General features: G+C 32.9%; 3 protein-coding genes across 3 annotated transcripts; all 3 read left to right on the top strand.

The window, feature by feature from the left end:
* Positions 1–23,329: 23,329 nt before the first annotated feature.
* On the top strand, positions 23,330–27,582 carry LOC143921057 (all trans-polyprenyl-diphosphate synthase PDSS2-like). Its single transcript, XM_077444161.1, has 2 exons — positions 23,330–23,643; positions 25,219–27,582. The coding sequence occupies exons 1-2, from the start codon at positions 23,437–23,439 to the stop codon at positions 26,230–26,232; spliced, it is 1,221 nt and encodes a 406-aa protein (XP_077300287.1). The 5' UTR covers positions 23,330–23,436; the 3' UTR covers positions 26,233–27,582.
* LOC143921058 (all trans-polyprenyl-diphosphate synthase PDSS2-like) lies at positions 27,204–29,066 on the top strand. Its single transcript, XM_077444163.1, has 2 exons — positions 27,204–27,900; positions 27,978–29,066. Exons 1-2 carry the CDS (start codon positions 27,691–27,693, stop codon positions 28,983–28,985), a joined length of 1,218 nt encoding a protein of 405 aa, XP_077300289.1. The 5' UTR covers positions 27,204–27,690; the 3' UTR covers positions 28,986–29,066.
* A 1,425-nt stretch (positions 29,067–30,491) lies between these two features.
* LOC143921367 (all trans-polyprenyl-diphosphate synthase PDSS2-like) lies at positions 30,492–35,494 on the top strand. Its single transcript, XM_077444621.1, has 3 exons — positions 30,492–30,841; positions 33,309–34,587; positions 34,999–35,494. Exons 1-2 carry the CDS (start codon positions 30,623–30,625, stop codon positions 34,326–34,328), a joined length of 1,239 nt encoding a protein of 412 aa, XP_077300747.1. The 5' UTR covers positions 30,492–30,622; the 3' UTR covers positions 34,329–34,587; positions 34,999–35,494.
* The last annotated feature ends 36,595 nt before the right edge of the window (positions 35,495–72,089 follow it).

Genomic DNA, 72,089 nt, shown 5'->3' with positions numbered 1-72,089 from the left:
CTGGTCAGCAACATCAGGCCAAGAAATAAACCCATGACCACTCAATTGAAAGCTCTACACTTTTTTTATTTCATTCATAAAAACACATACTGATTTAATTCAATTAGCCACAACGTAGTGCACTGGTAGAGCTATTGCATACCAGTAGATAGGTTGTGGGTTCAAGTCCCTGCTAAATACGCTACTCCCTGCTAAATACTGTCCCTGCTAAATACGGTGAGATCTTTTGGCTATTAAAACACTATGTCCTATTGGAATTTTCTTATTTATCTAGCTTAATTTGCTTTGATGGGTCCTATAAATTGGTGTTATCATATCATGTACAAGGTGTGGCTAACAGCACAGCCAGGAGTTGAACCCATGACCGCTCATTAAACGCTATCCATTGATATATGATGATAATGCATGCATATATGTACTTCTGTACATAACGTGCTTCATGCTATTACTGAAAATAACTTCGATACATATCCAATAACATTTATTAATAGTACCTTCTCGTTTGTACGGCTCGTTTATTTTTTGTTAATTAGTTAATTTTCATCGTATCAGATTCGTACCTACATAATTCCATCACATTTTTATCGTCGCAGTATTTAAAATTAGCGAAATCGTTAATAAATGTAATTTCGACGATATAATTCGCTCGAATTCCGTTTCTAGTTAAATCCGCGACAATCATTGTTAAAAGTTTTAACCCCCATCATCCCCCCCCCCTCCCACCGCCAGCGATCCTCCCTCGGCGCCTCGTGCTTTCGTCCGCCTTATCTTCAGCCTTTTTTGTGTTTTAGAATTTAAATAAAAATACCCCGATAAGGCGAGGTAAATCTTCGGGTAGAAAAGCCGGAATAGTAGAAACGGCTGACGCCGGAGAAAAGGGGTGCTTTTGCCGTCACCACCACCGCCTCCCCATCCCTCTCTCAATCCCGCTCTGTCTTTTACTCACCCCCGTCCCTTCCTATCCCCTGCCTCCCTCTTCAAAATGCGTTCGCGACGCTACTGTAGATTTAATTACAACGATAACGGCGCACCCGCGCCCATAGATGTATTTGTAAATAATAAGGCATTGGCGCGACGCCACTGGCAAACGCGAAATCGTTATTTAAAAAGCAAATAAGTCGGCGAGAGGCGAGACGCGTTCAAATTGCCGCCAATGTTTATTTTAACATTTGTTTGCAAAATTTAAATACACGCATCGAGTTGCTACAGAACACTGCAGAATCGTTATCATTTTTTTACCCCTATATTTTATACTATGAATGTAACTAAAACGATTCTAAATACAGTCTAACAATAAAATTATATTATATAATTAAATAATAAATGTATAAAAATATTGTACACTTATATAACTTTGCATATTTTCCACACAAACTAAAAAAGTATAATGAATAGGTATTAGATATAATAGAAAAGACATTTATTTATTATGTACATACAACAATTGCAATACTGAAAATAAACGTCTATGCATTTGACTTCAAGGTAAGAATAAGAATAGACTTAATTGACCTAATTTTCGAAATGCAGTACCAATCTGCTTAAAATCGTACAAAACTCAAACTAGGTTGAGGTAAACTTATGACTCATCATACTACATACATATGCTATGTTTTCCATTCCAATTTTATTTTAATAAAATGTTTTAACTCGTCAAGATTACTTTAATAACATATCATATAAACCATCAAGAAGATCCTAAGTTAGACTGTACAATTTTGTATTATACATATGTAAAGACAATACTTATATAAGTTTAATATGATTTAATGTGCATACATACATAATTATTACTATATATAATATGTATGTAAGTTCATCCAATTTCTTTTCGTTCGGCTCTAAGCGTACAAAACACACCCCTTCTTTCATCAGGGTTGCAAACTAGAACCTATATGTGTGCGTGTATTTTCTCAAGCTATGTTTCTAATTACTCTTTCGCTGGGCCAAAGTAAATAACTACCTGACTCGTTAGTGTGCTGGAGACAGGGAACAGCCCGTGGCACGGTTGCTCTATTTTGCCGATTAATTTAATTACAGCGACGCCATTTAAATATGAACTTGGTCATTCTATGGATTTTCAATTCAGGCTTTTGATATTTTAGAAAACAAAAATTCCAAGCGACGAACATCTTCCGCGTGCTAGTAATAACTTACATAAAACGAACTCCCATACATTATATTAAAAACCGTCTCGAAAGAAAAAAACCTCATTCTTCGAATACTTCGATAATATAATATATTTAAAAATACGAAAACGCTTAAACTTTTATATTGCAGAGGCGAGCAAAATGTATTCTGCATCTTATAAATAATTGATAAATCTCGCCGAACATCTGTTAAAGGTCGTTGACTCAAACGATTTCGATTATACGGAATCAATCTTTGAACCAAACGAGCATAATTAGAAAACATTTTTAATTCATACGCCAATTTTCATTTCAAAACATTATCATCATTACTTATACACGTGTCCTAAATTTAATCGACGAATGCTACATAAACGTGTCGTTAATTAATTTATGCACTTTACATTACTAATAATTTTTAAACGCTTCGACCAATCAACAATCAGTAGGATCAAATATGAAACAATTGAACAATAGACGTTTTTTATTGGACGAACGCTAATGAGCGCGCGTCTCGCTCTAGCACGAGGTCATAGTGCGCGCGAAAGAAAGAGACAGCGATACGCGCTCGCATTTTAATTAGTTCAATTAAGGAATAGAAATGGCGCATGCCGAATTGTAATGTGTAGTGTAGAGGAATAACAATGTATGTAAGGTTTTTGATTTAATATTTTTGTTGTTAATTAATTTCTATAGTAATTATTGCCGATTCGAATGAATAATTGAAGGAGTCCTTTTAACGAGGGGTCGTACTGTACGGTCGCCCCGTACCCTTCTCACTGCAGCGCCAAGGTGGCAGAGTTATTTCGCTCCGACGATGCTAAGTGGAAATGCCTTCGTTATACATTATATATAACCGAAAAAGTGTGTTCACCTTTATATATTTTGCATACCTTTATTTCCCGCTTGGCCGGAAGAGTGTTCCTTTCCTACCTACCGGCTACGCTGAGACAATACCAACTTTACGCCCGGACATTAAATAAATGAATGGCCGGCGGGGGTGGCGCGCACTTACAGCCAATGAACAAGGAGATTAGCGAAACAATTTTTCTCGCATTTTCTTTTTTTTCCTCTCGTGCCGCTTTCGCTCCTATTACTTCTCTCGTTTCCGTTGCCTTTCGAGTGATTGTGAAATTCGGGACGCTTAAAGCCGGAGAAAACTAAATCCGCGTCGGCGTAGATAGTGAAATATTTACCGTCGAATAAAATTTAAATTCGTCCCCCTCCTCGAAACAATTCCATTTCGATAAAGAAGAATCCAATTAAAATATTTTTTGAAGACTACCGAATGAAATCGGATAACTCCACCTAAATACTTTTATCTGCAATATACCTACATACATATATAATATTATACTTAAATTTAAATTTAAATACCTAATACTCATAAAGTAAATTAATATAACTGACAACTGTGAATCTTGAATGTGAGGAGATTTAAGAGTATTGGAAGTATGTTAGATGAATTGGGATGGATGAGTATTTGAATTAGTCTAAATATTAGTACATTGTCTTTTGTTTATAAGTTAGATCGTAAGTACTTTGATGATTATATAATAAGGAATAGAGATAAACATAGTTTTTATACTAGAAATAACAAACTAGTTGTAAGTAGAGTAAGAAAAAATAAGACAGCTGGAGGTGTTTTTCACGGGGTTGTGCTCATGTATAATGCCCTCCCTGAGTGCATCAGGTCTGCTAAGACCATGGATGCATTCTTGCGAGGTGCGAAGAGACACCTCTGTGAGGGGCAGTACATATAAGTTAATTATAAATTTAAGAGTTTAAGTAATTTAGATTTATTTTTAAATTATTTTTTTATTATTAAGATTTATTTTTAAATTATTATTTTTAAATTGGGATTTTCCTGTAAGGCCTTCCTGGTATATATGTAAAAAAAAAAAAAAAAAAAAAAAAAAAAAATTTGCTTGATAGCTAAGATAATATATATAAAAAAATAAATAAACTGTGTTGACGCCAAAGAGCTAAAGCAGTGATTGGAAATCGACGGTTCTGTAGTAGGGATCCCAAATATTCGAATATCGAATATCGAATAGTAGCTTTAAATTATTTATTTGTAGTTTTAAGAAGTTCAAGATATTATTCAAATTTTAAGAGAATCGTTATCCGGAACATCAAATAGAACTAAATGTCCTGTAGATTGAAAATAAAAAGATAAGTTCATATAAAAAGTATTTGAATATTCGGATTTGGGATCCGTATTCTGTAGTTGCATGCGGCTTTTTGTATTATATTATATGATAAAGCATGGCTCCCAAAATCGCAATTAAAAATTTCAAACAATTCTCAAAACGTTTCAGCTTCGAAATATAATACACGTGTGTGCGTATTGTTATTATGAATGCAAGCATTATGTTATTGAGTCAACTTTTACAATCAATTCAATATCAGTTTCCCATTGGTTTTTTCATAGAACTGAAGAATTGTATATGAGTGATATTTTGGATCCATTTTATTTTAAAAGTCTCAAAAATCCCACCAAATTTATAGTATATGATTGTGAAAATGTATGCCTATTTTTGTATAGAAATTATCCGTATAATTTGCAAATCATTTGCGAATGTTTTTCATTTTAATGTTTAGGTAGAAACTAAAATTTATAATAAATCCGAATAAAATGTATATAAAAGGCTATTTAAAATTGATCAAATATTTTTGATAATAATATGACGAGTCTCTCAATTTTTTTTTATTTCATGAATTTTTTCTTATTTGATACCTTGTTTGAAAAAGGTTCCCAACCAAAGAGCTAAAGCTTTTGACACAAATAAAAGTAATAAATTCTACCAGAAAGTTATTTTTAATATAAATTTTTGATGATTTATTTTGATTACATTTTTGCACCTGCATTTAATAATTTCAAATCGGTAAATAAACCATCATTGTATTTTTTACTTAAAATACCTACATATATTTAATTTTGAAAAAATATTAAACCAGCTTAGTTCGAGTAATCAGAGTTCTGTTTTAATCAAGTTTTTAGAAAAGTTTAAATGTATGAAAATTAGATATTATTTTTAGTGGCAATTTTTTTTAAAAATATGTTTTAATATGAATAAATCGATTCACTCATAAATAAATTGAAAAATAATTTGATTAAATAAGATTTTCAAAAGTACGGTCACCTAGAGACATCTACGAGCGACTAGAAACACTACTCGAACGAAAGCAAAATTATTTTGGTAAATTTCTTGGCTAATATCGCACCGAGCTGACAACGACAACGTCAATTTAAAACACATAAATTCTTACGGCAATAAATCTACACACGTTTTTAATTTTCACATTAGCGCCATAAAATCCAAAAAAATAAATAAAGAACCTTTCAGATAACAATGAATTCCCACGCTTCGCACACAGAACACAAAAAATCATAAATCGATTTTTTGCGTGTGCAATAAAGAATTTTCATTCCGACTGCGTTGCGAGGTAGCCGAAAAAAACTGAGCAAACAATGAGATACATTCAAAATTAAATAAATTAATGAATTATAGAAACACGTTAATGAATAATATTATAAATTGAATTATATCTAAAATTATTGTTTTAATTAACTGGCTTTGGGGCGGGGTCAAGCGCGCGCTCCTATGAAACATACATACATAATACATAGTGATTGTTTCGTTGTTATTTTATTTTGACATAGAACTGCGTCTCTTCTTATATATTTTCAACAGCATTATGTATATCCGAAAATGTATCTATCTTACATCATTATATTTAAATCAATCGACAGTAATCTTATATATGTAATCTCTCATTGTACCTTTATAATAAGTGGTATAAATTTTAAATCAAAAATGCCACTTAAGAAAGAAAGCTGTATAACTGGCATAACGCGGATAGATAGGAAGCGGAATGCGTGGGTGAGAGGTATGACAAGGGTAGTGGACATAGTGAGAGTGAAGAGATTGTAATGGCAATGGGCGGGTCGCGTAGCTAAAAATATGGACGCAATGTGGACAAAAGAAGGGCTAGAATGGTACCTGAGAGAATGCAAAAGGGTAAATGGAAGACCGCAGGGGATATGGGTGGATTTTGATTTTTAAATGCTTTTTATTATTACGAAATTATGTTCACAATACATCTTATATCTATTTTAATACCTACTGATCTACTGATCATTTTCTATTTTACAATTTAATTTAATTTGGTTAGTAATCACAGTATTATATTATTCTAATGTTAATCTACAGCATAATAGGAAAAAGAGCTCAAAAACCTATTTACAATCCTTATAAATGTTCATAATACATCTAATACATAATATTAATTAAAGACTCTCTAAAGTCGATGACCTAAAGCAGATTGTGTTTAGGTAATCTGTGTGTTATACCTGAAGGGTATAGACATTTTGTTGTAATCACCGAGACTCTTCACAAGTGTGTTAGTATAGTTATTAGTAGTCACCGGAGCCTGAGGGGGCCGTGTATTGTTCAAAGGTTGTAAATGCATTGTTAAAGGTTTGCCGAACAATGGATAGCACTGTGACTTTCCTACCTCTAGTTATTAGTGATTCTGTCATAGAATCTACTGGTTAGTTTGTAAGTAATGTCTGTAACAAACGGAATATTATATATGGCATGCAGTTTTTTCAGGTTAGTATATATGGGTGTATTATAAATTATTTTTACATATGGGTGGATGAAACTAGAACAATGTGTGGAATGAAAAGGCCTTCATCCAGCAGTAAATGCATGGTAAATGGCTGTAAATGATGATGATGATAATATATAACACAGCAACTAGTATGTCCTTCTGTGTATAAACTCAAAAAATATTTTAAATTAATTTCAACAAATCTGACATTATACTCGTACGTACGTATCTATACATATATAAAACAAAAAAATCCGTATCGATTTTGGCCTGAGCGTTTTTGATTCACGTCGGACGTGAATCACGAGCGGGTCACACTGACCCTCGACGAATCACCGACACGCAGAAAATGTTTAATGACCCAAAAAGGTCCGATCCACCTTCGACCGCTCATCACGGGGTCCCGAAAATGATGTTCGGCTCGCCATTATACCGCGAGCGGTTCATTTGTACCGCAAACGGAATGAATTATTTGATCTCTCTCGCGTCTCCGAGTCCGTTCTGAGAACGAAGAGATCCCCTTTGATAAGCGTGAAGACTATGTCCCGCATTACCATATTTTATTAATAATAATAATAATCACGATGCGGTTTAAAATAATTAAATCCACGTTGGGTCGGTCCGATCGAGGTTTTCGGTAATTATATTATCACCGTGTGTGTAATGCATCTGTGATAATATTATATATATTTTGAAACGATTCCTCTTTTGAAGAAATTTGATTTAACGAAATGAGTTCTCTCGAACGCGCGCGCTCGCTCTTTTCGTAAGGTTTGAAATCCATTAAGCATTGAGTTGTATTTGTACAGGTCCGCATCGAATACTGTAATTTATATGCAAAGGCTTCATCTTTCACATTTAAATACAATTTGAGGTCGTATGCATGATTCGTGTTCTGCATGCAAAATAATTAAATTAAGTAGATTTGTATTTATATTCTAACCAATCAACAGTTAATAATCAATATATAAGTTATTCATAAAAAAATTACACATATTAAAATAGAAAGTTCAACTTTCAATGTGAAATAAGTATGACAGGGGTAGTGGATATAGTGGATATAGTCCAGCTGACCTACTTAACAGACTAACACAGCTGGATAGGGAAAGTAGAAAAGTAGGATTAAAAATTAACGTAGATAAGATCAAACTAATGTTCAATAGTTATTGCATACCTGATAGCATCCCATTAGATGGTAAACCAGTAGAAGTAGTAAATAATTATTTATATTTAGGTCAAATAATTGACATGTCCAGTAGTAAAGATAAAGAGATAAAAAGACGTATGATATTAATATGGAGTGCATTTGGACGAATGAATGCTGTTTTTAAATCAAAAATGCCACTATGCCTGAAGAAAAAGATCTTCAATCATTGCGTTTTGCCAGTGATGACCTATGGATGTGAAACTTGGACACTGCTACACAAAATCCAATGCACTCGAAGAAGTATGGAACGCTGTATGCTTGGCATAACGAGGAAAGACAGGAAGCGGAACACGTGGGTGAGAAGTATGACAAGGGTAGTGGACATAGTGGATAGAGTGAAAAGATTGAAATGGCATTGATTGGAGTGGCAGATTGAAATGGATGAAAGAAGTGTTGCAATGGTACCTAAGAGAATACAAAGGGGTAAAAGGAAGACCGCCGGGAATAGGCGTGGATGAAATTATGATACGTACACTATTTCGTACAATATAAAAATATGAGATGGATGCGAGTTGCACAAAACAGAGACGAGTAGAAGCGCGTTGGAGTGGCCTGCATCCAGCAGTAGATGGTGAAAGACTGTAGATGATGATGATGATATCTAAATTAAAAAAAAACTTTTTATATTGTACGAAATGATTAATATATGTCTTTTATTTTCTTACGATTTTATTTTGAGACATTCATGTTAAGTATATGACACTAATTTAAATTATTTTCTTAATTACAACACAATGTTTTTATACCAATTTTTAAAATAAAAACTTGAAGCTTTAGTAAATGTAAGCTATAGTTATCTTAATAATTTTAACATACATATGTATCTACAGCTAAGGTGCAGACACACAGAGTGGTACGCGGCACGTTTTTTGCACATGTAAAAAACCGCCAACACGCCCAATATACAGTATTGCAATTCAAGCCAAAACTCACCCCCTGGAGTGTTTTTGGTGATATTTTATCCTTGTTTTGACAGTGATCGATAACTGTGCTTCCCATATTTGAATAAATGTAAAAGAAACTCAATGACACGAAGAAACGCCCATTCACATCTACCTAAGCATGCCATGCCGTACGATTCAGTAGGTATGTGACTTTAACCTTCCCATAATACGCTAGATTAGATAAATTTGAGAAAATATAAAAATATGAGTGAAAATGTAAAAAGTCAATATATCCTGTATCATTCCATTTTCATGGATGCGGTGCATCCGCTCTAAAATCGCCAGACAAATTGAACGACAGATTAACGGATGGCTGCTTTAAATGCAATTATCGTCTTCTCGAATGATAGATTGCACATCATATGACGGATAACCTGTCGATGTGCACAGATGCAATTATTAAAATGGTAATTATTAAAATTGAGTTGAATCTTTCAGGCGAGTTTAATAAGGCAAGATTCGATAAGTTCCGAATTTTACGTTATTAAACTCGCCAGAAAGATCCAACTCAATTTTAATAATTGCATTTGTGCACATCGAAAGGTTACTCGTCATCTGATGTGCAATCTATCATTCGAGAAAACGAGAATTACGTTTAAAGCTGCCGTTCTGTTAATTTGTCGTTCGTTTGTCTGGCGATTTTAGAGCGGATGCACCAAACCCCATTTTCATTATAATTGTTTTTCTATTACTTTCTTACATTCTTCCATTCTCTAGATTTGGCACGTATTACATACCATCTATGATAATTCTGATCAAAGTGTAATACACCATTTCAAAAATTTCTAACCTAATTAAATCCATCAACTTACTTTCTATAAAACGAAATCATAATATCGAGTATGAAAGTATATACATATAATACATGTATTTTAATTTACAAAAATCATTTCAATTACGAACAATTAACAATCGAAAAGCAATCAAATGACAGCTCACATTTCAACCAACACATCAAAATTTAACATCACATCACTCTTCATGTAGATACAATGTAGATGTGATCGGTGAAATGATCGCATCGGCGCTAGTGCGGTCCTGGCGACCCGAAGCCGAGGGACCACGACTCCCCCGTTTCACAATAAAACGCGCAGATAAAAAAGTATAAATTAAAAATATTATTATTTTGTTACAACGTCTTGTGGAGATAATTAGGCGGCGGACCCGGGGCGGCCCGGAGCGCAAGGGAGACGCGGCGATACGAGCGAGCGAACTCGAAACACGAAAACCCCGACCCATAAAATTAAAACTCATAATTACACCCATACTAAATCCTACGGAGTAATATCCACATTTCGAAGGTGTTCTTAAATTCGTTCTGGTTATCCCATATTGGTGTAGGACCGGCTCTCGGGGACCGTTTTAACTGTACTCACCTGTCATCCGAGAGAGCACTGCGTTTTACGTCTGTGTCATTAAATATTTAAGCGTTTTATTATAGCCGGAAAAATTGTATATCGACGGTCACCGTTCGATATGTGACTTTTGTGTTTTTAATATTAATCGTGTTCGATTCGAATGCGGAGAGTTTCGGGTTGGGGAATTTTTGCGCGGTAATTAAAGCGGAAAGCCGGGCGATTTATAACTTTGTTCATTTCCGACGCTAGTTTATTTGTGTAATGATTATAATTACATATTATTTAGGCAATGCGGGCTATGTTTGAATGCATAATAATTATATATACATACATAAGAAGAAGAAATAAAGAGTCGTATGAAATTAGGATGGAGTGCATTTGGACGAATGAATGTTGTTTTTGAATCAAAAATGACTTCAATCAATGCGTTTTGCCAGTGATGACTAGAGGTAGGATAGTCACAGTGCTATCCATTGTTCCATTGTTGTAAATCCTTTGTACAAAATGTTCGGCAAACCTTTAACAATGCATTTACAACCTTTGAACAATACGCGTCACCTTCTGGGTCCGGTGACTAGTGATGACTTATGGATGTGAAACTTAGACATTGAACGTCAAGATGCTACACAAAGTCCAATGCTCTCAAAGAAGTATCGAACACTGTATGCTCGGCATAATTAGGAAAGACAGGAAGTGGAATACGTGAGTGAGAAGTATGACAAGGGTAGTGTACATGATTGAAATTGAAATGGCAATGGACGGGCCACGTGGCTAGAAGAATGGACGAAAGGTGGACAAAAAAGTCCTAGAATGGTACCTGAGAGAATTCAAAAGGGTAAAATGAAGATAATTAGGCAAATGTGTTGGATGCTTAACTCTCATTCAAATGAGATGGATGAGAGTTAAGCAAAACAGAGACGAGTGGAAGTGTGTTGGAGAGGCCTTCATCAAGCAGTGGATGGTGAGTGGCTTTAAATGATGATGATGATATGTATATGTATTTATTATTTTATATTTAATTGTATATTAATGTTTAGCACAACATAGTGAAGTAAAATGCAGTTTTTCTATATTTTTATTTTTCTCAAGTTTAGGTCGAATTAAGAAGAGGCCTGATATTTGACAAATCCGATACGCAAAATGCGTTATATTTTATTAATTAAAAATTAGCGGTTTGCATCAGTTCACTACACATACATGTGTATATAAGCCACTATGTATTAGTCTTCAAGAGATTTTTGAAAATAAAAAGAATAATAAGAAGAATAATCTTTAAAATTTGAATTGTATTCGGGATCGGATTCTTGAAAAATATCAGAATTGGAGTCATTTGTTTAGTGACTGCACAGCCTTGGTAAAAATACTGTTTAAAAATAGATCGTTTTAATTAAAACATTTAACGTCGATAGGAATCGTAAAAATATGGCAATCGATTTTTTTACATATGAATTGAATCACTGCTAAATTTACTTAAGATGTTTTTATTTTCATGATGATTTTCATGTAACAAAAAGGAAGAAAAAATGTATTACAAATTGTACGTATTTTTTTTTTGTTGTAAGTCATCTTTTATCGACTTGATTAATATACATATAATAAATAGCTGATGTATAATTATATTTTGGAATTGAATTTGTTTCGTATTAAAATTGTGCAACTATTCAATTTCAATTCCATTTTTGTATTAAAAATGACATATCAATGTTTAAAATATAACAATTGGACATTAGAAATATTCCAGTACTAATTATGTGTCTGCTAATTTTGTAATCGAATTCATATGTCATATCATTTATTTAAAATTTTAAATGTTATCTACATACTTGATTAAAATCGACAATGCATAAATTATACATATGTACAATCTAAATAATTCATTCGATTAATGTAAAATTTGAATTACACATATCTGGCACTAAATCTTCGATTCACTCTATTGACAGCTGCTATCCAGTCAATTCTCACGATTAACATTTCAACGCCCAAAATCCTACGATACGAATAAATCAACTACAAAAAAATTGACAGGATTCAGTCAAAACGTGTACAATTTGCCAAAAGACTGTTATTTGATTTTTTGCGCTTTAACAGATCGCCGGGGGAAAAAAATATAGATAAAATTCGCCAAACATCTGTTTTCTTAAAAAGGGCTCGATCGTCTCCGCCCCATTCATCAAAGTCGGGAAAAGGTCCGTGGCGGACCACACGAAAAAAATACTATAACACCTATACATTAAAAAGATACGCAAAGAACATTCTTATGCATGTATGTATGTACATATATCTATAATGTGTTTTTATATTCTTTTATAGCCGAGCGAGTTCACGATTCGGCCAACAAACTACGCTCGGCTCGCGTTAATACGTATATTATAATAACAAAAGCGTGTTGTTGTAAGCGAGTCGTCTCGTATAGGGTGGGATGTAATAAAACATAATTGGTTTTGAATGGCGGTGATTGGTCAGATTCAGACCCATGCAATTTACTCGAAAAAAGTCCAAAAAGCCATGTAGAAATCCCCATAAAGTCAACTCGTCCAATTATGTCCGAATGGAGATCGATGTGAAACACCTGCATACATACATACATACACATACCTGTAATAAATTACATATTTTCAAAGGAAAGATTTTATTATTGATTTTCGACATTGATTGCAACGATTCAAATCGCATCGCAATTGAATATGAGATAGGTTAAATAATTTTATAATATTTATTAGATTGAATTATATTAGTTAATAGTTTTATACACAGATTCGATATGTGTAGACAGACGCCTTCTATTTATGACAAATATAACTATATATCTACATCCCAGCTTGATATTTTTTATGAAAATGTAAATAATAGAGTAACTGTTTTACAAGAGCTCATTTCTTTCATCATTGTCTTGTATCATCATCATCGTTTACAGCCATTCGCCATCCACTGCTGGATGAAGGCCTCTCCAACACGCTTCCACTCGTCTCTGCTTTGCACAAATCTCATCCATCTCAACCTGCATATTTTTCTAATTTCGTCCACTCATCTTCTCTGCTGACTTCCTTTTACCCTTTTGCATTCTCTTGGGTACCATTCAAGCACTTCTTTTGTCCACCTTTCGTCCATTCTTCTAGCCACGTGGCCCGCCCATTGCCATTTCAATCTCCACTCTATCCACTATGTCCACTACCCTTATCATACTTCTCACCCACGTGTTCCGCTTTTTGTCTTTCTTCGTTATGCCAAGTGTACAGCGTTCCATACTTCTTTGAGTGCATCGGATTTTGTGTAGCATCTTGGCGTTCAATGTCCAAGTTTCACATCCATACGTCATCATTGGCAAAACGCATTGATTGAAGACCTTTTTCTTCAGGCAGAGTGGCATTTTTGATTTAAAAACAGCATTCATTCGTCCAAATGCACTCCATCTTACGTCTTTTTATCTCTTTATCTTTACTACTGGACATGTCAATTATTTGACCTAAATATAAATAATTATTTACTACTTCTACTGGTTTATCATCTAATGGGATGCTATCAGGTATGCAATAACTATTGAACATTAGTTTGGTCTTATCTACGTTAATTTTTAATCCTACTTTTCTACTTTCCCTGTCCAGCTGTGTTAGTCTGTTAAGTAGGTCAGCTGGATCACGAGCTATTAAAACTATATCGTCTGCAAACCGAAGTTGACTCAAGAAGCGACCATTGATGCTTACTCCGGCTGTGTCCCATTCCAAGTTCCTGAATAGTTTCGGAAATATGCTGTCTTCTTGCCTTACTCCTTTTCCTATGCTAAATCTATCTTTATCTGAAAAAAAATTGGGTTCGGCACTCCCTGTGTTTGTAGAGCGTGAAATTTTATGTACAATGCGGGCGATCGCCATGACACTTTTAAAAACTGTCAAATTACGATGATAATTGAATGTCTAACGCAGTTACCGCTAGAATTAGTACTTTTAGATAAAAACATATTAAGATAGAAAACCAATCCTTATAAACGTGGTGAAATATAAAAAAAACTGACCAAATAAACGCATAATAGCATTAAAAAAAAATTTTTTGACTTTTAAAATTCGCTAGATAATTAATTATAAGTATTTTAAAGCAATGAAATATCACAATGAATAGAAAAAAAATCTGACTTGATTCCAATACTCATTTTAAACACAACAATACTAGATTTTGAGTTGAGGACCGCAAAAGCCAAAAAACTATAAAAATTGCCCTTTTTTTTTAAACGCTCATATCTCATAAACGAGAGCAAACCAACAAAAATCATTATCATATTCGAATTTAGTGGGTCAAACTTAGTAAAAATTGATTAATCTCCGCTCTGGTAATTTTTTTTTGTTGCCCAGTGTTATTATTGCTACGAAGCGTTCTTCTTTATCTATTCATTGAAATAAATATTATTGATGTGTGTGAGAAATAGATTAGAATTTATAAGAATCTGAATATGTATGTATTTTTCGTTCAAATATAGCCGCATGAATAGATACGTCAAAATATTATTGAAAAAGTATTTTTTCAGCTGAAGAAGTATGGATGATAATACTGAATTCGGAACAATCTACATTTGTAACAATATTCATATGAAGATTAGATATATTTACATTTATTTTTATATTGAGATTAGAGATATGTAATTGAAAAAAGTTTGAATTGTGTATTTAGAGTATCAAACTTTGCAGGACCTCTTGATTTTTCGTTATTACAATGGTCTAATTTTATAAACCACCAAGTATAATACCACAACATATGTATATATGTAGTATGTACATATGTACACCCAATACGAACTGGTAGCCAGATCAGTGAAGTTGAATTACAAAAAAAAGCCTCCCGCTGTCCACACCATTAGTGGCGCACCATTTCGAGATCGTTAATCATTGTACGATATTATTTAGACGTGGAACATATGATTGTGTTTCGGGTCCAAACGGTCGTATGTATCCTCCGCATTACTTCAAATTACACATGTTTTTATTTGAGTAGCTTTTTAAACTTTTTTTCGTTTATCTTATATCGGCGACATATTTATATTGAACCTGGTTAATTTTCATTAAAATACCTCACTGCTTGATATGTCATTGTTATTTATTGTTACCATTCTCGTTAAACTCGACATCTTTCAGAAGAATAGTATATTTTCCGAGACAAACCAAATTGTTACCAAAGAGATACATTGACCAAATGTACAAACGTGCTTGATTTCAATATAACCGCTCGGGGGATTGCAACTACATATTTGCAAAATAATTTATGTACACATGGATTTGTATAGGATATGATGGATGAAGGTCTCTCCAATACGCTGCCATTCATCTCTGTTAAGGGCAACTCTCATCCAACTCATCTTACACATTTTTCTATTTTCATCCACTCATCTCCCGTGTGGTTTTCCTTACACTCTTTTACGTTCTCTCGGGTACTATTCGAGCACCTTTTTGAGTTTGTCTATTTTCTATTTTAAGCATGCGACTTAAATCAAATTAATTATTCATTCGGTATATAAAAAGTGCAATGTCAACATTCAAAACAAATATTTAAATTAAATTGTGTTTTTGTTTAAAAAAAAAGCCACTGTAGATATAAGATTGAATGACAAAAAATTCATATTCTGTGTACATATTTTCTACGTGAAAAATTATTTTCGAATAAATTATTTCGAAAAATGTCATTTAATTAACCTTGATTTACCCTTTTTCTGTACTCCATTTCGATTTTCCGCATTTGATTTTTTGATTCAGGTTGCCGCCCTGGTACTTCTTTTTGAGCCGCCCTGGAACTTTGATTGGTATAAACATTGTTATTCGAGTACAATTAAAAAATATTTTGGCTAATATTTCATATAAAATTTTGTATACCAAATATTATGAGCAGATTCTCGTTCTAACATTTGATGACCACAACCGAATAGTAGTAATCTGAGTATATTCAAAACTTAAAAGACGTTTAATGAAATGTATGGCCTTTTATTATCTAAAATCAAAGATGATACAGTGTGGAAGTTTTTATAAAATATAAAAAAAAAACATCATAATTTCAACAATTAAGAATGTTTGTTAACTAGCATTTGATTTTTTTTATAAATATTTGAACTACCAATATTAGGATATATTTTTAATTAAAGAAAAAAACGGGGGGGGGGGGGTCGTAAAAATTAAACACCACCCTAGTTCTTTTTTATTTAGCACTACACCACTACTAATACTTTTTTTTTAATTTGTTTTTCAATTTATGATAAATTCTATATTTGATGGTTTATTATCCTGGAATCATTTGACATATGGCACTTTATGTAGTTTAGTTATATTATTTGTATTTAATATGTATGTATTTTTACAGTTACATATTTTGTTTTATATCATTTTTTCACTTATTGTTGTTTTGTATAAATTAATTTGTTTGTTATTTGTTCTTTTTTATTTTTCCATCGTTATCAAATTATATTCTTGATTATTTTCTCTATTATTATTACTATGGTAGTTTGGGACAACCATGTGCGCACCGTGTAGTATAGTTATACTATTTGTATTTAATATGTATGTATTTTCATGATATACATATGTATATTAAATATTGTTGCGTAGAGATGGGTGGAGGATCCAACTAAAAGGCCAAAGTCGTTTCACAGCATTTATTGGTGATTAAGAAGATACACGCACTGCCAGTGCTCCGTCCAGAATGTCTTGATATGTTCTAAGTACCTCCTTATAAAGGACAGGTCGCTCAGGGCATCTTCAACGTCCGGTTACTTCCCCATTGTTTAGTCACGTACTCGGATGTGCAGTCCCACGCTTTGGCGTTGTCAGTTCTAAGAACTCCACGGCAATGCGACCGAGTGCCGCTATCGCCGCTAAGTGCATTCGGGGGTCTCTCATTGTTTAGCCGACTTGCACTTAAGCCTGGAGATAATCCTCGAAACCAATTATAACGGCGGCTCCTTTTAGCATACGCTACAATATTAAATATTTTAATAATAAATTAATTGTCTATAAATAAACTTTTATAATTTTTTATCATACATATGTATGTATATGAATAAAATGAATAAATAATTAACTAGTCGGAGCACGGAGCAGAGTCGGAGCAAGTACTTAGGTGTCGGAGCGGAGCAGCCATTGATGTATAATACACATAGATGGGCCCTGACGTGTGATTTTGGTCGGAGATCTTATCTTCACTTACTGAGGGGTGCGGGGGGGGGGTTTAACTAGCGGGGAAGTTGGGAAAAAAATGTTTTTTTTCCCTACGACGCAGCGGTACCTACCTATCTATTAAGAGAAACTGTGCATGCGCCATGTATTTTGCGTGCACCAAAAGGGAGACCAGTATAAGACGTGAGGGCGGATCTAGTGTATTATACATCAATGGGAGCAACTCAAAAAAGTGGTTGCTCCAGACCCCTGAATTCAATACAATACCATTCATGTTCTATTTCCAAATAACGTTAATATGCATCCTCACGAATATAGGTAGCTCTACGTCTAAATCGAATAACTTGACACATGTAACCCAGTAGTCACCTAATATAAATATTCAACAATATTTGAAGAACATGGCGTCTTTTGACAGACGGACGGACGTACTACACACATTTGGCCGTCCGTCTCCGTTCAGTGAAACGGATCGAGCGTGTTTTAGATCGGACGTCACGGACGCCAGGGGCGGCTAATTGCGGAGTCGCGGCCGCAATAATAATTACGAATGCAGATATTCCCGTACACCAAATTACGGCGTCTTTCGCCGGCCATTACGTGTTTTAACATCGCAATCCGAGCCGAGGCGATGTTAAAGCACGATAAAAACGCGACCGAGACCCTTAAGTAGTGGGTAGTGCTATACACGTGTAATTTTATTAATTAAAAGCCGCATAAATGCATATTATTAAAGACGGAGTGAGCGCGATGCATCTGGCTGACGCGCCATTGCATTGTATGCAGCGTTTTTTGTTTTTTTTTTTGCCTTTTATGCTGTAAAAATTGTATCGAATGCGAATTGAGATTGATGGGATGAATACTGTATATACCTACATATGTACATACATATGTACGGTGGGATTTATTTTATTTATAAGTTTGTAAGTACAGTACATTCAGTATAAATTGGCATGCTGAGATTTGGATTGAATTCGATTTATTATACCTAATATATAATTTCGAAAGAGACTTTGCACCTTAGTTGGTTGGTTTGTACACAACACATTCGATTCATAGGCGCCGATTCGATTTTTTTCGATTCAAAGGATTCGAAGTCGAAAGGGGCGCCGGGGGCGTAGGCGCTGGATTCTGGTATATATATAATTTCGAAAGAGACTTAGTATATATGTTTGTTTGTTCGTGACAGTCAATTTAATAAAAAAAAAAACAAATGAGTATTCAAATAAATTTATATCAAATAAAACTCAAATAAATTGAATAAAATGTTTACTATTAGATTAGTTATGTTTAAGCGGTTTATATTACAAATACCGAGCGAAGCCGGGTAAAACCACTAGTTTATTTATAAATTAAGCTAATAGAAATTTTCGTTTTGTAAGCAAATTAGAATAAATTTGAATTAATTGGCACACTTTGTCACAATTAAGTATGGAAAATATATATAAGTCAAATTTAACTTATAAAAGTCAGCAGTATAATTAGGTGATTGCGTGAATGCTAACCATCGAGAGGTTGTTGGATCCCGTGGGTTGACCTTGATTGAAAATAATGTATTCCGAGTACAATCTGTAGTGGTGCTGGTCAGGCTTGGATATTTGTAATTCCAAGTCCATCGTTTCATATCAGAGTTTGCCAATTTGTCTGATTTCATCGTTGAAACGGTTTCTCCATCAAATTGGCAACAACCACCCTACCCACTATTTGTCACCACTATTTGAAAGTGGTTTAAAAAATATATAATCTATTAATTTATATATGTGATTCGGTGATTATTGGTCATAAAGCGCCCGCCCAAAAGTCACTAAAATATCAAAAACGGAATATCTGACAGCCGAAAAGTCCATCATAATAACGATAACTGTCATACTAACAAGGACTCATGACCCAAATATTCTGATTCGTGATTTTCATGGCAAAAATTGTCTTTTGGGCGATCGCAACGTGACCAATAATCCAATTACCTAAATATTTATGTACAAAATAAATTCCATTGATGCCGCTCAGGGACAGCCCGTAATGGCATCATGGGGGATTTATAAATTAAAAATCGAAAAGTGGTGTAAGGGACAGCATGTGCGTTTTTCTTTAGTGTCTTCCTACAGTAGATCAACTATAGATGTACACAAACATTCCACCTGCATATGTATATACGCTGCGTACTATGCACCCTACCTACAAGTTCAAAACCAAATCCTAGATATATGTATAATTTTTTATAGATTGTAAATTTGAAATCATATTCAAATAGTGGTGACATTGTGGGTAGGGTGTTTTTTGCCATTTTTATAAAGAGCCATTTCAAAAATTAAATCAGATAAAATGGGAAACGATTGACTCGGAGTGACAAATATCCAAGTCTGATACACTACAGATAATACTCGGAATAAATTATTTTCAATCAAGGTCACCACACGGGATCGAACCCGGCAACCTCTCAGTGGTTAATATTAACGCAATCACCAAGCTATGCTATTTGTATCAGGCTTGCTAGCATATGCTAATAAAATGCATAGTTTTAGTATTGTTTACCGTATATTGATTCCTATAACCCAAACTGAATATTACAAATGAATCCAAGCTTAGGTTGAGATCGATTTAATTATCAAATTTTGATTTGGGCAAACTTTCCATCAAAATTTCGAATTGATGACCTCATAGAGGACTGTTCTTACATATACATAATACATATGTGAGTTAAGTCGATCGTCGGGGTTTAATTAGAAACATACCTGCAATAAAAATATTCTTGAAATGCATTATAAAAAAATCTAAACATCTAGCCAATTCATCAATTGCGAAAACATCGAGATAATAAATCCAAACCATGAAGATATGTAGACATCGAATTCAATTCACACATCAAATTACAAGGCCGTTCACAAAAAAAAATAATTCCGTTAAAACAATTACATATATAATGATCATTGCACAATTTAGTCAATTCAACGACTAAAACGCTAGTAGTTACATTATTATTTTTAATTCACAATGCACGTCAATAGCTAAGGCCTCAAATAAACAATCATATACGTTGTATTCGAATCGAATAAAAATAAAAGACGATTCCATCAGACTCCACTAACGATTGATACCTACGCTTAAAATTCAAAGTCGTTCGAAATGCATATGATAAAAAAATAATAATAAAATCACAAAAGCCCTTACGAGTTAAATTTATTCATAGAATGGATATCGTTCTGGCCGTTTTAATATTTTGAAAGGCTTTTTTTGGTTCGTTTTTGGTTCATCTTCGCTTTAGTTAGTAGAGAGCCGGGGGATCGGCCGTAACGTGTTTACAGCGCGTTGTTTATGAAGAAAAACAAAAGGGGAACAACAACAAAAACAAAAGGAGCATTTACACATACACATACGAAACGGCGAGGAGCGGCGATAATTTTGAAATATGGTAGCCGAGCCGTGATTGGTTGATAGCTTAGCCCTTGGCGGTCGCCCTGATGACTATCATTACCTGGCGACTGGCCACAAACAATAATTTATGTGAGGGCCGGAGACTACGTCATCAGAAGACTTGACCAGGCCTTCTCCGATACGTAATGGCCGCGAAAATGCACCGACTACTTGTTAATCGGACGCTCGCCATTTTATCCGAAGACGATCTGTCACTTTGTCGACGCTACAGAGTGCACTTTGCATCTGATTCGTTCTACAATAGCATGCGCTTTAACACCGTCTAAAGTGCCGACTGATCTTTATTTTTTATTTTAAAAAGCTTTTTTACTATTCATGTGTGTATTATGTTTACAATTAAATTGTAATAGTTACTGATTCAGTGATCTATTCAATAAATATTCGCTGAAATCGACGATCTAAAGTTTTGGTTATACCGGAAATCCAGCAGTATTTGCGTTAATGGTAACCAACGAGATTGTCCCGGGTTCAAGACCTCGATTGATGAGAATTTTTTTGGAGGATTTATCCAGTGCTGCTGGTCAGATTTGAATATTTGTGATTCCAGGTCGTCATTTGTTTGTTCACAGTTTGCCAATTTATCTGATTTTATTGTTGATACGGTTTCTTACAAAATTGGCAAAACCATCCTACTTACTATTTGTCACAACTATTTGAAAATTATTTCAAATTTATAATCTATAAATTTATATATGTGCATATGTATAGAAAATTAGTTAAAACTTATGCGCAAAATATTTTCAGCAATAATTTATTAATTTCTGACTGATGTATAATATAAATTATATTCAATTTTAAAAAAATAATTTCTGATTTTCGAATTTATATACTCTTCTATTTTATGGTAAACAACGAAGATGATATATTCATGTAAAACTGGTGATTTCGGATGGTTTCGGAAAGGAATTGATACAAGAATTAAAATAAAGTTTTATGTTATATATAAATATAGTGCAAGGTAATTTATAAGGGCGCGCACGAACGTAATATTAATCGCAGTAAAAAAGTGGGCGCATTACACGCTCACCAATCCAGCCCATTCGAAATTATGAATGTGTGTGTGTGTGTGTGTGTCAGCCGTTGCTTCGTTGAACGTCATGTGGCGTCATCGCTCGGCCTGACGTCACATGACGTTCCACCCCCCACCCCCCCCCCCCCCCACTTGATCACTTGGCTCTGATTGGCTGTGTCCGCGGTCTGGCACAAAGATACACACACACACACATACATAACCACAAATATATCCACCCACATCGCGTCCGTTTTTATATGTGTACATATATTATTGTGATTTCAAATTTATAATCTATAGAATCCTCCAAAAGGTGGTTGGTTTCTATTAGCGTATATACTATTTGTATTGTACATATTTCTGCTGTTTCGTCAATAATATCCAAGGTCATCAAAATTTGCACTTTCAATTTTCGATACAAAATTTCAAATTTTATATAAAAATGTTTGAAAGAATTATAAAAAATCAGTCAAAATAGTTGAATTATTTCACTATCACGATTCTTCATCTGTTGATACTTCGTATTATTCAATGAAAGAAGTGCGGAACGCTGTATGCTCGGCACAACGAGGGGAAATAGGAAATGAAATAAATGGTGGAGAAGTATGACAAGGATAGTTGATATAGTGGAGAGAATAAAATGAAATGAAATGCAATGAGCGGGTCAAGTAGCTAGAATAATGGACGAAAGGTGGATAGAAGAAATACTAGAATGGCACCCGAGAGAGAATGTAAAAGGGTGAAAGGAAAGGCGTAAAGAAGATGGGTGAATGCAATTAGAAAAAATGTGTGGGATGAGATAGATGATAGTTGTGCAAAAAAGACACAAATCAAAGCGTGTTAGAGAGACCTTCAACAGTACATGATAAATGGCTGTAAATGACGATGATGATATATATTAAATGAGCATATGTACATATACATATAATATATGTAATTTCAAATAGATCAAACATATCTTAACAATAATCAATAATAATATACATAGCATTGCAGTATTTCTTTTTAAATAATTCTATCGCAAGTTAATGTTTTTACAACATTTTATAATGGATTGATAAATAAAATCAAGTTTTTGTTTTTCAATTTACCATGTACATAAGTAGGTATAAAATTGGTAAGAGATGAGGATAAGGATATACCTTAATGATTTGAAATCGATACGTATATTGTCTGAAACACTAACATTAAAATAATAAAAAAATGTCACAGGTACAAAAAAAGTGTAAAATATATAATGGTCCAGTAATAACTGAGTGGAATTGAGTAATTATTTTTATCTGTAATTCAGCATATAAGTATGTATATGTGTATTTTGTACAAATTACAGGTAGCACAAAGGTCTTTTTCTCGTGACCATGTGCGAGCATGTCAAATGAAATTTTGTACGCCAAGTTTATTTATTTAGCACATAAATAGTGTGAAAATTTAATTGTTCAATAAAAGAAACATCGACATTTGCAATAACGTTTTCATACCAGTGGTCTCATAGACGTTGTGGAGGCAAGATGGTAGTTACAAGATACTAATTATAACTAATCGAAAACATTGTTTCGTTGAATGAAGATCAATCTTCCGAATTCAACATGTTATCAAGATTGCGGGTCGTCAATTCTATAAAATGCAACTTATTGAAAATTCGGACCTTGACATACGCTGAAACCGACTGCAAGTCTAAGTGGGAGACGGTTTTCGAAGATGCTGAAAAAATCGTCGGCTACACTTCATCAATTACTAATCAATTGGGTAAAAAAAATAGCAGCTTTGATTTTGGAAAACATCTCGAAAAGTTGGTAAGACAGATGCATATTTTTACTTTATATTTGAACATGTTACAGTCAAAGTGTTCACTCCGGTTCGTTCATGAGCATACTAGTTTGTTCATACACGAACTATTGGTTTGAGTTTGAGTGTTAACAGTCACTAGCTTCAAATAGACTCACCAGGTGTCACATGAAACTTTTAACTGTCAAAACCTTTGAGATGTCAAGTATTTAAAAGGAAAATCCTATGCAACCCACATTAAGACGTCGTTATAATTCCCGTTTCTGCTAATTTTTAAAATATTGCAACCCAGGGTAAGCATACATTCATAGAGAACAGGAAAAACCATTGCGAATACTTAAATTTATGACTAATAGTTTGAGCATGAACAACTAGCCCGTCTGTCGATTTGCTCTTTTATGTACACCATAAATGGCCAGATTAGTTCGTGTATGAGCAAACTAGTATGTTCACGAACGAGCGAAATTTACAATTCGACTGCAACATACATACATATGTATATACGAAGTATCTTTCTTTTTTCCATATAAATCAATAAATGAGATTTAAAAATCTAAATTTCGAATTTTAAAATTTTTCACGTGATATATACAAATGTTCTAACTCGGTAATAATCGACATTTTATAGTCAAAGGTCAGTATTGAATTGTGAGAATTTTTCTTATTAACTAAATTAATTCATTTTAATAACAAAATATAATATATAATACACAGATTTTTTTTAATTATAATACTTATTTCAAATTTTAAATAGACCTTCATACTATTATTACTATAAATCGACTAAAAACCCAAAAAAATGAGGAAAGTATTTATTTATGATGCTCTCTTGTGGCATATTGAGTTCAACGTCTAAAGTACATATGTATGTTTTTTGCATCGTAAAACACTCATCATCGGAAAATCAACACTAATCATCAGAAAATCAACACTAATACAACAAGTTTGTTTTTCTAAATTCTCTAATTTTTTAAATATACAACTTTGAACTGATTATGTATTCAACAAGCTTAAGAACACGGTAATGATTTCCATAATTATAATAGTATTTAATATATGTATAGTGAAAATTTCAAAACTGCATCGTTGTTTGCATACATAAGTGCATACAAACTTCCATATGTACATACATTTGTTGACCAATTAATAATAAATATATGTGGTAATACTTCATTTAAACCCGAATTTCGCAATACGTATATGCATGTACATAGATTTATCTATGATTGCTAGCACTGTCGATGCAACGAACAGTGCTAGCAAATTTTGCAACTTGAAAGCAGACACTTTTTGCACCTGTATGTTCATATTCACACATTCAGGCTATATATGCAATGATGTCACCCCAATATTTGAACGGGTTTCCAATTTTTTTTTAAATTTTTATATATTTGTACTATGTACATACATATATGTATATATAAAAGTGGTATATTCCGTAAACTTTCGATTTTTAACAACGGGTTTCCGGCAACCCATGGAAACCATTAGGGTGACACCACTGAATTATATATGCATATGTATATGTACATTCAAAAGAAGACCTCTAATTGATCAAAGCCTTCATAATTCTAATATTTCAGAATGGATCTTCTCATCCGATACTGAAAATAGTCAAAGGTTTGCTATCAGATGAAAAGAACAGTATCAACACTTGGGGCTTACTAATTCTCCTCATATCGAAAAGTGCTGGACATCGAGTGACTCCAGATCAATCACAATACGATGGAGTTCTACAAAAACAACGAGACTTGGCACAATTGACAGAGTTAGTAAAAATGGGACACCTGGTTCATACGGGAGTGCTAAACCCCACTAAAGAGCTGCTGAATCATAAAAATGCAGATTTAAACGATGGAAACAAGATTGCACTGTTGACTGGTGATTTTCTTCTGGCCAAAGCGTATTCAATGCTATCTAACATTCGAAACTCGCATGTCAACGAACTAATATCATCAGCTTTGAGGGATCTCACTGATAGTGAGTTTATTGGTGAGAGGAATCCTCAAAACCTTCCGATGCCTTCTCTTCCCGTGCAAGAGATGTCTCATATCAATGTCGGCGTGACTAATTATTCAAAAATGGGACATTTGTTGAACCCTGACAGAAATACTGATCCTTTGGATCAAGAAGGTTGTATGGGAAGTCCCGTTAGAGAATGGACAGTGAGGAATATTTTAGGAGGAGGTAGTTTACTCGGACGAGGTTGTGAGAGTGCTTTACATTTGGCTGGACATGATCGAGAGATGCAAACCCTGGGTTATCTTTTTGGATGTCACGCTGCTCTAGCTTGGCAAGCGAATGCCGATATTAGCACATTCACTTCCTCGACTTCTAGAGCATTTTCGTTAGTAAGTGCTCCAGTGCTATTTGCTCTCCATCACAATCCTTCGTTGTACGATTTGATAAGCCCGGGTTTCAAGGATGTGGAATCGGTGCCATTTAATCAAATCAGAAAAATCGTCAAAGGAGGACCGGCTCTTAATAATACGACTAAGTTGCTAAACGAACACAGAGAGGCTGCTATTGAATATTTAGACCATTTTCCGAATTCTGACACTAAGCAAAAGCTCATATGTGTTATCGACGCAATCTAATTTAAATGTGTTTTATTGTTGTAAGGGTAAATGCTAATAATTTCTGATATATTATATAGAAATGATCCAATGTATGATCGAAACGATTAATTAGCGATATGAATTTTAAGCAAACAATTACATTTTAAGAGTTTACTGCCAAGATGATTTTGAATTATTTGGTGGCAAGTGCTAACATTTTCATAGATTTTTGATATATTGAAGTATATATGACGTCGTCTAATCTTTGTACATTTGTATGAATTCATTATCATCATTCACAGCCCTTCGCCACCCACAGCTAGATGAAGGCCTCTCCGACACGCTTTCATTCGTCTCTGTTTTGAGCAACTCTCATCCATCGCATCCAACACTTTTTTGATTTCATCCATCCATCTCCCCTGTGGCCTTTCTAGTACCCTTTTACATTCTCTCGGGTACCATTAGAGCACTTCTTTCCTGGTTGCTTTCACACGTTTCACCCAGATAGCACCCAAGATATCTGAAATGATTTACTCTTTCCACCACGTTGTTGTCAATTTTTAGAGAGTTGTCTGTATTATGAGACGACTTACTGAATATCATCCACTTTGTTTTTTTGACATTCAACCTTAACCCTGCTCTAGAGCTATGCACAACAATTACATCTTGCTTGCAAGTCATTTAAGTTAGTGGCCAGTAGTACAATGTCACCCGCATACCTAATGTTATATAAGACTTTACCATTGATTGTAATTCCGGAATCCATGTCTTCCCAGCCTTCAGCGATAATATTTTCGGAATACAAATTAAACAATAGCGGTAAGAGCACAAATCCCTGACGAAATCCCTTCAATATTCTTATGCTCTATGTTGTGTCACGTTCGACGCGTACTACGTATACATATATGGCAGTCTGATTCCAGTAGAGATTAACCAAATATCTCTTATCTAGTCCTATCTGCGATAGTATTTGAATCAGTGTATCATGACGCATATTGTCAAATGCCTTTTAGTAGTCTATAAAACAGGCATACACGTTGAAGTTCATATCCAGATATCGTTGTGTTAACACCTACATATATACTTAATAATGCTTCTCTTGTACACATGTATTATGTATTATATGTATGTAGGTATACATATACTTATACATATGTAGATACATTGGGATTTCACCTTAATGACAAAGTCTGCTTTCTCATTCAATAAAAAAATTGATAGTTCATTTATGTAAATTCAAAATGATATTAAATTTCCATATTCATAACACAATACAAAAAAAATATTTGAAACATAGAATATAATACTATAAGTCAGTCATTGCTTTTTTTTAAATTACGTATGAATTCACTTATCCCATAATGATACATTAAATTAATATTTCAAGACAAATATCGTATTTCATTTCCAAAATTACCCAATACATATCAGACATTCATAGGAACGGCAACAACGAACCGAGTTTCAGTGCATTAATGTCAATAATTACAATTTAAAATGTTGAAGAACGTGAGCATCATGCCATTCAAGAGATGCTCCAGCATGCTCTTGAGATGTCATTCGACTTCTGAAACAGACTACAAGTCGAAGTGGGTCAAGACGGTAATCGATGCTGAAAAACTCGTCGAATACACTTCTTCCATCGACAATTTGCGATGGCTGCTGAAAGATACGAGCAGCAATATCGGGGCTTACATCAAAAAACTGGTGGGTAAGTCGAAGATTCAACGAGTAATCGAAAATTATATCTAATATAAACTCATATTGCGATTTTATCTTTATAGGATGGTAGTACTCATCCCATACTGAAGATATCCAAAAGTCTTCTGTCTACTGAGAAGAGCAGCATTCAAATGTGGGGTTTGCTTATAAAACTCGTATCAAAAGCAGCCGGATACAAAGGAAGCTCGGATCAATTGGAAACTGTTGTTCAAAACCAACAAGTATTGGCTGAAGTGTCAGAGCTGATTAAAATCGGACATCTAGTACACACAGGAATTCTGAATCATACTGAAAAAGTATTGAAAGATAAATTATCAGAAGTCGTTAATGGGAATAAGATTGCTCTATTGACAGGAGATTTATTGTTAGTCAAAGCGAATGGTATGTTATCTAATATAAGAAACGCACACGTCAATGAAATGATATCGTCTGCTTTGAGAGATTTAACTGATGGTGAATTTATCGGAGAGCGAGATCTTCAAAATTTTCCGATGCCTTCAGTACCGGCTAAAGAAAAACCAGAACTCATTTTTAATCCGAGGGAAGATTTGAAATTAAGTTATTTTTTTAAACCAAGCCCAACGTTCGATTCATTGGATACGAATGACTGCATAGGAAATCCCGTTAGGGAATGGACAATGAGAACCATTTTAGGAGGAGGTACTTTATTAGGAAGAAGTTGCGAAGGCACTGTACATTTGGCTGGACATGATCAAGAGTTCCAGAACAATGGTTTTGTTTTCGGTTGTCACGCTTCCCTAGTTTGGCAAGCTAGTGCAGATATTAACACGTTTAACTCCACAGCCTCTGAAGCATTTTCTTTGGTGAGTGCTCCAGTGCTATTCGGCCTGTATCACAATCCGTCATTGTACGATTTGATAAAACCGGGTTTCAACGATGAAGAATCGGTGGAGTTTGATCAAATTAGGAAAATCATCAAAGAAGGACCCGCTTTGGATTATACGAAAACGTTACTTCAAGAACATAAAGAAGGTGCCATTAAATGTTTAGAAAATTTTCCTATATCCGATTCAAGGATTGTTTTAGAAAAAATGGTTGAATATATGTAAAATTAACATTCATGTACACTGAAATTCTAATTATATATATGTATACATAAAATGCATGCGTATTTTTAAAATTTTAACTATAATGGATATTTTTATTTTATTTCAATCAATTATGCACACTTTACAGTTCGGTCCAAAGCGACGAGTATGGTATACAGATTGAGAATTATTTATTATATATACAGGTATACGCCCATATATTTACATTAAATACGACTTATATGGTCAAATATTATACAGAAGTGTTGTTACATTATACAAGGCAAATAAAAACATCGATCCACAGAGGCGTCTATGGACAAATTTGCGACATTTATGCAAATCAGCGAAATTTTAAATGCTGAAAAACTCGAAATTCTGTGAGAAAATGGGTAAAGGTTGCCGATTTGTTGGAACCGTTTCAATGAAAATCAGATAAATTGGCAAACTCTGATAGGAAACGATCTACCTGCAGTCACAAATCCAAGGTCTGGCCAGCAGCAATCGGTGAGTTTGAACCCGAGACCACTTTGATTGAAAGCATTATATGCTGCTGGTTATTATATATCACGACACTTTTCTGTCGCAGACGTAGAAATTAATTAAAAGTTAATTAAGTCAATTAAAAAAAATGTAATGAAAGCACACAAGTGTTCCATAAACATTAAAAAATAATGACGATAAATTAATTGGGACATCGTTTTTATAATACTTTTACTCGTTAAACTCTCATTGTGTCTCAACGGTCACAATTCTGTAAATTTCAATGAAGTATTCACCGTTTTTAATCTCAAAAATTTTGTATCTCACATTATTTTATCTCCTCTACATTCCCAACGTACTAAAGATACACACATCTGTCTCGACAGTGATGTATCAATATCAGGTGATACGTCTTATATTATAAAATGTACCATAAATCCATATACATAAATAAACGAGGCGTGTGTTAGAAAGATTAACTATTAAATAAAAAGTGAAATATAGAAGATTCTTATAAAAAATATTAAAAACATCAAAAAGGATTGTAAGAGTGAAACATGTCATAACAAACGAGACTGTCACGTTTGTTAAGATTTGTATCGCGATACGAATACTTGTAAAATGTATCGATACTGATCTCAGTCCATAAGGGCGAAAACAATAAATAAAAATGAATATGTGCCAGGGATGCTACATTTTTTTCGCATGTTTTAAAGCATCTAAAAAAACGCGCGCCGCGTGCCTGTCTGTGTGATTTCGCCCTTACCGTTTCTATTATTTTTTTTCAAAATTGTTAATTAATAAATCGAATCAGCAACAAATAAAATTTTTTTACTCATGTGTAATCTAAAATATATGTACATTCACTGGTTATAAAACTTTTAGCGCGCTTTTATACATATTTAATACATAGGTTCACGTCATCAAATCAATCTTCATATCAACCACGGACGCATTGCCTCTGGGAAAGTGGCCAATTTCGGCCACTTATTGGAAATGAGAGAAAAAGTGAATATATACCCGCCACTGGCGCATTTGTTCAGTGGCGGCGTCGGAGAGCGCGTCACGATATTTCAGGCGCATGCGTCGCGTTGTTTCTGCCGTCTGTCAAACGACGAGTGACATAACCTCTAATGCCCTTCTACTCCTGAAAGCCCTTGAACCCTAAATCCGAAATGCTGGCTAGCATCCGCTTGCCGTATAGGAGATGCGTGTCCCTCGTGTACGATGGACGGACGAGGAAGTACTCATATGCTGAAACCAACTTCAAGCCCAAATGGGACAAGGTGGTGAAAGATGCTGAAAAAATTGTCGGCTACGGAACTTCCTTCGGCAATTTGCGGTGGTTGATGAACGACGAGATCGCGAACGTCGCCGTGCACCTCAAAAAGCTGGTGAGTACTTTGTGATAATGTGTCCCGTTACGTAAACAAATGTCAAATGTTTGAAGCGTTGGGTCGTAACGACGCTATTCACGGCCATAGTATTTAGGGAACTGTTTAACTCCTCGTGTTTTTTTTTTTGTATTTATCTGTAATTGTAATTGTTAATGTGGATTTCAATTATAAAAAAATGTCCATAGCGTTGTATTTGCTTTGTGTGTGTGTTTTTTTTTGTGATAATTGAGTGAATCATTCATGCGTTGCCGATTCACTCTCTTGAAAAATATAATTCGATGCGACATTTTTACGCGTTTCCACGTTCCGCGCTATATCGCCTTTGAGTACTTTGTAGTATTCAGGGGCTTTCAATTTCATATACATATATATTTTTTTTTAATTAAAAAAAAAAAATAATAACAAATTTACTGTAGGTACGAATTTTAATACAGACTCAAGTACAGTGGCAGATCAAATCGATCCCTAAGGGCAATTTGATTTACCCCCCCCCCTTAAATAAATAATGCCATTTTTTTCACAAATATTTAAAAAAAAATTAAATTATAAGCAGTTTATTAAAAATTTTGGGGTCTTATAAAAAATAAAAAAGAAGAAAAATAATTAAAATTATAATATTCATACATTTGTATGTCTGCCTGTAATTTAATGCATATTTGGAAATTTAAATATATTTTAATTAAAAAAATGAATGACTAATTTCGATTTGCTCATCAGGTTATTGATTTTTGAAAGAATAATGTATATTTGTCCTATAAGCCTATATATGTATGTATGTATGTACATAAATATAGTTTAAAAAATTTACAGAATATTTCAACTGCCCCCCCCCCTTAATTTTTTTGAAATTATATTGTTGAGTGGTAGGTCAATATTGGTGGGTCAGATATTGGTGGGTCAAAATCGCTTTACAGCATTTATTTAAAGATTCAAGTGGTAACCACGTAACCATCGCTCACTCCATAATATTTGATTTATCATGTGTACATACTTCCTTATAAAGGACAAGTTGCCTTACATGTAGGTCTAACCGCACTCGCCCTGTTCTGTGAGAACCCCAGGGTATCCTATGTTCGGCCACTTACTGAGTCCTTTTAGCCTAAGGGCCGGGCCGCACCGTGCAACTTTGTCGGCCGACTTGTTGCGCGACACGAAAAAATGTATGGAAATGTGTGCGACAAACAAGTTGACGGGTGCGGCATGTTCCATCTACCTCCATGCATTGGTCTGGTCGCCCTCAACCAAGTTGTTCGCGAGTTGAGCGGTGCGGCCCGGCCCTAATATGGGGTCTCTATTGTTCACCCACGAATGCACTTAGACTCTCTCCCATGTTCCCACGTTACAATATTATTACTAATTTCACCTTAAAGAATAACTATTTAATTTTTAAAATTCTTACCCCCCCCCCCCCCCCTCTTTCACTCAGAAACAAACTTTCACTAAGAAACAAATACAATTTAAAAAAATAGTACTTTTTTAGCGTTTTCCCTGGTCTAGAAAGTCTGGAAATTCTCCTTCTAACCAGTGAAATATTTAAATTGTTTGAAAAAATCCAGTTATTATTATATTTTTATTTATATAAATTTGTACTTATTTTTCAATCAAATTGATTAATTTGAATTTTGGTGCCACAAATTTAAGTAATAAACTAAATTCTAATTTCTTTGATTTATTAATTTTAAATATTAACTTTAATTCATTTTTTTAATAATGTCTTCAATTATAAAAATATAATGTTGGAACATTTGTTAATTCGTAAAATAATAATATACATATTAAAATAATTGCCACAATGCAAAAAATTATGTCATTGGTGTAGCCACTAATGCTAAAAAGTCCTTGACACTAATGATAACTATGTACTCTTACTTTGTTTCGAGTAAACTTTCATCAAATCTTAAAATTGGAGACATTATAAGAATACCTATATATGAACAGACGTCGCGTCAAATCGCTTAGTGTCTTAAATCACTTACACTAATGAGAAATTGGCCAACGCTGCTGCAATTAAATGTGTGACACAGCAATATACCAAATTGCGGTACATTTCGGTGTAAAAATACGAAAATAATGAGATCGTAATAGCAGTTCGTAGATATCGAGAACGATTCGCTTTCACGAATGAAATTACATCATTATAAACAACACAGTAAAATAAAGTAAAAATGACAGTGCGGAACAAATGTGTCACGAGATTTTAGCAAATATTCCTTTGTATAAAATATACTTATGTTTGTACATCGATATGAAAAGTAAAATATGGAAATTATATACGAGTGCATAAAAAGCAAAAAAATTTAATGTTATTAATAAATTTCGTCGTGAGAGTGAGGTATTGAATTTATAATGAATAATTTCGTGTAATGAAAAGTGATTGAATGCGAACGTTCTTGATATTTGTGAATCTTTGCGTAATGCATTTTTAGATTCAAATTTTTGACATTGATTTACTCATTGCTTGCAGGTGGGAACCAATCACCCTATTTTGAAAATAGCCAAAGGATTTCTCTTCGACGAGAAAAGCAACATTCAAACATGGGGATTGTTGATTCTCCTCATCTCAAAGGCAGCTGGACAAAAGGTGAGCTCAGATCAACTGGAAAACGGCGGAGTTCTTCTGAACCAGCGAAACTTGGCAGAATTGACTGAGCTGATTAAAACAGGTCACCTGGTCCATACAGGACTGCTAAATCCAACCGAAGACATCTTGAAGCAAAATAATACCGATCTGGTCGCTGGAAACAAGATTGCACTGTTGACTGGTGATTTTCTCTTGGTCAAGGCCAACGGAATGTTGTCTAATCTCAGAAACTCGCATGTCAACGGATTGATATCTTCCGCTTTGAGGGATTTGACTGATAGTGAGTTTGTCGGAGAAAGAAATCCTCAAAATATTGCAATGCCTTCTGAATCCATCGAGGAGAAATCTCCTCTTACTTTCAGCATGAATGAAGATCTGAAAATATTCTCTCTTCTAGGAGCTGACAGAATGTTCGCTCCTTTAGATACTAACTACTGTATTGGGAATCCTGTTAGGGAATGGACGATGAGGAATGTTTTGAGTGGAGGTAGTTTGCTTGGTAGAGGCTGTGAAAGTGCACTGCATCTAGCTGGACACGATCAAGACTTGCAAACTCAAGGTTATCTATTCGGTTGCCACACTGCTTTAGCTTGGCAAGCGACTACTGATATAAATATTTTCACATTTCCCAACTCGAGCACTTTTTCTTTGGTATGTGCTCCGGTATTGTTTGCTCTGCATCAAAATCCCTCATTGTATGAATTTATTAAGCCCGGATTTAACGACCTAGAATCGGTGGATTTTGAAAAGATTAGAAAGATCGTCAAAGAAGGGCCCGCTCTAGACAATACAGTTAGGTTGCTCAACGAACATAGTGAAGCTGCTCTCAAATGCTTAGAAAACTTTCCAAAATCTGACGCTACAAGTGCTTTGAGGAATATTATAGAAGCTATGCAAATATAACCTTTAGAAAAGCCCGCAGTTGCGGGCAAATTCACTCGAAACCTCAAAAAATTATTATTGAAGTATATCGGGTTCTAGTTTTAAATCAAACGTGTTATTTTTATATGAAATGACCAATGATTTTTTTAATCAAAAGATAAGCTATTTAATGAAATTATACAATACTCATCGTTGAGATTTTTATTTGATCAGAATTAGGAAATTTTATAATATTGAAATAAAAATAATGATTATTATGTGTTAGTGATGTTAAGGATAAGTTATATTGCGGTCTCCGTGACGAGGCAGAATGCCAAACGACAGAAAACGCAAATATCGGAAGGCAAAGATCGAAAATCGAAAGATCTTAAGTCGAAAAATCAAAAAAAAGGTGCATGGTAAACGGTACATACTCACTTAATTTGCGCGAGCAGGATACAACAGGAACAAGAGGAACAGGCTTTTCCTCCCGTATTAATGTGTGTGCGCAGAATATGGGAGAAAAAGCATGTTCCCCTTGTTCCTGTTGTATCCTGCTCGCGCAAATTAAGTGAGTATGTACGCGAGTATGTACCGTTTACCATGCACCATTTTTTTTTTTTGATCTTTCGACTTAAGATCTTTCGATTTTCGATCTTTGCCTTCCGATATTTGCGTTTTCTGTCGTTTAACATTCTGTCTCGTCACGTAGACCCGTTATATTGTACATATGTATAAGTTGTGGCGTCCAGTCAAAATCGCTCGGTCAATAATCACAACGACATAACCACAGCGACATAGCCGCGCGCTGACAAAACCACCCAGCAAAAAGCGCTCGGCGACAAAACCGCGCCAGAATTTATAAAAAAAAAAATATATCAATTTTGACTTCGATCTCGACGATCGGGAAGTTTTTGAACATTGAATGCGGGAAATCACTAATGCTATTACTATACTAATGATTCAGTTCAATCAAGTCGAAGTTGAAATCTAAATCAAAATAAATTATGTCTCTCGCGGGTTTGTCGCCGCGCAGTAATGTCGGTGCGGTTATGTCGGGGGGCTTATTGACCTAGCGGAAAAGTCGGGTTACCATAAATTGTATTACTGCCAATTTAGTACAATATTTCAAATTTAGATCGATAAGTTTATTTAGATTTAAATTTTTATAACTAACTATTTAACTCGTTGATACACTTACAAACTTTGAAGGATCTAATTTAATGCACCACTATGAAATTCCCACCTTTTCAATGACATTTTAAATTTAAAAAAATCCCAAAGTGCCCAATTTCTTGCATTTTGAATAATAAAATAAATTAGCCTTGATAAGTTTAAATACACTAACGTACTTGACAATGAATGAAATATTAAAATACCAATCACTTTATTGAATGCTTGGAATACATGTACATATGTACACACATAGGTATTGTTAGTAATTTAAGTATGCATAAACGAGTGTAAGTTCGTTTATACCAGTCCAGCTCTAGCCGGCACTGCCGTAAATAGCAGTAAAAAAAATATTCTTTGTTACATTTTATATTTTATTTATTTATTTTTTTATATGTTATTTATTTTATTTATTTTATATGGACACGTTCATATATTCCGTAATGTGCTAGTGGCGTATCTGTAAGAGAAGTAACCGACACGATCTGTTCATAACATACAGCAGTACATGTCACCGAAACATGTCGGTTTTCTTTGGCCACTGTGGAAATATTCATGCATGACGTGCTAACGAAAGTGCTGCTATGTTCATTTGAATATTTTCGGAAACGTCATATTGTGACAGCATTGTCACGCTCTGTAATGTACATATGTATGTATATGTAAGGTGATTTTGCCTTGCATTCCTACAAAACAAGCTCGAACGTGCCGAATAGAAGTAGGGCGAAAACACACTGAGTGGTACGTGGTACGTGTTTTATTTTAGATACTTTTAAACATGGGAAAAAACGCAGCACCCCTAACCCATATATGTACATGGAACACAGTCCCAAAAATCACCCCCTGGAGTGTTTTCGGTGATTTTTATCCTTGTACATATTTATCCTTGCTTGACAGTGATAGATAACGGTGAATCTCATATTTGAAGAAATGTAGAAACATATGCAATCTGCGCGTGTTCGGTTTGGGGAACACCCACTGTCACAGCGTGAAGCCAAGGACGTGACGTTCCGTACTATTCAGTGTGTTTTCGACCGTAGTCTTTTCCGTGCAATTGTGTGCCGAGCTGTTGACGTTCAATGCTGGATAATTTAACTTTATATTATTCGTTGATAAAAAATGTTAACAGTATTTAATAATAATCTCAAATCATATCTACAGATAAGAAATTTTCATATTAAATTCATTTTATTTATTACTCATTGAAAAAGAATCTGAATGTATCACAATACTCGCAAAAATATCATCTTATAATATAAAATTTCCACAAAAAAAAATCAAACACGCTCAAGATGAACCCCAAGCCCTGCCATACATTGTATTATATATATTTTTTTACTGAAACAATTAACTGCAATCTCTATTTAACAATCTTCAAAGCATTTTTCACGCCACGTTCAAAACATGCAAATGAGTTCGCGACGGTGATTAAAATGTTAAATAACTCCAAATGTTAAAACAAGTACATGTGTACGGCATCAACCCGCTCGCGACCGCGCAAACAATTAACGTTCAATTAAATTTCTCGGTATTCACTCACAGTCTCATCAGCATCACACTCGTAACTATGTAGCATAGTCATAATAATTCACCGAACATTTCATGTACATACACATGTCCAACGGTCAGATACCTGTCGGCCTTGAAACCACTAAAGAATGATACAACCAGTTATGTATATTGGTGTGATAACGATACACAGTATTAATATTGTTTTTTTTTTCAACGCTAAAAGAAATACACAAAATCGTCCATCGTTTGTATTATTTTATTTATTTATTTCTATTGAAGAATTTACTCTGAGATCTGGTCGAGTTATGCACGCCAAATCGAAACATCGATTAGTCGGATTTCGTTAATTTTTAATGTAAAATGCTTCTCGGAAACACGCCACCTCGGTTTTAATTTATTTTAACGATCCCGAAGAGAGAATATCTGATTGTGCCAAATGTTCTTATGTATGTATTTATATGCAGTAGCATTATAAATTATAATTATGAATATTCGCACAGTAGCGATATGTTTCGATCGTGGCAAAAAAAAAATACGCACGAAAAACTCGTGATAATGTTGTAATTTGAATTTTTTTCGAGGCGTTAATGAATATCGTATTATTAATTAATTTATGCGATGTGTCGCAGATGGACGAATGAGTTACTTCATTGTCTTTTGGCAAACTGGTCGAAGTCATATTCGACGTGTTTGAATTTGTACAATCTAGACAATGGCACCTTGTATTTTTTCTGTCGCTTAAGTGTATTTTTATGTTACCTATTCTCCTTATTTGAATTATGTATTTTGACAGTATTGTATGTGAAGTTTTGTTTACATTAAAATTTTACACCGAAAGGTGTAAAAATTTCATTTTAAATGTGAAATATACACTGTAAATATGAAATGTGTTACAAATATTTTTCTATGCTTAGTTATTTATTTTAAGCGAATTAAAAATATTTAATAATTTTGTATTATACCAACATAAATAGATGAAATTTACAACTGATACTACTTTCTATTCTGACTTTATTTAAAATACAAAGATTAAATTATTATAATAAAAAGACAATAAAAGCCTTGTACCCTGATCATATCCTATTTATCCAAAAAAAAAAACTGACTAAACATCGTTTCTCACGTCTTCTCAAGTTCAGTTTTTTTTTTCGCCCATTTTGATTCATATTTAGATGCATCTGTATTGAACCACAAACGAATGCGTGTATATTCCATTCGCAGCATGTGGAATATTTCCGTACGCTGACCAACCGTCCGAAATTATATGTGAACCAGGCAGTATATGTTTGAGTATTTCATCAGGTAAAAGTCGAGTTAATTCAGGGCACGGCAATACTATTGGCATCGCGAAAAGTAGCCAATCACAGGATGGAGCGGGTCGACCGAGCCTCCCTTCCGACCTAGCGATCTCCGCCCTGTCGAGGGTTTTCACTTTTACCAAAATAAATATAAATACGTATATAAAAAAAAATTTTCGTGCCACTGTTGCGCTGGCGGCTCACAGAAAGTATTGAAATACGACAATTAATAACGACAACAACGATCGTCGTTCGCAATCTTCGCTGATTTCAAAACAACGATTTATCGTTGTTGTAGCAGTCAAAGGGTTAAATAAAAAAACCTTCGAGTATCGGTAAAATCTATGATTTTCACAAACATGAAGGGGCTGGCAGCATTATATACATATATAGTATATGTTTTAGAAATTTTACACTATTTTTTATGGATTCCCCATGATACAATACATCTTTTCCAACTAGAAGGGTTTCCAAATTCCAAAATTCGCTGTTTTCGATGTACCCAATACAGTGGCGAACGGGGGATGTTGATGTTGGGTGTGCCGTGTATGAAAAATTAAAAAATTTTATATTTTTTAAAACATTAATTCGATTCTTCGCTCTTTAGAATTTTTCAATAACGCTTAAAATTAATTTTTCATACACAGCACACCCAAACTCAACACCCACCGTACGTCACTGGTACCCAAATGTAAATACATACAGAGAATATGGCAAAAAAAAAGATAGTATAATGATGCTTACGGACTAAACCAACGACGATTTTGGGCCAACTTTTTAACCAGCAGTAGCGTACAAAATATCGAAATAAAAATTAAATTTTAAAATTGAAATTAAATATCAAAATCAAGCTAAAGAGCGAGATTGAGCTAAAATTAGATCATCGTTGATGTTTTGAATTACAACAATATTTTGAATTACGACGATACCGCATTTAAAACCAGAGAAATATTATAATTTCTCTGCGTACGAGCGAAAAAAAATATTGTTAAAGTCGTCACGAGATGTTACTGTATTTCCACTTGGATGATCGATAAAAAAAAAACAATTCATAAAAAAACGCGGTGTCGGATGTCGGTGATTTGTCAAAGGGTTTTTTTTCTTTCGTCGAAATAAAATTAATAATCACACATTATCCGGTAAATTTTACCTCTGAAATGATTTAATTACTTGATTTATTTCGACGAGAGAAACAATTGAAGAATAAAAAAATCCGTTTGATGTGACCGACAACACCCCGGGTTAGCAAAAATCGTTGGATCACCCATACTAATACATGATATATTCTCAGTAACTGCGCATTACGGGGAAGTAAAAATAATAATTCTTTGATTTTTTTTCGATCTTAGTGCGTATCTTCGTAAGTCAAAACATCTTCGACAAACAAAAGTCGAGGATTACCTGTATGTGATTGTTGATGATCTAATTTTAGGTCAATCTCGAAAATTTATTTAAATTGTGCATGTTCTGTTTTAACTTTCAATTATAATTTTACAATTATAATAACAGATTATAATTTTATTTTGATACTTGAATTTAATTTTAATATAATAATAATAGTTTTAATTTTGATATTTAATTTCAATTTTTAAATTTAATTTTTATTTCGATATTTTGTACGCTACTGGTTTTTAAAGTTGGCCTGTGGGCCGTTCGTTGGCTTGGTGCGTACGCACCATAATACACAGTCAGCGGCGGTTTATCATACAATAAAAATAAGCGCGCGCATACAATAAAGGCCCATTTTGGGGGCCCCAAAATGGGCCTTTGCTACCAAAATTTACAAATTATCATTGTTAAAAATTATTTACTTACAAAGTATTATCGTTGTCCACAGTAGGATCGTGAGTCAAGAATAAATTAAATTAATACCTATTTTGTTCCAAAAACTGTTAGTGTTTCAAGTACATATAGTAAATAAATAAAAAAAATATGGTTTTGTAAAATCCTAATGAAAAACCATATACTGAAAAGCATGGTAAATAATGATGATAGCATTTTTTTTTACTGAAATAATAATAATAATAATAATTAATAGCTTTTATTCCAGACGATGAGGAGAATAGTGCAATCCCCAACGCCAATAATAAAAAAAAAATATATTGAAAAATAGTAAAAAAAAAAAAATATATAAATATTACTGATAATAAATAATAATAATAATAATAATTATTATTATTATAATAATAAATAAATAATAATACTAATAAGTCTAATAATAATAATAGTAACAATACGAATTTTATATTCGATAAACAACCACAGAGACATCTATGGTAAGCAATATGGTGAAACCTAAGATATAACAACAACTAAAGGTTCGCAACAGAAAATTGGGAAGGAAACGCCAATTTTACAAGAATCGTTTCAATGAAAATAAGAAAAATTGGAAAATTATGATGAGAAACGATCGACCTCGACAAACCAAGGTCTGGCCAACAGCGAGACTTAGCGGGAGTCGAACTCGTAACATCAAGTACGAAAAAATTCAACATTCACCACTAGACCTTGCTGCCATTTAATTGTACTGGAAAAACAATTTTTATATCAAAGTACCAGGGCGGTGACTTGGCTCAAAAATAAGTGACCTGACCCGACTACACCACTGGATATAATATAATTAGATAAAGAATAAATATAATATAATATATAATAGAAATAGAAATATAAAGGTATCAATCAAGACTCTCCTGTCAGTCCTGAATTGTTGTAAGGAAATACCGAATAGATCAACCTCATCCAGCTCCCCGTTAAGTGCACGATAAACACGCTTTAGATAGAAATATTTTAGGGAATTGGTTTTGAAAGGATTTAGCCAGCAGCATAGCTCGGTCGTTAAGCTTCTGCTTAACACCGAGAGGCGCCAGGTTCGATCCCGTGAGCTGACCTCGATTAAAAATAATTTTTCTGAGTATATCTGTAGTGCTGCTGGTCAAACTTGGATATTTGTGATTTTATTAGAGTTTGCCAATTTTCTCTATAAATTTGTATACTATAAATTAGCTAATCACCGATATTTTCCAGATATTATATAATTTAAAAATCTTAATCTAAAATATTAAATATATAAATAGCCAGCAGCATGGCGCAGATCTTGGCCCTTTGCCTAGCACCGAGAAGCGCCGGGTTCGATCCGGTGAGTTGATCTCGATTGAAAATAATTTATTTTGAGTATACATGTAATGCTGCTGGTCAGACTTGGATATTTGTGACTCCAAGTCGATCGTTTCCTATCAGAGTTTGACAATTTTTCTGATTTCATTGTTGAAACGGTTCCTGCATTAAATTGGCTAAACCATCCTAACTACTATTTCACCACTATTTGAGTATGATAAATGGACAATAAAATGTATGTACAGGTTTAAAACTCATAGATGTCTCGTTAATAATCGAGTTTTTAAGTGTCTCGTAATTAATAATTGGCTAAAAATCCTTCCTACCTACTATATCACCACTATTTGAGTATGATTAATGTACAATAAAATTTATGTACAATTCATAGATGTCTTGTTAATTTGCAAGTTTTTCAGTGTCCCGTAATTCAACGACTTTTAATAAAAATCCTGGATTGTAATTTGTAATTGGCCAGGAAGGCGCATTTTGGTTTACCAGTAAGGCCTTCCTGATATATATCTATGTAAAAAATAAATAAGTGAAAAGAGTGCAACGTGTCTATATAGTACAAGTCCTTCAAAAAATACCGTACCATTCCATTTCATCAACATTTACGACCTACAAGTCCAAGTGCTCTGACATGAGGGGGTCAACAGTCGATAGTGTGTGACGTCATGAGTGAGTGCACCCTCAGAGAGTGCCCTCCTCCCTCTGGTTTTGACGTCAACCAATGGGCAGGAAGCTCGATTTAGGGCTCCGCCCTCCGCCAACTTGCTCCTGGCTATAGCACGGACTCAAACAACACTGACGCCTCACTGACGACTCACTGACGGACGTCAGTAGTAAAAAAACAATACTACAACACGACACCGATCGATTGACGTATCACTGAACACATTAAACCTTCGAACTACATCCGATTTTGAACACACTAAACGGCACCAGATTTTGGATTCAAATCAGTGGACCAGAGTGGCTGTTTTATAAAGAATCATTAATGTATTTCGAAATAATCACGGGAATTGCACGCGTTACTGTGGCATAGCAAAGCATGCCGGGTTCAGCTACATATGTATAACTACCGGTCTCCGTGACGAGCCAGAATGTTAAATTAAAGAAAACACAAAAATCGGAAGGCAAAAATCGAAAATCGAAAGATCTTAAGTCGAAAGATCAAAAAAAAATGGTGCATGGTAAACGGTACATACTCACTTAATTTGCGCAAGCAGGATACAACAGGAACAAGAGGAACAGGCTTTTCCTCCCGTATTAATGTGCGCGCGCAGAATACAAAACGGTACATACGTGAGTATGTACCGTTTACCATGCACCCTTTTTTTATCTTTCGGCTTAAGATCTTTCGATTTTCGATCTTTGCCTTCCGATATTTGTGTTTTCTGTAATTTAACATTCTGGCTCGTCACGTAGACCCGTATAACTACATATGTAAGGTATAATAAAGAGCCTGAAGAAAAAGATCTTCGAACAATGCGTTTTGCCAGTGATGACGTATGGATGCGAAATTTGGACATTATACGTCAAGATGCTACACAAAGTGCAATGCACTCAAAGAAGTATGGAACGCTATATTATTGGCATAACGAGGATATACAGGAAGAGGAATACGTGGGTGAGAGGTATGACACGGGTAGTGGATAAAGTGAAGATATTGTAATGGTAATGGGCGGGCCGCGTGTCTAGAAGGATGGACGAAAGGTGAAAAGGTGTTAAAGGCATATATTATTGAAATGAAAAATATCATTGCAATTATCCTAATGTATGCATATATGTATTATATAAAAAATAGGGTCTACCGCACGGCACCGAAAGTGGAAAAGTCGAAAAAACAAATATCAGAAGGCAAAGATCGAAAATCGAAAGATCAAAAAAAAGGGTGCATGGTAAACGATACAATGTATATATAATATATATATATATATATATATATATATATATATATATATATATATATATATATATATATATATATATATATATATCAGTGGAATGCGGTTAAATTATCTCTCTTTTTGCCATACAGCCTTGTTTAATGTGTGCGCGCAGGATAAGGGAGGAAAAGCCTGTTGCTCTTGTATCCTGCTCGCGCAAATTAAGTGAAGATATACGACGGGGGGGGAGAGAGAGTTTTACCGCACGCCACTGATATATATACTAACCGTTTTTCATATGTACATATGCATGATAAAAAAATGCCACGTTGCCTGAAGAAAAAGATCTTCGAAAATGTGTTTAACCAGTGATGACATATGGGTGTGAAACTTGAACATTGAACGTCAAGTTGCTACACAGAATCCAATGCACTCAAGTTATGCCAAGCATACAAAGTATGGAACGTTGTATGATTAGTATAACTAGGAAAGACAGGAAACAAAATACTTTGGTGAGAAGTATGACAAGAGTAGTGGATATAGTGGATAAAGTGAAGAAAAGAGATTGAAATTAAAGTTAGCGAGCCACGTGGCTAGAAGAATGTACGAAAGGTGGACAAAATAAGTACTAGAATGACACCCAAGAGAATTCAAATGGTTAAAAGGAAGACCGCGGGTAGACGAAATAAGGAAAATGTGTGGGTAAGATGGATGAGTGTTGCGCAAAACAGAAACGAGTGGAAGCTTGTTGGAGAGGCCTTTATCCAGCAGTATATGGTGAGCGGCTGTAGATTATGAAGAAATAATAAAAATAATCTCATATTGATAGGGATATATGCGTTATATTTATGTATGTATATGAAAATCGTTTACATTCATTTCGACATGATTATTTCGTCGCCTTTAACTTGAATATTAATATTGTAAAGATACGTTCGATATAAATCATTGTCATCAATCAAATAGCAGATGATGGATTTAATTGATATAAAATTCAGCGACGATGTCTCTGAGGCGAAAATTACTATGTATGATAATTCTCATCGAAATTACAAAATACGTCAAACTTTTGTAAATTATCGATATTGTTTTATTCGAATGAATTTTTCAAGCATGCAAATTACACCGAATACGTTTGCATAATTTCATAATACACCATCAAACTTTATATTTTAATTATAGGCTATTATATATTGTCGATTGCTGATGTAAATTCGCAAAACTAACAGCGGGCGCACGTTTAGAATAAACAAATAATTATATTATAAATAGGTATAAATTTAAACATTTTTTTTTAATTGTACGTAATATATTATCATTTAAGCAACATTTATTTTGACGTCAAAGTTTCAAAGAAAATATTCATCATAATTCATTCTATCGTTTAGTGAATTTTCTTGGATGCTTTCAAAATTTATACTGCTACACTTTACCGCCCATTTTCACGAAATTATAACGAAAACCGCTCTGTAATAACTAACTCGTGGGTTTTAACCGTTAGTTTCAACCGCTTATTAATAATAATAATGACTGTCGAAGAAAGTAAACTCGCACGAAAGTGAAACGACAGTCGATGTATATTAATTAGTGCAAATGGCGAACGCGTGCGACTACCATTATTATTATTTTATTTTTTAATATTTTTTTTATTTTTTACCGTTTTATCTCAACAATCTGAATAATGTTTAAATTTGTCCCGGCGACATTTATTTTTCACCGGCGAATTTATGAAAATGCGAACGCTAATTTATGCGCATACATTAAACCGCTATACTATTATATAGTGGCTATTTCGAACGCGTCGCGACGGTTCAATTTTAATGGAGTTTTGACGTATTTTTATATAGAATCGAACTGTCAATGTTCATTTCACGGTTGGTCGGGATTATTTAGTTTCGATAATAATTGATGAACGGCAAGAGCATTCTGACGTGGCCGTTTTCCCGACTCGATTTCCGAACACGTCGAAATAAATTATTACAACTGTATTTTTGGATTTCGCTGAAAAATAAAGCGTACAATTGATACGTGAGTGTTCGATACATTCAATTTACATGTACGATATTTTTATTTGGTCGTCTTCGCTTCGCTTTATGTAATTAGACTTTCGACTTGCAAATTATACCTACATATTATACAGTTGTATATTTAAATGCTGAACAATATACACCGTCATAATTTACAGCCATTCACTGATGGTTGAAGACCTCTCCAACATGCTTCCATTCGTCTTATCTATCTCACCCCATACATTTTTCAAATTTCATACATTTATCTTCCTTACAGCCTTCCTTTCACTCTTTGAAATTCTCTTGACTACCATTCCAGCACTTATTTTGTAGACCTTTCATCTATTCTTCTAGCCAGGTGATCCATCATTTGATGGTTGCACCTCTGCTCGCACAGTTCTTTATCGAATGGCCCCTATTCCAATAGCTATCCGACTTCTCAATGTGATATTTTCCACGCAAAATTCGAGCCTGAATGTGATATTTTCCACCTTAGTGAGCGTAGATTAACTGTCTGGTAGCCTGCTTTCATCCTTATTTTTATAATTGTATGTGATGTATAAGTGGAATTTTAATCTTCTCTCTTCCATTTGGGCCTCGCAGGGATGTTTTGTATTTACAGCAGGTTTTTATATATTGTTCAAGACATTTCATACTATGTATACTGTTCAATTGATATTTTTACTTTATATACTATTATTAATGCTATTGTTTTTAATGATTATTTATTAATATATTTTTGTCTCTATGATTTTTTTTCTTTTCTCTATTATATTATATTTTCGACCATGGTGGCGCATTAACTGCCTAACTCGTAACTACATAACTAATTACTTGCTAGCAATCTATCAACTATGTATGTATGTATGTATACTCTAAAGCAGACCGAAAAATATGTCACATTATTATATTTTTTATTTGTTTATATACAGATATACAACCAGTTATTTTATTTAGATGACATATGTATATATCAATGTCAAATATTGTAAATAAGTATTATTCAAGGCCAATTACAAACATTGGTTGACAATCATAGAGACATCTATTGACAGTTTATTAATCAACAAATTCGAGATACTGTAAACTCGAACTTTGTGAGAAATAGGACAGAATTGCCATTTCTTTGGAACCGTTTCAATGAAATCAGATACATTTTACAAACTCTGATAGGAAACTATCAACCTTGGTTTCACATATCTAATTTCCGGCCAACAGCACAAAGCCAGGGGATTGAACCTGTGACAACACAATTGAAACCACTGATCTATACTGCTGGTTAATTGATCTCATTTTTACCTAGCATTAATCTTTGTTTTGCATTGCACATATGTACTTAAAACATAATAATTTTCAAGTTCTTGCCAATTAATCTGTCACATTTTGATATAGACACTTCTTACATTTAAATCTAGATATAAACCTTTTTATACATAAAGGCATATATGTATAATATGTATGTAGATTAAATTAAATTTTATTTCACATATTATATCAACATATTGAATTATTTGTTTGCGTTCAATTTGAAGGACTTTTCCTCGATTTCGATTTATTTTTGCCTACATTTTTTATAATGTCTTTAAACCACGTTATAAATCTGACTTATTGAAAATGTTGTATCAATTAATCTATCTAAAATGTTAATTAATAAAATTATTGTAAAATAATTTTAAGATTGAGATAATCTTAGATTTTTGGCAATCAAATACATATGTACATATGTATATCTAACAGAAATTTAATCAATTTTTAAAATAGGCGTTCTAAATATATTATTGTATTGATAGGTTTATAATTAAACCTAAATATAAAAAAAACAGTTAAGATTTTCTTACATTTTTAAAGACATTGTTCAAAAAATGAATATTTTGCCATCTAAGAATGACTTCTTGTATATAAGCTAATAAGCTTTGCAAACAAAACGCATCTACTGTTGTTTAGCATGTCTACATTGAAGTTAGCATATCATTTGAATTATTAGCACATGCATATAAACCAAACAAATAAATGAAAAGAATTGATATAAAATCAAGTTGAAGAACATTGTTCACGGTTAATATTGTCAGCAATCCAAGTTCAAATTATATTCACTTCTAATACAAAAGTATTACGAGTATTTTAAAGCTGCTTAAAATACATCAAATATCTAACAAACCCGTGAGCATTTCATCGAAGCTATAAACGTAAACATTCAACTCGTAATAATACTTTGCGTATAATTTTTAAACACAATATAATATAGGCGGTGCTTTAACCCCTAAACCGCGGACTGTATCGCGTTAAAGCCGAATCAGATTACGGCTCTTTAACCGCTCAAATATATTTTATAGGCAGAAAAGGTGAAATTCACCGACTACGGCTTAATATTGAGCACACACGAATGCGCTATTAATTCGAATGAAGTTTCATATATCAAAAATGCGTACTCTCCTATACACTTACCCTAACCTATCCGCCACCCGTTTCACATTTACACTGCAATATATTTATTACAAACGAACCGACCGAGTGAAAAAAAACCCCACCATTGCGTGCACTTTATTGGAACATTACCATACAAACATTTCTCCCCTCCTCCCCCCCCCCCCCACCCGGGGAGAGCAATAAAAATTAATTAAACGAATAATAATAATTCATCTGGTGAACGTCCAGAATGGCACACGTCAAAATCTCACCACGTCGTATTATTATGACAAGCTTCGGCGAAAATCATCAGTAACGCCTCGTCGGCGAATATCGATTCAAAGAAGTTAAAATAAGAAATTACACACATAAAAGTGTACGCTTTGATTGAAAAAAAAAAGTGACAATCATCATCATCGTTTCGTGTATTCAATCGCCGATATATTGAAATGGGTCAATTATGCGTTTGAATGTCGGCAACGAGTCATTGATCAAACAATCATAACGTGTCTACAATGACATCTCAATATAAATGTATACATTATTCCGACGTAACGTTACCGAATGTAAAAAGAGAAAATAATCATATGGGGATTTATCCAACACGTTGAGACTTTACACGGTATATAAGTTAAATGATCAATACACATACATATTGGTGTATATAATATTCCATATCAATTTTGATTTGCGTTTCGTTACTATCAATTGAAATTACGTTTGAAACGACAATCGTAAAAGATGACAGTGTGATTTATCAATTATTTACTTGATGATTTTAGTAGTATCGTTGTATAATGGAGATGTTCGTTTGAATCGTTCGAAGCTAGTCGACTTATCTCTAACGACGATCTTATCTCATATCTGAATGTCTTGATTCGAGGATAATTCGTGTTGGAAGCTAACTAAAGCTGCTAGTAAGATCGTATTTAGAATTTATATTATTGAAAAACATTCTAGAAATGACCTACTTGAATATATATGTATTTAATAATATATAAGATTTAATATTACTATAAGATTATATACTAAATTAATATAAAATCGAAAACAATGATAATAATCTCATATTATATTTCAACTCTATAAATTACTTGATAAAATCCTTTTTTTTATACAAGTGTATTTCAGAACATAAATTTACTCAATATAACATGTAAACACATATAATATCCACTGATGATTTTAAATAAGCAATATTAATATATAATTATCCGCAATATTTTAGCCCAATATTACTACACACATGTCTTAAACTCATTATGGAAAAATTGCTTAAAATATTCAGCTACATACAGCTGTAATTGAATTCAATTATGTCGAATCATCGTTGAGCCTTGAAAAATCAGCAAAACGACAAATTCAATTATACTGCCCTAAATCCAATTTCCGTATACATAATTTAAACACAACCTGACACTTTTCCAATTACAATCGAAATGAAAATCCGTCTGTGTTTTACACACTGTCATGCACAAGTCGTTACCTACATGAACAATGATATGTAAAACACGTCACATTTTAAAATATTCATATTAATACAATTAAGGCAAAACGTGTGAAACTCAATTACGACGAAGAGCGCACGAAAAGACATTTATTGTATGAAAAACAAAAAAAAAAAGACGAAACGGAAAACGAGAGCTTCAGCGTTCAATCGACAAATCTCAACCGTATGTATGTAGGTGCAAAAACATTAGCGAATGACATGGAAAAACGTCGACAATTATCAGGCTGTAGTACGACGTTGTCGTCCACGTCAAACGTCAATGTCAAACGTCAAAATGACGGCGACGACGACGGGAATCCGTCAAGCGGTGTCCGATAACGATTTTTGTTTGTTTTATTTATTTTTTTGGCGTATCATTCACCGGTTCGACGCCGACAACTTGCGAAACAAAACCCATTCGAATAATTGGTCATTATAGGGTTTGATGCGCACGAAAGCGTAACGATGGCAATTTTATTTACGAAAATATATACTTACTTTTCGATTGGTGAGATTAACAATGGTGATCTTTCTACGATTTCGACACGTAGTTCGAAAGTTTACTGCGATATTAATGAAATGATTTCATATCCAACACGTTCCTAGTATAAGATGATAAAAAATATTACAAACCAATCATATAAGACAAAATTGTAATTTATGTGTTTTAAGTTCAATATTTATTATAACGTATGAATTTGTATCAGTAATTAATATTGCTCTAATCTAAAAAAGAATAACTGACTTGAGAGCCTATTTATTTACCTATAGGTATATAAATAGGTACACAAATTTTAACGAAAATTCAACGTTATCCAGACTTCATAAATTGGGAAATGACTTTACCCAATTTGATCTATTTAATATTGTGAACAAAATTTAAAAAAAAATGATATATTATCATTTCTCTAACATGTACAAAGGCTAAATGCATTTTATTTTATTGTTTTCATATCATTTATTTATTTAATGTTCTATTGTATTATGGTTTAATTGTCCTTGCGGCCGTATTTGTATAAATAAATAAATATGTTGCAGTGAAATTTTTATTTTCAGTCAAATTATGATGTCACTAGTGAAAATATAATTTCGCTGATGTTATAATTTCACTGTAAACGATAAATGTATAAATCTTAATATAGTTATGCATTATTTACTTTGTTGTGAAAAGAAAAAGTACATACAAGTAAATATTTATATGAAAAATTTAAGGAAATGAAATTTAGTAATTTGGGTGCCTTGAATATGTTTTTTATTAAAAAAAAATAATAATAATATGACTCGACTGTCATTAATGAATGTACATATGTAGTTGAAGTCGAACGTTTTTTTCTTAAACACAATATAATAATAATAAGCACATTTAAATTAAAGCCAATTTTTACTAAGCCTATATAATAATGTATGTACATATGTACATATATGGCCTGTATGTATTTGATCAGTAACTTCGTTTGATTTGATCAGTTAGTTAATCACTAACTGCTTGACTAATGTCTGATTGTCAAAAAATACCTAAGCAAACAAATGATTTACACACCATTTTTTTTTATCTATAAAGTACGCTATTATCGCAAAATTTTCATAAAATTTACTAACCGTTTGTTGAAAAAAACCAAGCCATATAAATTATTGCACTTTTTTTACGGTTTATATATCACACCACTTAGCCTTTATATGTATATCAAATCAAAAAGTACTTTTTGGGTTACAGTAAAACAGTTAAAAACTTAAAACTTATGTATTGACTTTTATACAGTCCCGAAAATCTATTAAGTAAACCAAATTCCAAACTACAAATGTATTAATTCTAATGCAAATATAAATTATTATTATTTTATTTATTTGGTATTATCATAATCATAACCAGACAGACATTCGGATGCCAAAAAAAAATCAAGAATTTTCGCCAAAACACCAATGCTCAAAATGCATATCAAAAAAAAAAGGAAAAAATACACAAATTTGAATTTTATGCATCGAATTTGAATATTTCTCACATTGCCTGAACGACTTTACATGTAAAAATTTGGAACCTTTTATCCATTCGGCATAAAAATAACGATACCGCTCGCAGGCAGCACGAAACTCAATATTATTATTATAATGTGCATAAAGTGTTCGATGCATTTTTTTCATTGTATATTATCGTTTTTATACGGAAAATCTCCTTTCCATAAACGCTGGCATCAAAGAGTGTGTCGCCAAATGGCCCCTAGCGAGTTGTCCACCATCCATTCGATAAGGAAGAGTGTCGTTTCTGGCTCTTTTACGACTTTATGACCTCATAAAGCCACCCATTGAGTATATCAATATGCAATTGGAAATATCGGCAACATTTTAGAGTACCCTCTCAGATCGACGATAATCCGCCGTAAAATGGCCGTTTCGAATATGAACGCAAAACGGCCAATATTATGTTTCACTTCGAACAATACTCAATTCATTATCAGTTCTTTTTAATCAGCATTATAGTATTTTCAACCGTTAAATATTTTTCTGATTACTTTATACATAAGTACATTCTCAATCTTTTTTATGAAACTTGGTCAAACAATGTTGATTTCATACATATGTACATATATTTAAAGACATATTTTATTGAAATGCAAAATATCATTGCAATTATCCTAATGTATGCATATATATTATATAAAAAATGCCACTTCGCCCGAAGAAAAATATCTTCGATCAATGTGTTTTACCAGTGATGACGTATGAAACTTAGACATTGAACGCCAAGTTGCTACACAGAATCCAATGCACCAAATTATGCCAAGCATACAATGTATGGAAAATCGTATGATTGGCATAACTAGGAAAGACAGGAACCGGAATACTTAGTATGACAAGAGTGGTGGATATAGTGGATAGAGTGAAGAAAAGAGATTGAAATGAAAAAAAATGAGTGGGCCACGTGGCTAGAAGAATGGACGAAAGGTGGACAAAATAAGTGCTAGAATGGTACCCGGGAGAATGCAAAAGGGTAAAAGGAAGACCGCAGGGAAAATGGGTAGACGAAATCAAGAAAATGTGTGAGGTGAGATGTATGAGAGTTGCGCAAAACGGTGACGGCCGTAGATGATGTGGATGATGTGAATGATGATGCATACATCTACATATGTATATGCACGCAAAGACGTACATATGTAACGTTGTATACTCGGCATTATGAATAGGTAACGAAATACATGGAAAAATAATATAATGAAATAAAGAGATTAAAATGGGTGGATCACATAACTAGAAGAACAGACTATAAATGGACTAAGCAAGTGCTCGAATGGTACCCGAGAGATTTTTTAAAGAATGTAAGGGAGGCCACAGGGGTGATGGGTGGTTGAAATTATAGTTGCCCAAAACAGACACGAATTGAAGCTTGTTACAGAGGCCTTTATTTAGCAGTGGATGATGATGATATATATGTATATATGTATTATACATACATGTATGTAGTTCTTAAAAAGCTTTTGTTTCAATTGATATATGTATGTATATGTACTACCAATACTCTGCGAATTTGTTTGATAACATACTACAATATAAGCGGTATTTAAATCATATATGTACATATATGTATGTATATTTTATCTTAGAAAACGTGATGCAAATTTCCACAAATTCCAAATAAACAATACTGTCATTCTGCATTGCTATAATAATAATATAAATAACGCAAGATTATTGCACTTGATCTGAGAAGTAATATAATGTAAATATGTCACAAAGCTTGCGACATTTACTTCAAACGATTATATCATATGTATAATAACCATCTATAGATATATTCTGATACTTAATATGACACTATACGTATAATTTCTTTTTAATGGACGGAACGGGTGTGAAGATTATAAACGATAGAAATAAATACGTACATACATTTAAGATATAGACAATAATTTATACAACAAGTAGACATTATCGTACAATAAACAAAATCAAGCAGTAAAAGTCGTTAAAAATCCTCGAATCGCTATCTTTACGAGCGATTCAATATCGAAACGAAAGGGGAATTTAATTCATTTAAAAAAAATATATATAAAATTAAACGAAAACGAAACCGAAAAAGTCTCATCGTAAAATAAAAAATTTAATTTCGTCAAAACGAATTAAAGCGTACGATAAAGCCGCACGCACACGTTCAATATCGATTATGTTCAATATCTAAACGACAAATTTACATTTTCCGACATACATTTTGGACTTTTTTTTGTAATATTTATTATTTGTATTAATTTTTGTATCGTCGGTCGCGCAAAATTCGATTTGCCCTCGAATCGAATTTGCATAATCCGTTCGCAATCTTAAATGATACGCGTGTTTGGTTTGTGTCAGAGCTTATGGGTTGGATAGGTATTTTATATATGTATGTATATACATACATATGTTATAATTTAGCAATCGTTATGAATAGGATTCATCGCTCCAGAGGTGAACGTCGCAAGCTTTAACACACTAACTACCCGTCTACTTTATGTGTGCAATATTGGTACTTTTAATTTTTCAAGCATAATTTCAGTAAGTGCAAGTCATCCTTTTAATGTTTTAATTTTTGTGTGTAATTTTGCGATTATGGAAATTGCGGTATAATTAAGTGCGGTGAATTTATTTTACAAGGCACGAAAGAATCATCGCATAAGCTTAAATATACTTAATTAATTATAAAAAAAATACAGGTTGTTTAAGCGCTCGTGATGATTATGTTCAGTTCGATATTGTTACTTTGAAAAAAGTTTTTGATGGTAATTGAAATGGTCTATTAATTGGGTCATAGTATTGTAGTCTCAATTTGTATCAATTAAACAGGATTTAATCTTGTTAGGACATAAGTATGTACATATGTATGTACATACATACATACTTCAAATGATATTTGAATTGAGTCAATCGGAGCCATTAATAATTTAGAAACTTTGAAAAGTGGAGGCCGTACGACCGCCTCTGCTTAATATACATATGCATGTATGTGTGTATTAGTTGAGTTGATCGATAGAAGGAATAGATATATGGAATAAATCAAACAAATTCTAAATGGTTCATATTTGGTAGCGCAGGTCATCAGTGATTAAATTTTAAAAAAATCCCTCACTATAACTGGATTCATTATGTATTTTTAAATGCTTATTTTACATATCTTAAAGAAAAACAATAAAATATACTACTTTTATCATGACGCCTTGAACTTAATAACTTATGTATATATCAATAAGAAACCAACGTTTTCAGCAACATTTGGACCACTCTTTCATTCATACATACATTCTACATAATATATATATATATATATATATATATATATATATATATATATATATATATATATAATATATATATATATATATATATATATATATATATATATATATATATATATATATATATATATATATATATATATATATATATATATATATATATAAAAATATTATTTTTTATTTTTTAAAAACAGAAACAAACAGCATTACAACTTATATGACATTGATACAAAAAAAATATATTATAACAATGAAATTAAATAAAAACAAAGAAGAAAATCATTTGATAGTGGTAGATATACATACTCGTATGTATGTGATACTAAGAATAATGACCAAATAATATAAATTTAAAGCAAGAAAAGGAGCAACAAAACGATCAATATAAGGGGGAATATTGTTAAGAGAAGATCAAGATCCATATAAAAAGAAATTACAGGAGTAGTTGGTAGAACAGGGATTAATATTAAATAAGGAAGAACTACATAAATATCTGATTAGACATTAGAATAGCATTCTGCTTAATAAATAAGTACTATAAATTACATATATATGTAGTTCAAAAGCTTATCTTGAAATCTTGAATTGCAGTAGGAGTGGAATTTTAATTTAAACATGTATATCCTTTAATATTGTGATTTGTAATAAATACTCAGGGCTATGAAGTAGGAGTCGGGATTGCAGTCAGAGTCATTAAAATTCGAACAATTCCGAACCCAATTTCACATTTATATTTTTACTTAATAATGTATATGAATATTGAATTTCTAACTTGGACTGACTCAACAATACCCAACGTAGATATGCAGATCTGAGATACAGTGATTCTATCTTTGTCTTTTTCTCATGTTAAGATCGAATTGAGGAATGGCCTGATATTTAGAAAATCCTTGACGCCAAATGACTGATGTATTAACATACAAAATACTGATAGAAAAAAGTTCAATTTAAATTGAATGATTCACATCAGCTCACTATGGGTGGGTCTACGTGACGAGCCAGAATGTTAAATTACAGAAAACACAAATATCGGAAGGCAAAGAACGAAAATCAAAAGATCTTAAGTTGAAAGATCAAAAACAAAGGGTGCATGGTAAACGGTACATACTCACTTAATTTGCGCGAGCAGGGTACAACAGGAACAAGAGGAACAGGCTTTTCCTCCCGTATTCTGCGCGCGCACATTAATACGCACATTAATAATTAATACGCGCACATTAATACGCGCACATTAATACGCCTGTTCCTCTTGTTCCTGTTGTATCCTGCTCGCGCAAATTAAGTGAGTATGTACCGTTTACCATGCACCCTTTTTTTTGATCTTTCGACTTAAGATCTTTCGATTTTCGATCTTTGCCTTCCGATATTTGTGTTTTCTGTGATTTAACATTCTGGCTCGTCACGGAGACCGGCTCACTATATATGAGGCACCTTGTATTAGTACTCTAAAGATATTCAAAAATAGTGAACCCAATGAGAAAAAAATTCTAGTCGTTCTATTCGAATCGAAATCGTATTATTTTGAAGAAAAAAAATCATCCACATCATAAAATTAGCCACCAAGTGCCAACTAATCACCTATAATAGCTCACCCTGTATCGCTCGGTAAGAGGTGACCAAAAAAAATAAAAATAAAATTGAATATCTCCAATCGGCGATTGCCAAAAGTTAATAAACGTTATTTTTGCGCATAAAATTAACGACACGAAAATACAGTAAATAAGGTGCGACGACGCTATCGGCGAAAACAATCAACGCGAGATCGGGCTTATCGTCGCGGACGGCAGTAAAGGGGTTAACGGCGTTCGAGCCAAAGCGGCATCAAAGAACCAACAAGAGGTTCATATATATGTATGTATACATACATATATGTAAGATATAATACCAAGGTGGGTAGGTAAGTGGTGGTGTTAGTGTGCGGTCATCAAACGACCAGTTTATGGACCAAAGGACGACACTCGCCCAGCGACATCTCCAAATTTGCATGCCTCTGTGACTTGATCCTTGGACACATACGCCGAGTGCAACCGAATGCCACCGATTGAGAAAGGGACTCTACAATATACATATTGTGCTCGGTCGATTCATATCATGGTTTAATCTGATGTAAATATACATATATACATATATGTACATTGTAGGGCGACCTTAGCAGATACTTGACATAAGATCCTTCTAGCTATTGATATACATACATATGTACTTTAAATATTTACCATTCAACTTTTCAGAATTATTTATGAATGCTATAAAGCTTTTTATTAGTGCGATAAAGTTCTTACTTTACTCGTTTGTATTAAATATGAAGGTAAAGCAATGAACTTATTCTATTAATACATCGATAGATATAAATTTTTATAGCATTGAAAAATTGGCGACTGATCTGCTTCGTGTCTACAAAACTTAATCCTTAAAGGCTGATTCCTAAAATTTATTTTAATGGTAAGATTGGAGCTATGTTAAATGTATATAAATGGATTTTCTTTCTAAAATTTTAAATTGAATACAATTTTTCAGGAGACTTTAATTAACCCAACAATAAATTGAAGAAATTAATATTACTCATTATGATAAATCTATAATAATATCATCATTATCTTTTAAAACCATTTACTATTCAATACTGGATGAAAATCTTTCCACACGATTTCATTGGTCTCATTTCATTTTGGGCAACTCTCATCCATCTCATCCCACAACATTCTTCTAATTTCATCCATCCATCTGCCTCGTGGCCTTCCTTGCACCATTTTAAATTCTCTCGGATACCAATCGAACACTTCTTTCGCCCATCTATCGTCCGTTCATTTAGCTACGTGACCTGTCCATCGGTCATTTTAATTTATCTACTCTCTCCATTATATCAATTACCCTTCTCGTATGAAAAGGGTATACTAGTAAAAAGTATACACAAATGTTCAAAACATGTCCAAATAATAGTGCACTGAAAAAAAACTGATTTATTTTCAACATATTTTTTTTAAATTTATTTATTTATCTAATATATGCTTAACACCATAAATTACTTCATTACCACTTTCAAATATGAGCCGTTATAATTGAAATTTGCATAAGTCCACTTTTCTTCATTTCGAGAAAGATCTCACAAAACATTAAATATAATGTCGTTCGTTAAACAATATTTAAAAATAATGGTGGCCTGTAATACGTTTACTGTGCTTTTCCGAGATTCTGTACATATCGAATTAAAAGAAATGATAAGAATTTGTAAATTAAGTCAAACAGAAATAGTGTTTTTGGAACTGAAAATTGGACTTCCGCCACTTTCAAATATAGCTGTTCATACATCTATCTAAATTTAAAAAGCTAACACTTTCATATGAAATGTTTATTTCAAATAAATATGTGTACATAAAATCAGAAAAGTATATAAGCTCTAGCTAAAGTTCATGTTTCCATCGTAGACCAATTATTTATTTTAAAAATTGCTCAAGTATTATATTTATAGCAATACAAAGTACTTTAAAAAATATTTCAAACATACAAGTAAGACTTGAAACATTTTTTTTACATATAATTAATTAATTCTAAAATACAATACAATATCATCAACAAAATAAATTTACGTAAATTAAACATACAACATTTCGGCCAATCGTTCTACCCATACATACATAATAATTCCACTACATATAATTTCAATTATAAAACGACCCTTACTACATACATACATACATTAACATTTGCCGCCAACTTTTCACTGAAAAGAGCAAGATAGCACCCGAGTGCTAACATTTCTGACATCACAATAGTAACAATTACAATAAATAATATATTTAGACATAATACAAAAATAAAAGCAACTGCTCATTATCGACTTCCTGTTCGCGGATACCTATGTACCTACCTGTCCCTTTTGCATTCGGCCTGTCCAACTCGCGGCCAAGCACCCGCTCACGGTTTATTTTTACCCGTTTGTTTATCTCTTTTTTTACTTTCTTTAATTTTATTAAGGACTCACCGATCGTTCCTTCCACCATTTTTCCTTCTCGTTTCATTTCGTTGATTCGAAAACAATAATCCCCTCAGATGCAGTTATCGTCCGCCCTTCGCCAGTATATGCACGACTGCATTTCGTAAACGGCCATTAGCCACATCGCACAACATTCCCGAAACCCGACGACGACATTCCCGGAGATTTAAATCCCGACAATTTAAATGAAAATCGCGAAACGGATCGGTGTAACTTCACATCGACCAAGCCAAAGATCGAGCCTCACCTTTCCGAACGATTCGAAACAGTAGATTATTTTATATACATATGTATATCCATATTTTTAAACGAGTCCTACGCACACGACGAAGCATATGCCTGATGTGTTAATATTAAAACTAATAATAGTGTGTTGAAAAAAAATGTATATGCTCGTAAATATATACCTGTAGTGAGGAACGGTTTTAACACATTTGTTGCACCTGGTATACACATTGACGTTACAGCTTTGGATGATAAATTGATTTCACTTCTGGAGATAAAAAGATATGGAAAAAAATATTGATATATTTGCAAGTGAAACTGAATCTATTTAAGCTTAGATAAAGCACGTCGACTTTATGACTTGTTAGTTATAATAAGGAAGGAGACATTTCCGGAGTGTCTATAGATAGCACGCATTATATTTAACGTATGTAAAATATTAAGACGTACTGCAATGTCGATTTCGAAATACTGATAGGTTGATTTCGACTAAAAATAAATATTGTTTCAATTTTTAATAATCCCTAAACAAAGTTCCTAAACAAATTCAAATTAGTATGAATTGCTAGATTTTAGGTTATCGATACTTTTCAGTTTCAGTTTAAAAACCTTTTCAATATTTCATCCTTTCGAGAGTTAGATTGTTTAAATTTAAGCCACAGATACAATACAGTCATTCATTTACCAATCAAATGATTTTTTTGATATTCTAATAAATACAATTACCATTGTAAAAGTTGAATATTCCAGTTTTATTCTTTTAAAGATGTAGAAAGTTTCAAGCATAACACGACCTAAGTTTTCGAAGAAAATGAATATTCATTACCTTTTACGATAATGATAATAATTTTTTACTTTGTTTTTATTCTATACCTAATAGACTAAAAATAAAATAAAAATATACCACTATGAGATTTTCACGGACTGTATTTATTTGGTCAGTAGCTTCGTTTGATTTGGTCAGTAAATAAATATCCAGTAAATTATATTAACGGTCACTGCTTTACTATTATATATTTATAAAAAAAATACTTAAAACGATAAGTGGTTCTTACGTTACCTTCGTACACTATCATCACTGAATTTTCATACTTACTGATTATAAAACTGACCATTTATATTTTTGCTGATTTTTACTGCGTATAAGGATTGCGTTTCGTCACATACCCAAAAATATACTTTTTTTGAGAGTGTTTTCCAATTGAATGTTCAACTTTATTGAAATCGGTAAATTTCATAAATCAATTCCATCAGTAAATTTCATAAATCAATTATTTATTAAATTGATTCTAGTAAATTTGTCGGTTTGGCAACAGTAGATTTATATATGAAGGTATAATAAAAATATTAAACACATTATTTTCTTAATTGTACAAAATCTCAAACAGGAAAAGAAAATGCTTACAAAAAAATTTAATTCCTCATTTTTTTATAATATTAATCTTAAATTTCCAACTTTTTGCTGGCATTACATATGATGACTATAATAATATATTTATGTATGTTATATCTCTCGCCTACGGTGAGTTGGGATTCAACCGGGCATAGAAATACCCACCTACCTTTTCGAAACGAAAGAGAGAATAAAATAAAATAAAAAAGAAAAAAAAAACATTTAATAACTCCCAACCGTATAAATGCATATAAGCATTTAAAAGCGTGATGGGATACGAACCCGCAACGTTTCCCTTTTATAATTAATACCTTCTCAATCAGCTGCAGCGCGCGATGAGCTTTTGTAAACCCGCTCTTATAAATGCATTAAGATTCCACGTTATTCGTTCGACACCCATACACACACTTGCATTATGTAATTTAACATGAGATAAAATCGAATTTTCAAATTAGCACTACATATACGCGCCGACGACTATTTCATTAATACGTAAATTATTTTTTTCAACCGCAAAATAAATTGGATAATTATCTATTGTATGATATGTAAGATATACGAGTCAAGGTAACCGAATTGTACTTTAGAAAAAAAAGTTTTTCGTTAAATTTACGTTCGCGTTATGCCAAATAAATAATTTTGCGGTAGTTGCGAGCCCCCGAGCGACAGTCTATATTGAACTCACTTAAGCACGACCCTGGTGGTTTTATTATTATGGAATTTGTATAGTATAAATACATAAATATTGATAGTTGTACTTACAACAATGCATTTCACACTATTATATTTACTCATTTACATTATAAAATCGCCCACGCTTATGATAACGTGTTAAATGATGACCTCATTGAACAATTCAATATCATCAATGTGACAATACATAGTTACTACTTATGTAGATTTATTATGAAATCATATCTGCAGATGTTAACACTAAATTAAATTGCAAATAATCTTAATTTTTCAAATAATCTCATTTCAAATTTCAATTAAATAGAAAAATCACGCTTTCATTTATGAAAAAACCATATTGCATCTATGATTTTTGCACGTAATGATTACATTAGCAGTTTTGACTGAACTAATAGCAATTTGCATTTATTTGACCTACATAATTTCAATATCCTATACAAAATGTTGCATTAGTAGAATAATTATCGTATATTAATTCCGAGAACAAATAAAGTGTATGCAAAATAGTGTAATAATGTAAAGTCATAACCGGAAATACAACTATAAATCTATTTATATATCAAAAAAGTTTCATTTTCTATTTATTTAATTATTTCACGATAAATGTGACTTATTTATTAATCTAAAAAAATGACAGTTTTTGATATCAAATGCAAAATCATTTTCGTATTCAGATAATAGTCAAAATATACCCTAATATACTATTTAATATATTTAATCTATCAGAATCATATAAATGTAGCTAAAACTGCAATACGAAATGACATTATTTTATAAACACATAAATAAATTAGCTACAAGTAGGGATTTCAATTAACCGTCAAATTTCATAAACCGGCAAACGGCAAATGATTTTTCCTTCTGCCGGTATACCGGTATTTACCGGAACAGTTTTGTTTCGTGGATTAGATTATTTTGTATTTGGTTACGTTTCCTAAAAACGTTAACCTAGATTGAATCGTAAATAATTAAAAATAAATATCAGGTGAATAATGTCATAAAATGCATTTTAGTTAATTCATAACAATAAATAAATTTTATTTTTAAACCAATCATAGTTTTTTTTATTTAAAGTTCGGATCATTTGTAAGTTTTGATCATAATTCAAACAACCGTCTGACCGCATTTATTACAATTTAGTTGGTCTGTGTTGCCAGCGAATTTATCAATTTAAAATTGCCACATTTAATACTGAAAATAAACAAATTCCAGACAGCCTAATCTACAATACGCCATTTGCATCGATTTTCAATGTAATATTCACCATATAATACAATAGTTTCTGGTAATTATTGGTAAATTTACCGGTATTTACACATGGCAAAATTATGACGATTTTACTGAAAGATATTGAATCCGTTTTATCTTATAATCAGTGGCGTCTAGTGCTAAATAAAAAAAAAATTGAAAAAAATTTACGTCGAGTCGATAAGAATTTCAGTAGCCGATACTAAGTTTCGGTTTGATAGGACTAACGGTGTTCAAAAAATCCCCAAAATACACAGACACACACACACACAGACACACACACATTTTTTCTAGATCATGAAAACGTGATCAGTAATCGATTCTGAGTTCGAATCAGTCAAAATCTCGAGTTCGAATTTTCGCATGATCACAAAACTTCATCTATTGTTACTACGTACATAGATAAAGTAAAAAGAACCAGGTTAGTGTTTAATTTTTACGACCCCCTCCCCTACTGCTTTTTTCCTTACTAAAAAAGGTTGTATCCTAATATTGGTAGTTCAAATATTTATAAAAAAAAATCAAATAATAATTAACAAATATTCTTACTTGTTGAAATTATGATGAATTTTCTTATATTTTATGAAAACTTCCATAATGCATCCTCTTCAACATCTTCCATAATGCATCCTCTTCAAGATTTTGCAAAACCCGTGTTTGTGTGTCAACAGCAACATTTCCTTTTAGCAATGCTAAAACCATGTACATATGTATACTTTTGTCAAAAATCTATTAAATTTTAACATGTGACTTTAGAGATGACTATTCATTTAAGCTGAGTTCCCTCATTTTATCTATCCTTAAGTGCGTATGGTCAATAATTCAAAAAATGTTTACTTTCGAAGTTTTCTATAGTTTTAGATAAAAAAGCCAATAAATTTCATTAAACGTCTTTTAAGTTTTGAATGTGCTCAGATTACAATTCGATTGTAGTCATCGAGTTTTAGAACGAGAGTCTGCTCATAACATTTGAAATTTTAGTTTAAATATTTTTTTTAATTGTACTCGGAAAAACAATTTTTATATTAATCAAAGTATGTACCACTGCTTATAATATCAACACTGATTGTATCTTTACGACGATATTTTTCATTTTTGTATAGAAATGTTAATTTGAAATCACCCACCAAACATTAGCGATACACGTTCACAACAAACACACTACACATCTTTCCGGCGTCTAATGCAATCAATACAATCATTTGATACGATCTTACATATTACTAATGAGCATCATTAGAACACGGTCGTGAAATTCATAAACGATTCACATGAATCGTATTACCAAAAGACTCGGTATGAGGTTCGAACGCAAGGAGGCATGTGTGTTCGTTGACCGTTCCGGTTAATTGTCGACGTTCGTATTTTATATCCACACAAAGGCAAATTGGTGGCGGATACGATGAAATTGGTTCCCAGAACTGTTGGAGCGGATCTGGAGTTGAATCTGTATTTTACACAGAGTCTAGCCGAGCATGCGAGTGTATGAGAGAGTGTTCGTAGCTCACGCCGATGTTCCATGGTTGGTGCACGACCAAATTGCCGACAAGCAAAGGTCAAGCCAAATTGCCGGCCGGAAGGCGGCCGTTATTACGAGCACCGAGATCAAACGGCCAATTTGAGGTCGTAAGACCCCTCGCTATCCAGATTTCAGCTCACGAATCCGAAAACCAAACATCCAAGGATACTCTTTTCCAAGTGGGCCAATCGAACTTTCGTCAAATTCGGCGGTACCAAGTCTCTAACTGCCCATCTTTCAATTTTCGCGCCAAATACGTTCCAGGAAAACCGAGCTTCTCTTTCGATTCAGGGCTGCGACTCATCATCTTTAGTTATTTCATCACAAATTGATCATTAACTTGTTTCTATCTTATCGAATATGTCCCTTTATCTCTTTTTAGCGTCCATGTTTCGACTCCACACAATGTAATGGGGATCATCCGAAATTTTATTTTCATTTTTACATAGATATACATATACCAAGAAGGCTTGACAGGAAGACTCGAATACGCCTTCCTGGACAATTAATTACAAACAATGCAGCATTTTACTATTACATAAATCAATGCATTTCCAGAAGCCGAAGAACATGAAATAACAATTAATTAATTACAGAATTAATCCATTGAGACATCTATGGATTTAGATTTTTGTAAATATTTTTTACAAATTATACACACAATAAATACAGAAGATTTGTGACAACAGGAAAGATGATTTTTTGCCAATTTTGAGGAACCGTTTCAACATACTATTGGCAAATATGTCCCTTTGTCTCTTTTTAGCGTCCATGTTTTGACTCCACACAATGTAATAGTGATCATCCGAGATCGCACCAGACGGATTTTCGTTATCCTCATCATGCAACGATTTTTTCACATCTTTATCAGACTGATCATCGCCGAATTCACCATTCCTATTCTTCTGCCGATTTCTGATTGGCATCCTCCTTATCTTGAGATCAAAACACCTATGTATGTAGGTAAATAAAATCGTTGACTTCCTCATAGTCTTTTAAAGAATTGGACTTCATTAGAGACTTGAATCTGTCAACGGAAAGAATTTTTGTTTATCTTTAGACTCAGTTGTTTACTCACTGATTATATTCGTTAAATTAGTTATTTTATTTCAGAGAACATGAATATTCGCCTTTACAGATCGCACCAAAAAGTGCACTTATACAGATACAATCAATATACATAAGCATTTTATACAATGCTAATCCATACAAACATCCACAGTGACATCTATGGAGAAATTTTTGCAGCATTTTATAATCAAATTGGCGAACCTTAAGACGCTGAATAACTAGAGATTAGCAAGATAGATAGGAAAGGAGGTGCCAATTTTACAAGAACCAATTGAAGAGACTCTTTTAGATTCTGATGACGATGAGATAGTTGTATGTTTGACGTTGAATGAAGAATTAAATAAAGAGTGATCAAAGACAAATATAAAAATAACGAAAAAAAGAAATGGCCTGGACTTCAAAAATAAATAATCTAAATATACATGCTGACAGGAGAAATTGAAAACAGACGATTTAAAAAATATAATTTTTTTGTGAACTATGAAACCAACTTTGACCGAATCTGAAAGGGTTTTTTTTCCAATGCTGGAAATATTTGTGCCAAATCTAGAAAAGACTTTCGGTTTATCATTTAAATATTTTAGTATTCTTAAGAAGCAATGTATTTCAAATAAATTTACTTTTATAATTAGGTTTTTTTAGTTAATAAATATATTGTTTGGTTATATTTACAAGCCTCACATCAGGTTGCTTTTTAATATTCATTATTTAATACAAAATAAATTAAATTGAAAAAAATATTACATAATATGTAGGTATGTCCCTGAATCCAGGAAATTCTGGGAACGATCCCGAGCTACATACGTCCCGTTTCTTGAGAACTGAAAAAGTTCGGGAAACCAGAAACCTTAGTCTCGACCTAGTTTTTTACTTGGGTGAAAGACTGTCTTCTTCCCAAATCCATTCAGACTGTCTTCTTCCCACTTTGTCACATGTTATGTTAATGTTAGATGTTAGATGGTTCTAGTTCGGATTACAATTATGGATCTAACATCGAATTAAAACGAAGACATAGCCATCGACAAAGCTTTTATTCATACACTGAAAGGTCATGGATTCAAATCTTGACATAAATTTAAAACGTATTTGATTTCCTTAGCATACAAACATTGCAACATTTCTTGATTGTATCTAATTTCATTAGTCAGTTATTTTTAGACCACCTTTTCCAAATTTCGATCTGCTATCAGAATGCGCTTCTGATAATAGATCAATTCAACATTCTAATAAATTGAAATTATTATCTGGAGGTTCCCACTTTTCAGTTCCAAGCAAATCCAAGCAAAATTTATATTTAGATTTCTTAGCAAAGCTTCTATTATACAAGTGACAAATGGTCAAATGATGAATGCGGCTTGTTCAGGACAAAGTGCGAGCGATCATCAATCAGCCAGAGTTCGCCAGTTAATGATGATGATATTGCTATGACAATTTAATACTCGACGTGTCGACCTGCTAATGTGTTAATTGAGTTGTCTCATTTTTATTCAGTGCTAGATTTAAGTGCTCGAATTAAATTTGGTGCGATTCGCCAACGTAAATAATAGGTGCATTTCATATACATAATAATAATTGCACGTCTGTTTTATCTAATCTCACTATCTATCATGGTCCTGATTATTCAAAGGATATGATAAAAAATCCAATTAATTAAATAAAATATATGTATTATATGTATATAAAATGAACGCGTAGTCGACAAAAATGCACTAAAATAAAAACGAACGGTGATTCATATGGAAATTTATAATTTGAAATTCGAAATAATTACAATATTAAAAAAATTCTTCGTCTTTATTGCACATAAAAATTTTATCGTGTCGTAAAATTATGTTTCATTCAGGATTTTTTCGTTGTTCAGGTTTTAAATATTGATTAAAATACATTTTTTTATACTCGAAAACGTGATCAGTGAAGCTTTTTAGTACATCAAAACCTATTTATTCCTTTCGTACGATAATTAAAATGTTCTATATTGCGGTGAGATAATAAATATATGAATTTTAAAATAGAGTAATAAATTTTAAACACAATAGAGGTGTTCAGATTAAATTAAAACAATTGAATCGCGAGTGTAATTTTACTCGGAGAATTTATCGCTAATGAGTTTTGACTGCGAATTTTCATCGTTATCGTAATTTTTAATTTATTGTACGTAATCCTGTGAAAAACTTATCTCAAAATCTATATATTTCTATGCATTGTTCTAATTAATTATGATAATTGCACCTTAATATAGTGCGGGAAAAATTAAATCAGTAAAATACATATTGTTTCTATTTATTCAAACAGCAAGCACACTTACAGACACAATTATTAATAATTTTATTTTAATATTATATTAAATAAAAAACTTTCTTTCTTAAAATATCATCGACATTTAATTTTAAGGGCTCAAACATTCATCATAAGGCATATTATTGCGAAATTTTTAAGAAAATATGCAATATATTGGTTTGTTAAGAGAATGAAAATCAATTTTTCTTGACATTAAAATGATTTGCCAATTTTAATTTCATCTCAACATTGAAAGAAAGACACGTTTCATTACCTTCAGAAAAATCTACAAATAGAAAAAAAGAAAAAAAAAGTTCCCAGCCAAAGCCTTCATATACATATAGGAATAAAAATCAAGTAATCAACTGTTAAGTTTATTTTTATTGTAAGCATTTAATGATCCATTCAAGGTATCGTTGGTATTGTTTCAATGTTTTTCGTGTTGAAGAAATTAGGTTAAGATGTTTGTTTGCATAGGTATATATGTTACAATTGAAGTGTAACTTCCAGTTGTAATATATTGTTAATATATACATGTTTCCATAGGTTTCCGGAAACCCGTTGTTAAAAATCAAAAGTTTCTGGAAACCCGTTGTTTGGCGCACATTGTTGAAAGTGTATTTTCTAGAGATATAATTAGGGTTGCCATAATTGTCAAGCATTGATACGGGACATTTAAGTGCTACATAAATAAAACATGGAAAAGTAGGTAGGTAATAGTTTATTTTAAAAGATTAGTCTTTTTTAGCCCAATCGTATTTTAACGATGATTTAACTTTTTTAATTAAATCATTTTCCTCTTTTACATGTTGATAAAATTGGGCGCAAGTCATTATAAAATTATACTGTCTCAACTGCCAGCTTATTTCTTTCATCCGACCATTGTGTTGACATTGGGGAAAATATTCTCTCCACATTGGCATTGTGGGCTGGAATGGCAAAAATATACTCACATACATAGTTTTATTAAACATGACTTCTGTTCAATATGCTTGGTATCTCTAAAAAAACTTCAGCCATTTCACTTCCATACTCAATTTCAGCGTTGTCTCCCAGTTTTCGTTGGAATTATTTTTGTTTAAATAATCTTTTAAATATACGAACTGGTTGAAAATAAGCTCATTGTTTCCAACATCGATGTTCCTTACTTGCAAATATTCAACGGTTCGTTCTATTTCACCCCATTCAGGAACTTGCTTGAGAGTCATCCAATCGAAAGCATTAAATTTTTTGAATGATTGGGACCACTTATCAATGTATTCCACAGCAGTGTTAAAGAAATCGACAGTCTGTTTTTGGAGAAAAGTTTAGGGAGAAAACGGGACAAATACGGGACATATTGTAATACGGGACCGAGTAGTGAAATACGGGACATGTCCCGTATATACGGGACGTATGGCAACCCTAGATATAATTAACAAGTTGAATAATTGTATTAAAATATGAATAAACGAAAATGCCAGTTGGAATACAATATAACAAGTGAAAATACGCTTCGAATGTAACACATACATATGTAAATAAAAATGTAAAATAATCAGAATTTTATCAAAACTCCTATCAACGCCTTGAATTTAAAACAAAAAAAAAAAACAAATAAATCTCTCAAAAAACCACACACATCCGTACCAAAAAATCAAACCGCAAACCTCCGCTTCATTAGTAAGTAGCATTTTCAGCGCACAAAAGATACAATCATTATCCCATAGAACGAAGCACACGTATACGCACAATAATCGCCCTCGTTAACAAAGAGGCATTTCAGTAGTTAATTCGATATAATAAATAATAAAAAGGGGGTCACGGTGACGTGTGCGATGACAGGCCGCGATTATTTTTGACATTTGCTACGAAATCCGTAATTGAGCCGGACGATTTCAATACACCGGAACGGAACGGGCACGCTTGCACTTTGATAACAAAAAAAAAAAAACATGATAATAACAGCAATAATAACATCAACGACAAAAACGAAGACAACAAACGGTGAAAAGGATGCGAATAGTGGTCGTGAATGATGCAATAGTGATGTGTGACGTGTGCGCGCGCAGAGCTTCCGGCACGCAACGCCCATTAGTGTGATCGGCCAATCAGGGCTAACTTCCGGTGCGATTTACAAAATTCGGCGGAGGCCAATTTACAAGAAATTATCTCCATCGCGAGCTCGTATTTTACGCCCGAGTGGCGATTTGCCTAATGAAAACGTCATCGATGTCTACAATACGATGTACATACATAAATATATACATATGTATTCTTTCCTAGGACTCTATCTAAATATGTATATAAATGAGGTGTTGTGATTTGTCAAGACGGTGAATTAAACAATACAGAGAATAAATAAGAATTATTTGAATACTTATGTAGTTTAAAAACTCATTATGGACTGCCCAAATTATCCGGAAACTCTCTATGAGTCTATTTTTCTCGCGTATTTTTAGTAAAGGAAAAAATAATAAGGTTTTCTATATCAAACACATTTCCCAAATCTTTCTATCACTTAAATTAAAAATTATAATACAACTTCCATACATACTAGTGGTCTTCGCCCGTATAATTTATCACATCAGTATTTATCAAACTGTGGTGATTGCTGTATTCAATTTTGTATAGGTATAAAATGTACATATTTATTTATTTATGCATACAGGTATTAACCCATTTAAGCAAACTACACAATAAAAACATACAATGAAACCTTATAATATAAAATTAACAATAAAAGAAAAAAGAAAATCAGAAAAGATGGTAAAAATTAAGGAAACACAATATTCTGAATAGATTCTATAAACCGACCAAAAGTAACATTAAATATGTCAATGTCCGTCTGATCAGCTAAGTGGTTAAAAAGCCCCATGGCTGTGTATATAGGAGTAAGGAGTAACATATATACATACATTCCTATATATTTTCATGTAATAAAAGTTATCTATCTTACAGATCATTGTGCTCTGAGATTTTTGAGAAATACGTATGCTACGCGAAAAAGCACCACTCAATTTCAATATCTGGGGAGTTGAAATCTTTTCTTAATATTATTATTTTGGAATACTATCGATCACTTCCTTGGAAAACAAGTCAAGCTTTAAACCATCGAAATATATGTACATCTTATATATAAAACCGAAACGGCGTCTGTAATTCGTTTCTGATTGGCTGTCGTCAAAGTCGTTTCTGATTGGCTGAATTGGTCAAAGACGTTTGTGATTGTTCGGTCGTTAAATAATGTTAATTATTTTTTATTAACGTTAAATAATACTAATATTAATTTTTCGATTCAAATAAATTCAATAAAAAAAACAAATAAAGATTTTTTCCATGGTTTTCATATTCTTTCCATTTTCCGAGCGATGCCGGGTAGCACCACTAGTATGTACAATATATATATATATATATATATATATATATATATATATATATATATATATTTTTTTTTTTAAATTAATTTATCATATACTAATATCTATGAATGGAAGTTTAAAACCCAATATTTTAAATAATAGTTGTTTTTTGTTATATGAAGTTTGAAGGTTTTAAAAACACACACGCTGTGTTAACGACCTTTGAATGAAGTTTTATTAAAAACTCAGCGTATGTGCTTACGGCTCATAGTGAGTTAATAATGGCTCAATCAAAATTAAAACAGACAAACCCCATACTATGTATAACAGCTTAATGCTTTATGATTTTTATGAATGTCTATTGAATCTGGATTTTGGAGATAATATTGCAAGAAAAAAAATCTGGCTCTTGGGTTTTGCATCTTTCTATTGTTGCAAATATGTTTCTAACCACAGATTATGGCAGACTAAGATAGTGGCATACAATTGGATAAGAAAATTAATTCAAAATTCTTATATTTTTCTTCCCACATTAAAATGTAAACGATTTTATCAAAAGAAAAAGTCAACGAAGGAATAAATAAATCGTTTAAATTCAAACATTGGCTCTTCTGGAAGATATCTGAGCCTCTCTGTGTATGTACATACATACCTATATCAATGAAATTCTTCATCACTGGATTTCACCAATTGATGATTTAAAACCTTTTTCAATAGTCCGAAGTAAAACGAACATTTTTGATAAATTAATCATTTTTCGTACTGAAAAAATCTTACAATGAATTTTGCATTCTCATATCTGTAAAAAAATATCAACAAATAACATAATTTATGTATTTAAAAATTAATTGAAAGATAATTTATAATGCAATGAATGCATGCAATTTAAATACATAATTAATATATGCTTATCACCGTTCGAATATCTTCATCGCTGGATATTTAATTATTATACATATATAAAAATATTAATTACGCAATAAAGAAAATCAATTTGGATATATGATAATAATAAAAACAACATTTTAAGCACGGCGTTACTTCAACGCTATACTTTTCAGCGAATTTTCAGCGTAATTTATCACACTAACTACCCGACGCGCACCGAAAATGGCAGCCGTAGACCGATATATTTTATTATTTAAAAAAGAACCACAGACTCAATTAAAAATGAAAAACCAACGAAAAGAATGTAGGGTGACCGTTTAATCGGTGCCGAAAACGCGACATGGCTATACGTGTATCATTACGATTTAATTGATTAATAAATCACGCGGACGATACGCGAATTGTCGGGCCTTTTAATTATTGTGCAATGCCTTTTTTCTCATTTTTAACTTATTTATCTTTAAGAGGTCCTTGTCGCCGAGCGAACCTGATTTTTGAGGCACTGCAGGATGTGATCAGTTATGCTAATTCGACCGACAAACTTTTTTTAACCCTTTTACCGCGATCGAAATCGAACAAAGCGAGAAAAAAATGTATGCGCGTTTAAAACGGAGGCTAATTTTAAATACTGCACGCTCATCTGACGCATGTGTAATTCTAAAAAAAAAATAACGTAATAGTTCTAGATCACACTCGGATTTACACGCCGGCGTTTAAAGGGTTAATGAGCGTCTTATTATAAGCGAAAACATAAATCGAAGTGTGTTCTGTGGCTGGTGAACATGCGGGTAGCAATTTGATAATATTAATAATCGGCTTGCATCTCACCGGTTCGAATTCCACGGTGTATTATTATTGAAAAGAAAAAAAATAGAAATACCAAACGAAAGGATTACATATTCCGAAACCTGTTATTCCGATTCGAATTCACCTAATTCACCTAATTGAGATAAATTCGATCGCAAATGTGCACTCGTTTATAATCGTTATATACGTCGTTGTTGGT

Source organism: Arctopsyche grandis, chromosome 13 (assembly GCF_051622035.1).
Source record: "Arctopsyche grandis isolate Sample6627 chromosome 13, ASM5162203v2, whole genome shotgun sequence".
NCBI lineage: Eukaryota > Metazoa > Arthropoda > Insecta > Trichoptera > Hydropsychidae > Arctopsyche > Arctopsyche grandis.
Note: the sequence above shows the minus strand (reverse complement) of the source record. Positions and strands in the feature narration are given on the sequence as shown.

What these genes read in the sequence shown, in the direction of transcription:
- LOC143921367 (XM_077444621.1), top strand. Translation starts at nt 30,623, where the DNA reads ATGCTGGCTAGCATCCGCTTGCCGTATAGGAGATGCGTGTCCCTCGTG. An exon ending in CCGTGCACCTCAAAAAGCTG is followed by an intron (nt 30,842 to 33,308) that starts GTGAGTACTTTG and finishes CATTGCTTGCAG; the next exon opens with GTGGGAACCAATCACCCTAT.
- LOC143921058 (XM_077444163.1), top strand. Translation starts at nt 27,691, where the DNA reads ATGTTGAAGAACGTGAGCATCATGCCATTCAAGAGATGCTCCAGCATG. An exon ending in GGGCTTACATCAAAAAACTG is followed by an intron (nt 27,901 to 27,977) that starts GTGGGTAAGTCG and finishes TTATCTTTATAG; the next exon opens with GATGGTAGTACTCATCCCAT.
- LOC143921057 (XM_077444161.1), top strand. Translation starts at nt 23,437, where the DNA reads ATGTTATCAAGATTGCGGGTCGTCAATTCTATAAAATGCAACTTATTG. An exon ending in GAAAACATCTCGAAAAGTTG is followed by an intron (nt 23,644 to 25,218) that starts GTAAGACAGATG and finishes CTAATATTTCAG; the next exon opens with AATGGATCTTCTCATCCGAT.